This window comes from Engraulis encrasicolus, chromosome 15 (genome assembly GCF_034702125.1).
Source record: "Engraulis encrasicolus isolate BLACKSEA-1 chromosome 15, IST_EnEncr_1.0, whole genome shotgun sequence".
Lineage (NCBI taxonomy): Eukaryota > Metazoa > Chordata > Actinopteri > Clupeiformes > Engraulidae > Engraulis > Engraulis encrasicolus.
In genome coordinates this window covers 6300203-6372291 of record NC_085871.1, presented here as the reverse complement: position 1 = coordinate 6372291, position 72089 = coordinate 6300203, and the positions used below count along the sequence as shown (strand labels likewise).

At 42.5% G+C, this 72089-nt stretch overlaps 2 protein-coding genes across 5 annotated transcripts; one reads left to right on the top strand and one right to left on the bottom strand.

Moving 5' to 3' along the window:
• The first annotated feature begins 5040 nt into the window (after positions 1-5040).
• Positions 5041-31695, top strand: LOC134463696 (protein phosphatase 1H-like). The gene is made up of 10 exons (XM_063216907.1): positions 5041-5402; positions 11488-11656; positions 20465-20827; positions 23088-23200; positions 23823-23907; positions 24993-25111; positions 26122-26185; positions 26312-26419; positions 26993-27144; positions 28204-31695. The coding sequence occupies exons 1-10, from the start codon at positions 5170-5172 to the stop codon at positions 28349-28351; spliced, it is 1554 nt and encodes a 517-aa protein (XP_063072977.1). The 5' UTR covers positions 5041-5169; the 3' UTR covers positions 28352-31695.
• A 3327-nt stretch (positions 31696-35022) lies between these two features.
• Positions 35023-70610, bottom strand: LOC134463694 (ubiquitin carboxyl-terminal hydrolase 15-like). 4 transcript variants are annotated; one of them, XM_063216902.1, is made up of 22 exons: positions 70516-70610; positions 69475-69602; positions 68898-69028; positions 66631-66757; positions 63561-63706; positions 61279-61340; positions 58804-58893; positions 55014-55158; positions 53534-53707; positions 52459-52617; positions 50824-51048; positions 49654-49737; positions 49444-49538; positions 48104-48292; positions 45777-45892; positions 44981-45262; positions 43938-44008; positions 43709-43824; positions 42389-42538; positions 41871-41974; positions 40750-40838; positions 35023-37791 (listed from the first exon to the last, which is right to left on the bottom strand). In XM_063216902.1, exons 1-22 carry the CDS (start codon positions 70602-70604, stop codon positions 37519-37521), a joined length of 3045 nt encoding a protein of 1014 aa, XP_063072972.1. In that variant the 5' UTR covers positions 70605-70610; the 3' UTR covers positions 35023-37518. The 4 variants fall into 4 exon arrangements, with proteins under 4 accessions (XP_063072972.1, XP_063072973.1, XP_063072974.1 ...); XM_063216903.1 differs by lacking the exon at positions 58804-58893; XM_063216904.1 differs by lacking the exons at positions 68898-69028; positions 69475-69602; positions 70516-70610 and adding an exon at positions 68180-68257.
• Positions 70611-72089: the final 1479 nt, after the last annotated feature.

Genomic DNA, 72089 nt, shown 5'->3' with positions numbered 1-72089 from the left:
CAACTCCAAAAGAAATGCAGTCATTCGAGACCTACCACCCAGGGCCGCTCTGTGGGTCAGAGACTTTTCTGGTCGGGAAAAGTGGCTGCCAGGCACAGTGATCGACAAGACGGGGCCCCTGTCTTACAGAGTGGAGGTAGCAGGGAATGTGTGGCGTAGGCATGTCGACCACCTGCTAAGCAGAAACGCCTCTCCTCAAGCCAGACAGGACTGGGAGCCAGAGAGCAGCGACCAGCGCTATCCTGCTCCTCCAGAGGACTCGGCTGTGGAGCTCTCCGGCGCTGATGAGGTTCCTGATCCAGAGGCGGCAGAAGCTGACGACGCTGAGCCTGCTGTTGTGCCCCGGAGATCTTCTAGAGTGAGGAAAGTACCTTCTCATTTAAATTTGTAATTGTAGTTAGGGCGGAGGGCCTCAAGAAGGGGGCATAATAATCCCCCGGCCTGTCCGCGAGAGTGTGGGCAGTCTACCCCTCACTCTCAGTTAGTTCATGTTCTCCTGTTCCGTTATTTAGTAGTTATAACTAAATTTTACCAAAGGAAAAAAAAAGACTTTGGGGTTCCTTGTCTGGACTATGGGGGGAGGGATGTTGTAACTGGGGATTATTTTGGGGGCTTCTCTCCCTTGCATGAATGTGTGTGTGTGCGTGTCTATTGGGCGAGTGTGAGTGCTTGCTCTGTGTTGCGCATGCGTGGTTACCTGGGGAACCGCGACTCAATGTAAAGTTAACCTGAAGTTAATAAAGATGCACCGGCATGTTCCCAAGTGTTAGAAACAAAGTGACTGACTCCGTTATCTTATTAAGATGTTAAGCTGAGAAGTTTAAGTTACAACAGGATGACCCCTCCTCTTTCGGCAAAAGCATCCCTCAGCCAACTTCCAGCTTGGTGGAATTGTCCCCTTGGCCCAGATCTTCCTCGTGGTTTTCCATAGCCTCTCTTGAGAAGCTTGGGGCATTTCTTGTATACCTTGTATGGTATACCACTTGGGCCAGGGGCAGCTGATGATTTGTCCTTGTGGACGACGTCCCGAACTTCTTGCCAGGTGGGTTCCTTCTCATTCAGCTCAGTTGTTGGTTTCTCAGGCCTAGAGATATTGCGGTTGACCCCTAGACCCCGACTCCTGTTAGGGTCGCTGTGAGCTTCAGCAAGGAACTCTTCGACCTCCATTTTTGAGCTGGAAAGTGAGCCAGACGGACGTCTCCTTCTACTCCGATTCCCTCCCTCTGATTCACTGCACTGAGCCGCGCACCGCGCTGGCTTTGGCTAAACTTTTAGGATTTGTGCATAAAACAAGCCACTCATGCACACCACAAAATCTCACAATGTACTTGTCAATACAATTTATTTGTTTAGGGGGAAAGCCCCTTGAGATAGGATATCTCGTTTTCGAGGGGGTCCCCAACTGATTGTGTCTAGTTTCAATTAAACTGTGTTAATTTTAGGCCATAGAGCTGAGCCTCACTACAGTGCTTTTCTTCAATTCACGATACCATGTGATCACATTCCGCACAGCTAGTCAGTTTTCAGTCTTGACTCGGTCACACCTTGTCTTGGTCTGGTCTCGACTGGTCTGTCTTGGGCCTTGGTCTGGGTCTCCTGTCTTGATACCCCCTCCAGTCTTGGTAATGTGCACATCATTCTGCCCGTTCACAAATTTGATCTTTTCATGAATAGGCCTACAGTAGGCCTTTAGTGATTTAGCCTACTGCCAAATATGTCTATGGCTGAATCTCAAATGGCGCACTTGTGCACTTTAGTGTTCAGGTTTCAGTGCGTATGCCGTATTAGTTACGCACTGAAACATAGTGCACGAAGTGCACAAGTGCGCCATTTGAGATCCAGCCTATGACTGGTAATTCAAAATGGCAGACATGGAGAGCCTATTCATGTATTTAAGTGTACATTTCAAAGTCATTCTGAATGCATAAAAGTTGATGGTGGTGTTAAATACATATGAAAAAGACCACATTTGTGAATGGGCAGCATACATCCTGCAAAAAGTTACTAAAAATATAACATACTTTACCTTTAAAAGTGTCAGAGTGGCATCTAGTGGTTACTGTTGGACCTAACTATTTATGCCAAAATCCTGCAGGAATGCACTGGCCTGGCTCTCGAGAATTCACACAAGGATCTGACTGGAGGATCATCAGATTCGCCCTGCTGCCGAACCAAAATGCGGTAGAACCAATCAGGATTGTGGGATTTTCTCAGATGTTAAACACAGAGTTTAAACATAGGGAAAAATAAGTGAAACGATATGTGACAGTTGTTTCAGACAGTTGGCCGCTCGCATGGACTCTCATCAACATTGATTCAAATGTATTTTCAAATCTGTGGGTAGTTGACCCCTTATATTAGCGCTGCAGCTATGTTATAACCTTACTGTCACCAAAATTGTAATGGTTATGTATTAATCTGTTATACTGGAAGGTGCACCATGTATTACATGGCATGTAATATTTTTGCTGTTCCTTTGCAGAATTCATGCTCCCCTTTCATTAATGTTACCATTGGCTTTTTCATGACTACTTACCAACACCATCAAATTCTAAGTATGCATTATGATTGGGAAAACTGCACTTTTCATACATGAAAATGGGGATCTTCTCCATGGTCTGCCATTTTAAATTTGCTGCAAAACTTACTTCGGTCATAATAGTAAATATTAGTTTATTACTTTGTAAATACTCATAAAAAGATCAAATTTGGCAATAGGCAGCACACTTTCAATGAGCTGCATAGTTGCAATACCTACTCTGGCCAGTCTTACACAGTGCACCTTTAAGGCTCTCAGTACTGTCGTAGCAATGTTGTTATGATGTACTTGAGTATTTTCAGCAAATAGTGAATAGGGCCGCTGGTGCCCATCTGCAGTAAGGGGCTACACAGTAGCACTTCCTTAAAATGCCAGAAAAGAGGTATCCCCAATCACATGCAACAATTAAAAAAAATAAAACCCCGCCTTTGCAGACCTGCGCATATGACGTAGCTCCAGATGAATGTTCGTGGAGCAATGTGAAACCGAGTCAAGTTAGGAATATACAACCTGGCCAACAAAATGCTCCTAATGCTCACCCTGGCTGCACAAAGTTTCAGATAATATTAGCAAAGTGGATGTGCCAATGGAGCTCACAATTGTTCGAGAAAAAAGAAACAGTATCAGTGTGCTGTGTTGAACTTTTCATATTGATCAAGTTTTCCTGACTTACACCTGCTGCACCTGGACACAAGGACTTTCATGTACTTGGAGCTCATCATTGCTCAACATGATGTGAACTGTGGTGACCTCTCTACTTGTTATATCAGTGCTGGAAGAAAGCTGTGGATAATAGAGACTGCTTAATCTCAAAACACATTTTTAGCCGACTTGGCAAAAGAGACACATGTGTTGTAGTGTGTAGCAAGTAAAGGTGCCTTGGGTTGTTAGTGCCCAGATATGGGTAATTGGGCATAGATCACTTCAGTCAGGTACGTCAACAGGGAGGGCAAATGGGCCTGTTGTTCCAGGCCCAGACAGGGGAGGGGGCCCCAGAATTGCGCCCTCATCACATCTTATATTGGGTGAGGGCCCCTTCCAGATTATCTTGTCCTGGGCCCAGCCGGTCCTGACTTCAGTAGGTGAAATGTTTGATTTAACCATTCTCTGAACCAGCTGATTGCAATGAACAAGTGGGATGAATTGGCAGAAGGATGCCCAACCCCTGTCATGAGTGTGAAACTCACTTCAAGAAGGGCTATAGGGGCTAGGGCAGTGTCAAACTGTAAGGAGTGACACTTGTGGTTTGGGGACTGAAGACGCTCAAAATAAGCACAAGAGAGTTCAGTGCTAAGAGGTAAATCTTAAGATTTATATACTGTATCTCCTTTCATGTCAAGTCAAGTGTACTTTATTGTCAAACATCTATGTAACAGGGTTTGAAGTTTGAAATTGCGTTCGACCAGTCTCCAATGTGCATTTTAACTAAAACATTTAAATAAGACATTGACAATAATCTCTCTCTCACACACACACACATGCACAGCACACACACACACGCGCGCGCGCACACACGCACGCAAGCAAGCAAGCACACACAATTAACCTACTCATACATGAATTTACCATTCTTTCCCTGACACATTCATTCACAGCATACACACAGACAATACACACTCATACATGTGCAGTTTTTCAAACACTAACATAGGCCTAATATAGACAATATATGTACAATACAATACAATACAACACACACACACACACACACACACACACACACACACACATAGCAGCAGAAGTACAATCCGTGGTCATAGTAAAGTGAAACGTGTATGTAGCAGGTTGGACCTGTCAACCATCTGTCATCACGTTAGTGCAGCTGATTGACAGGTCCAACCTGCTACATGTAGATCTGTATACAAGGTGCAAGAGTAAAGTGACCGTTGTATGGTGCCAGTTTTGTCAATGTGGTATTATTCCTTTATTATTATCCTTATCTTAGCCTGGGATCAAGGATTAGTTCACTTACTGTAAGCCCTGTCTGATTGATAACCGATCAAAAAAACGAATGCGCAAAAATGGGCAATACTGGATGCGCTTTAAGTTCACCAAATAAAACAACCCGTCTACAACCTATATTTATCTGTGCTGTTACTGTTTAATAGCTGTGCAATTATTTAGTCAAATTATCTGTGAAGTTATCAGGTCATTTGTGTTGGTGTAAATTCAGCGGTTTATCAAATAATTGTGGGCTATTTGTTTTGGCCACGTGAGTGCATGCCTCTCCTTGAGAGCAGGGGCGCGCGCGCGTGCAGAGGGCAACCTATCATACCCATTCATCATCAAGCCTAGTTATGGTGTTTTAAAACTAAATGTATTATATTGCCTTGGTGACAATACTCTACCGTGTCCCCAGGTGATGCCTACCTTTGACCCACAGCTGTGGTGTACGAGATAAAAAACACTGGCCCCAAAGACCAAATCCTCGCCTGTCACATGACCGCTAATCGTAAGTAAGCATTTCCGCGTTCACGAGATCTTCTACAGCCGCTGAATGAAGCCTAGAGGGTCTGATATTTCTTTCTTGTACCGTGTTGTGGTCCAAACGCTTTGGCGAGCTGGGGGGAAATTCGGGGAAGGGAAGCCGCGGTGCAACGCATCGCACGGACCTACGGCGAACCGCCAACATGCTCACACGGGTAAAATCTGCGGTAGCCAATTTCATGGGAGGCATCATGGCTGGGACCTCCAACGGTGACCACCTCGGTGGCACAGACCTGCCGCTCAAATTCCCTTACATGAGACCCGAGTTCCTTGGACTGTCGCCGGACGAAATAGAGTGCTCCGCGGACCATATCGCCCGTCCCATTCTCATTTTGAAAGAGACGAAACGATTGCCTTGGGCTACGGGTTATGCAGAGTGAGTAGACTGCTTTCACGTCCATCTTAAACTAACTGCAATCCCTATGCGCGAGTGTTCAGGAGATCTCGAACCTAGCTGCAAGGACCCGTACACAGACAGGCCCTGTTATAGTTCAACCCGGGTTGTCCGGTTGCTCAGGTGTTGCGTCCGTTCTGATCTAACGGTCCGCTAAAATGCATGTAATAATACTCAATATATAGGCTATCTATCGTAAGTGATTATTAGTGCACGGACACAGAAGTATCGCGTGATTCATAAGGAACGGTGGGACGCACGGTATCAGGGAATTATGTTATTTATGGCATCTTTCCGCCAGTGCAGCATTGAAACACCGTTGCATTTCAAACCGTGTAAGACACTTGTCATGTATTCTTTTCGTGTGTGTTGCTGTCATCAAGATGTGGGTTTGGAAAAAAGAAAACGGTGATGTCTCCACGATGCCTGACATGTAATTTGCAAGGGAAGGTTATTCAGTGTCGTTCTACAAATAGCCCTGAAAATAGCCCAACGATTTGCTGCACAATTACAGGAGTCCTTTATATGGTCAGTGCATAATGTGATGTTATCAGTTCAGACCTCAACATCAACAGGGAAAAGCGACATCTGTGTGTGGATGGTTACGTCACACTCACTTCCCCACTGTTCTCCCCCTAAGAACCTTTCACCCTCACTGCCGATGTTATTGTGCGCGCAGGCTGCAATGTGTGCTGAAGGAATCTCACTATACTGGGGGGAAAAGAATCAAGTGTGGATTATTTCCCCGAACCTTGTAAATGTGCATGCCGTGCTTGAAGTGTTTTGTTCTATCCATTTTAAAAGCGTGATGGCCTAATTTAAAGTGTAAGGAACATACATGTATTTCTGATGACTAAATAATGCCATGTAAAAGATACATTCAGTTGTAAATGAACGAGAGAGAGAGAGAGAGAGAGAGAGAGAGAGAGAGAGAGAGAGAGAGAGAGAGATTCACAGGAAGCAGTTGCCCAGTAATTGTTCTGCTCTTCTGGATGACAGAGGATGCTCCAATCATCATTTACCATCATCTTGTGGAGGACACCACAGAACATACGGTGCCAGGCAGAGAGCATCTCTCTGGACTCTAAAACTCAACCCTAACATTGGGGTTTTAACAGTTGAATGCATACATTCTAACTACTGTAGTGGTCATGGGCAGTCATGGGTAAGTGGTTAGGGCGTGAGAGTTGTAGCCCAAAGGTTGATGGTTTGACTCCCAACCCGCTGGGTTTATGGGGGAAGTAATTAACCAGTGCTGTCCCCCATCCTCCTCCATGGCTTAGGTACAGTCCCACCCCGCTGCTCCCTTAGGGGCGCCATTGGGGCTGCCCCCTGCACGGGCGAGCCATAAATGCAATTTCGTTGTGCAGTGCAGAGTTCACTTGTGTGCTATGGAGTGCTGTGTCACAATGACAATGGGAGTTGGAGTTTCCCAGTTGGGTTTTCACTTCACTTTCATAGGTTTAAAAGGAAAGAGGGAGGTAGAGTATGATAGAGATTCGTGTTTTGATCCAGAGGGATATAAAGAAAGGTAAGAATCGGGATGGAAGAATTGTGTTGTAAAGTGGTGAATCAACTTTGGTCGTCAGCTTTAGAAAAATATTTTGCGTTTGGATGGTCATCAGCCTTGAAAACATTAGGGGGCTGCTTTCAGCTTTGGCTGTGCACACGAAATTACGATTAAGTGGTATCAGACAATTGATTTCCAAATAGCACCGGATGTGGTGTCAACCACCTTGAGCACACACGCAGAAGAGGGTTAATGATGGTAAGGGTGGTAAGTTGAATTTAGACTGTGGGTGATGGTTGATACTTGTATAAATACTAAGGTGTGACTTTTACTATTGTAGCATCCAACAGGTCACAGGGATCTGCTGACTTATAGCTTTAGCTTTAGATGCTCTGAGTTAAGCATTTCTTGCAGTATCCTCTATTTGCAGACAGGCTGGCCGGCAGGCCTATTCACTCTTACTGAAAAAGCTCAAGTACATCATAACAACATTGTTATGACATTATTGAGAGTCTTACGTAACAGATTACGACCTGGTCATTACAATTTTGGTGACATTTATGTTTTAACAGGCTCTGCACAAAGGGGTCAAAGGAAAAGAGGGTAAAGAAGCAGTACAATACAACACTCAAAATATATCAAACATGTTAACGCTGACATTTTCAAATGTAGATTTACTGTATGTTATAACAACACAATCTTCAGTAACAGCATAACAGGCTATATGTTGCCGTCTAAAAATTGTAGAAGGAAACTAGATGTTTTTTCAGTAGTCAAAGTTCAAGGTTTTTTGTTTGTTTGATTGTTGATCTGATCTTTTTGAGAGACTTTGGTCTGGCTAACTAGCAATTGTCAACCCATTTCTTCGAGGGAGATGCAAAGGGCATGTCTAGCTTGCGTTCATGAAATGCCACCATATGCTACTGGTTGAATCTGCAATTGATCAGATGGCCACCTATTCCTTCATTCACCTATGAACTGAACTGGTGCATCATTGCCTTAAACACGCACCATCGAGCTGTTGGTAATCGTCAAAATTGATTGGTTCCTCATCTCGTTACAGTTTGAAAAATGTTGTAGATGTTCGCCTGGCCAAACTACCTTCGAGAAGTTCAACTTTGTGCAGCGTCACAGGTAGTATGGGTGGGCCCAGGCCAACTGTTACCCGCCTTTGTGGTACAACCCCTCCACTTGACCTGCCATGCCCTCACCGTTGACTGACAGAGGCCGCTACCTTGCTTGGCTTCTCTGGAGCTCTGCACACTCTTCTGATTGTGATGTGTACATGGTTACCAGTTACTCAGTGAAGCCAACTAGGTTGGAAGGAAATAGCAGTGCAGTCTCACATCTGAACCAGGTTTTTGACACCTCTGTCCCTGACTGGCACGGGCTACCTGAGCTTGACCTCTCTGGAGCTTTGCATGCTCTTCCCTGTCGCACCTCGTCATGGCTGCAGCAGTTGTGAAGTGATTGTTTGACCAACAGTCTGCTGTGCTGCTGGGGGATAATAGGCTCAGTGGCTGCAGACACCACCGGATCCGGACTAAGAATAGACCTGCCACTCTCACAATTTACTCCATAACATCCATCCATCTGTCATTCTCTCGGATCAAGCGTGTTGTCTTCATTTGGCACGAGTGAACCTTTTTAATCATGTTACACAGACTGATGTAACAGTTAAAGAGGTTGTTGTATTTCAATGTACCCTACATATACATCCATCTGTCATTCTCTGATCAAGCATATTGTTTCTATTGGCACTGGTAAACCTCATTCATCAGCTTACACAGACTAATGTGCTGATGCCAATGATGCAGTAAGTAAGACCTTATGTAGACCTCCTTGGCTGATGCATATCTCTTTGCAGGGGCATCTCTGTTTTCTTTTATATCATATTTAGAAAGTGAACATGCTCCAATGTTGTTTTTATTTCGATTTTATTGGAAAACTATAACCTATAAACCTTATGAATATTCATTGTTAATGTGAAGTGTTAAGTTTTATGTTGGTTGAAGTTCTGATTTTGTGGCACTTTTTGGTATTACTGGCGCCCTCAAGACATAGGTCTATTCTGCTCTAGGCGACTGCCCTGTCTGCCTATGCCTAGTGCTGGCTCTGGCACCATTCCTTGCATAAAACCAGTGTATGTTTCGTTATGAGGGTAAAGCCTGGCTACATTGGTTTTTGTAGGGTTACGGAGTGATACTCGATCGGGTACCTAACCGGTGAAAAAGTTCAGTCAGATGACTTTTTTTTGCTTTAATCCCTGAACCTATTTTCAAGTCAAGTCAAGTCAAGTAGGTTTTATTGTCAATTTCTTTACATGCACTGGTCATACAAAGAATTTGAAATTACATTTCTTGCTTTCCCATACAGACATAGACTAATCTAAGGACATAGACAGTATAGACATAGACAGTACTTATACATGGACTTAAGACAGTATGGACATAGACAGTGCTCATACAGACATTTAAAGTGCAAGACTGGACAACAGAAGACTTGTAGAGGACATACATTAAGAGGTATTTGTTGTGCTTTTGTGCTTTTCCTAAAAAAAAAAGTCCTTTATAGCGTTCTGACATGGTAATAGTAGCATTTTGAAGAAAAATAAATATTAAAGAGGTCTGTCAAGTACACCAGCAGCAGTGTGTGTGTGTGTGTGTGTGTGTGTGTGTGTGTGTGTGTGTTTAGTGCAGGTAGAAGGTGCGGTGTGCGTCTTGTGTGTGTGTTCGTGTGTCTGTGTGTGTGTGTGTGTGTGTGTGTGTGTCAGTGTGTGTATGTTTGGGTTTAGTGCAGAAAGTGCAGTGTGCTTGTGTGTGTGTGTGTGTGTGTGTGTGTGTGTGTGTGTGTGTGTGTGCGTGTGTGTGTGCGTGTGTGTGTGTGTGTTTTGAGTTAGTGCAGGTTGAAAGTTCAGTCACAAGTATAGTAGTGCAGGTGGAATGTTCAGTCGCAGATATGGTGGTGGGGGATGGGGGGGGGGAGGGGGGGGGGTTGTCAGTGGCCTTGCTGGCTAGAGGCTGACAGTGGAGGGAGAGTGGGTTGAGTGTTCAGCATCTTGATCGCTTGGTGCATTGTGCTGCTCGCCAGCCTGGTGGTACGGGAACGGAGGCGCCTGTACCTCTTTCCAGAGGGCAGGAGGCTGAACAGTTTGTGTGCAGGGTGGCTTGTGTCTTTGATGATCATCAGTGCTTTCCGGGTGAGGCGTGTGGTGTAAATGTCCTGCAGGGAGGGGAGTGGTACTCCAATGATCTTCTTCGCTGTGTTCACAACACGCTGGAGTGTCTTCCTGTTTTTCTCCGTGCAGCTTCCTCCCCACACTGTGATGCAGTTGGACACGACGCTCTCTATGGTTCCTCTGTAGAATGTTGTCATGATGGAGGGTGTAGCACTTGCCTTCTTTAGTTTGCGCAGGAAGTAGAGACGCTGATGGGCCTTCTTCGCCAGTGATGTAGTGTTGGTGGTCCAAGAGAGGTCGTCGCTGATGTGCACTCCAAGGAACTTGGTGCTGCTCACTCTCTCCACAGCATCGCCGTCGATGGTCAGTGGTGGCAGTTGTTTTTGGACCCTTTGGAAGTTGACAACAATCTCCTTGGTCTTGTTGACATTCAGCAGGAGGTTGTTGTCTTTGCACCATCTGGCCAGCAGGTCTACTTCTTCTCTGTAGTGAGTCTCATCGCCCTTGGTGATGAGGCCCACCAGTGTTGTATCATCCGCAAACTTCACTAGATGGTTAGTGCTGTGGGTCGTTGTGCAGTCGTGTGTCAGCAGCGTGAACAGCAGGGGGCTGAGAACACAACCTTGCGGAGCCCCCGTGCTCTATAAACTATAGCCTGCCATTAGAGCGTGGTATGTGTTACTATTGTACTGTATGTTTACTGCTCTGTTTTTACTAATGTTTTCTCAATCGCATGCACAGTGTACAATCTTAATACTATATTCAGGTCGATGGTATCTTGACCTGGTTTGTGTTTTAACTTTCTGTCTGTAAATGGGTCTTCTCCAAACATTAGCTCAATCAATACCCTATTTACCTGAGTGTCTTTTGCATTGATTTATCCTATTGGTCACATTGATTGCTGCATTTAGTATAAGCATTCTGTGCATTATGTCACTACAATGTCCGACTTAGGCCAAATAGAATCTATTTCTGTGGTTAGGCAGCCGTAGGATGTTTCTATGTTTAGTGGCTGTAGGTTTGATTCATAGGAGTGATGGGAGCTGAATCATTATGACATTTAAGGGATTATGTTTGATGTTCGTAATCTCTGACCTTTGTTTGGCATACTGTATGTGTCAACCATTGTGTTTATACAGCACATTTTGCAGTGTTAATTCAACACTTAAACAGTGAGGATAACAGCAAGTATTGCAGTCCACCATCTAAGAGTTGAATTAGCCCTGAAAAATGTAAACACAATATTTGACACATACAGTACGCCAACTAAAGGTCAGAGATTGCGAAAATTGTGTGTGTGTGTGTACTCATCGCATGTTGCTCATGCTGTTGTCAATCACCTGATTGTGAGTTTCTTTTGTGTTGTATTCCTCTTCCAGGGTGATTAACGCGGGGAAGAGTTCTCTAAATGAGGACCAGGCGTGCTGTGAGATCGTGGCGGTGCAGAAACGCTCCAACACAGGATGCAACACTCCCAGCAGAACGCCCACCGCCAAGAGGAGATCCTCACTGCCCAACGGAGAGGGCCACAGTCTCAGGGAACAAGCTGTAAGTCAATAATACATTACATTACATTTGACTTTTATCCAAAGTGACTTACCGGGCGAATACACCGGCCGCAACAAGAGCAAGTGACAGAGAAACGCTGGACTGTGCAGCAAGAGGGATACGAGCGATAGAAGCAACTGAGTATGTCCATTAAAAGCAGAATGCAAGCATTCCAACATTCCCATTGGCTGTGGCGGCTGTCACCAAACTGCATCATAGCTATTTTGCATAATATTAGCTCAAGTCCAACTACAAACTGTCGCTCAAGTCGCCAGACTCAAGTCGCACTTGTTGTGCAAGTCAATACAAAGTCAATTACTTCCGTCGCTGTAATCGCTCATGTTACGCTTAATCTATTCGAGCCTTTATAGTACTGTATCATAAATTGGGGGTTTTGTGCCTTGTGGGATTTGTGGATGTGGTATTCAAACCTTCCAGTTCTATGACTAAGTTTAAATCTTCAGTCTCAGTGAATAAAGTAAATACAGTAGTAGGTGTTAAAGCCAAGTGTGTACTTTTTTTCAAATAACTGCCCCATTAATAATGATTGTTTTGCTAGTCCATCTGTGCATGACCCTGAATGTCAGAAGTGGAATGGTAAGACAGTGTTCCTAAACATGAGGTGAAGCTGTATCTCCTCAGACAGCGGCCAAGGTGCTGCTGTGTGTTTCAAAAGCCATAGACACGTTGTTTTCCTGCTGTCTTTGTACACCTCTGCTGTGAGACTTGCAGTTCTTGTATTCTGGAAAATATTGTATTGTATTGTCTTGTATTCTGAAAATCAAGCATACTTTTCAGGACAGTTGTGGCATGGACCATGTGCCAATCAATTTACGTTTTTCCCTGTTAAAGCCCATACTGTACCATTTTTGGAAATAAGCTCATTTTATACCTATGCTACAGTTAAATAATTGACTTTTATCTTTCTTCTGTTCTTTCAGCCGTTCCCCTAGTCTGGTGATCCTACGTGTAGTTAAAAGCTAGCAATTAGCTTTGAATCTTATGATTCAACTATATTATGCTTGCTTGGAGGTAAAATTTGCACTGCCAGACTCAGAGAACTCCTGTAAGAACAGGAAAAAGGTGAGATTCAATTATTTAACCCTAGGCGATGTGTAAAATGACCTTATTTCCAGAAGTGGTACAGTATCGTTTTAAGTACTAACAAGACAATCAAGTAAGAGATAATCATAGCTACCATAGAAGTTATTTACTACCGATTCCAAGGAAGGTTTTAGGTGCATTAGGTCATTCACTTCCTCTCCCTCCCTCTCTCCCCCTTCTGATAACCCACAAGCTCTCAACCATTTACCGGACAAATAGTCCAGCCGCGACGAGATTCAAGTGACAGAATCGCTGTGCAGGAAGAGCGATAGAAGCTAGAGTAATAGTATGGTCGTTAAAAGCAGAATGCAAGCATTCCAATATTCCCATTGGCTGTGGCAGCTGTTGCCGAACTGCATCATAGCTAATTTGCATAACATTGCCAGGAGTTCAACTACAAACTGTCGCTCTAGTCACCCAAATCGCTTTTGTCGCGCAACTTTACAAAGTCAATTTCTTCTGTCGCTGGACTCGCTTATGTCACGCTTGGTCTATTCGTGCCTTTACTGCTATGAAAGGTCTTTGGTAACTTAAGTAACATCCGGAAGGGAGGGGATATACAGGCAAGTACATCGTCAGACTAAGTATACATGCCACAGTAGTTTGACTACGTAAGGAAGAATCAGGTTATCTGGCACAAATACATGTACGTAGTGGTCAAAGGTAGGGGTGTAAATAATAATCGATATGTATCGATGCATCGGCCGACGATTGAATCGAATCTTACAATAACGTGGGGCATTCTTAAGTATTGAAAACAATCACATATAAATCTAAATAACCTAGCTGTTAATTGTGCAACATAATAGAAATGGAAAAGTAATTGAAAAAAAAACAGGATCAAATTGTTTTGTGGTTCATCGTTTGTGGGAATCGTATCAGCATGGAAGCTGTGATTTACACCCCTTGTCCGAGGTGTATTGTACAAATGTACATGGCTTTCAAACTCACATTAGTCATAGTTAGACATTAGTCAAACTAAGGCAATCATTTGAATTTTTTCAAGTGCAAGTAAACGTGCGGTGTGAAGAGAGCGGTACTACTGTATATCCCAACTAGAATGTTTGAGATCGCAAATTGCTGTTTACAGCCATCCGTCAGCAACTGATTTTGTCTTTGTGCTCTCCATCATCCATCCCATAATTTTATTTAGGCCCTGCGGCTCCCTGTCTAATCTTCGCCAGGGCATCTGCTGCTTGCTCACACTTAATTGGACTGATGGAGACATTGCAGCTGCACAGGGCCTCTTGTAGAAGCAGGGTTTCCTGCAGGTGAGGTCGAGCAGGCCTCAGTCATATAAGACTATCTTCATAGGAAAGGATACATTGTGTAGTCTCATATGACATGAAAACCCCTTAAGTTTGACCCCCCAATTCATAGTTTTTAAATTTTTTGTAAAGCAAATTTAGAAGAAATATGTTCAAAAGGAGACTTTGTCTTGCTGGTGGTCGGGGATGAATAAGGTTAGACGTTTGAGACAGGAGATGCACTAGTAATGACATCTGTATTTGATCAAATTCATGTTTTTATTTGATTCCCATGTACATCTTTTTCATGACATTGTTTTGATTTTATTTCACTTGTCAGTACACCATAACCTACCAACTGTTCATACGTTTTGCATATTTTCTTACAATTAAGCCTGATGTAAGCTGACAAGCTTGTTGTGGGCGTTTCATGTGACGCTGAAGAAAGACCACCCTCAGGTTTTCTGTCACTTTGTATTTTTAAAAGCCCATGCCGAGACTGACAGCCTCATTCAGGTGCTAGGTGACTCACCACACACAGCACTCCTCATCCCAGTCTCTCTTACGGATAAAAAAAAATGGGGGGGTGAGACAGCCTACATGATTTAGATGTCTCGTGTATTTTCCTTTTTGTAGGTCGCTTCGGATAACTTTAGTGCCTGCTCAATGTAATCTAATGTAGTATTTTGATTACCAGATGTGTAGACTCTCAACAGCAATAACAAATACTTCTCACAAACTAGAGCCTACTTCTGTTTGATTTTATATCTTTAAAAATGTGAAAACTGAAACCCTGCAGAAGGAGACAGCTATGATGGTCCTAACACGATGTGCAGTCCCTTATTCCTTCCTATGGTAGCTAGAGTTCCATGTTAAGATTTTAACCACATTGAAACCTTAACTGTCTAGAAAGAAGAACATGTGCAAGGCATATGTCGTCAACTGTCAAAGCAGTTCTATTGTTGACACTTCAAGCAACTGTCATCATCCCCTTAGTGGAATTAAACACATACAGTAGGCCCCCATGCTAATCCAGTATTTATCTGAGATAGCACCCAAACATCCCTTTTCAGAGAATTCAGACAGCTTCCTCTTGCATCTACAGTTAACCATGTTGGATGTCGTCCATCCTTCTTGGTGGTATGCAGACATTACCTTGGATACCGTGGCTCTTGATACATCACAAACCAGCCTGATCTCCAAAAATTCCGTGCTCCTGGACACGGAATTGTTTTCCGTGCTCCTGGACACGGAATTGTTTTCCGTGATGGGCACACGGAAGTGCTTTCTATAGGCTATTACCACAGCACTGTGTTAACTCTATCATTAGAAAATACATATCAAATGCTAATCCTAAATAAAATAATGCTATAACAATTTAAGTTGTGCCCTGACCAAAACATTCCCTAACCTTAACCTGTCATTAAAGACATATTTTTGAGAAATACCTTTTCCAGTTGGTTGCTAGGCTATCAAACTCATATAATGAATGAAAGAAAACTAGCTGTGCCCAGACCAAAACAATCCCTTACCCAAACCTGTCAGTAAGACATGTTTTTTTTTAGACAAAATATTTCCAAATTAGAAACATCCTGAGAAAACACAAGACTGTGGAAATAGGCTATGGAAAGCACTTCAAACCATTCCGTGTCCAGGAGCACGGAAAACAATTCCGTGTCCAGGAGCACGGAATTTTGGCAAAATCCGTGCTCCTGGACACGGATTTTGTGTCCTTAACATCCGTGTCCAGGAGCACGGAATTTTTGGAGATCATGTTGCACAAACACACGCTGTCTTGGTCAAAGATGCAACAGTTACACACGCACCAAGAGTTTCTCCTTTTTGAACTCTGATATGTCACCAATAATGTTGTGTGCATTGCACAATTTTTAGCTCTTACCCTGCTAATTGAGTCTTCGTACTTCACCTTACTGGTTCAATGTGCAATTGATGAAGATTGGGCAACAGGCTGCTCTACTTGAGCCATGAAACTTTCCACACTAAAATGACAGGTGTTTCAGTGATGTTGTCCAACTCCTGTATGTAACAGAGTTAGCACAGAAGATTGAAATTGCATTTGACCAGGCTCCCAATGTGCAGGTAAACTAAACATACAGTACAGAAAAACATTGACAATTTGTTTTTTGTGTGTGTGTGTGTGTGTGTGTGTGTGTGTGTGTGTGTGTGTGTGTGTGTGTGTATTTTGTGCCGACCATTTGAAAAATGACTGTTTTGTGTATGTATAGCAATGGGAATTAACATTTATATAACTAATCATTCTCTAGTCGACCCTCGAAAGTCACTCATGTGGTTAAGCATTACACCTGCCTCTGGCTGATATGTGCTCGTGTAGTAGGCTATTCATCATGTAGAATATTGTACAATTAATTTGTCGTTGAATTGTTACCCAAAAGGTCATGTACAGTGCATCACAGAAGTGAGAACAATCCTTGCAATTCTTGCAGATTTGTAAGCATATCTAGGACAACATTAAAGACCTTTCACTTTGAAATAATGAACGTTAGATATGTACACCTTAAATAACCATTTCAATGTATTGTTCATTCCAAATCATTCAAAGCACGGCCATTAATGTCTCAACAAAGGTGAGTTATTAAACATTGTCCTATGAAGAGATGTACTTACAAATCTGCAGAAATTTGAAGGGTGTACTCAGGGGCGGAGCTATAGGGAGGGCGAGCAGGGCATTTGCCTCAGGGCCCAGGGCACTCTTGTATTGGTGGTGGGGGCCCTATTCTGACCTTGGCAGGCCGTATGGAGCCCTATAAATGTCTCGTCCTGGGGCCCTCTGTGCAATTATTCCGCCACTGGGTGTACTCACTGTGAAGGGTGTACTCACTGTGAAGGGTGTACTGCACTGTAATGCACTGTAGAGAAGTGTCTCTCAACGTGGGCTCTACAGCCCCCTTTGGGGAGCGTTGAGAAGGAGGCAGCTAGAAGCACTCAGTAGCACATGAGGAGACATTAGTCCATTTCATTTTTTTAAACTAAGGGAGGTGCTGGCAGGACTTTATTTATACCTGAAGGTACATTTTGTCGTTGGTAGATATGCTAAAAGCTTACACAAACAAACAACACAATATTGATGACAATCAAGTGAAAGCTTGCACAAACAACAATACTAAATATAGCTGCAAGCAGCAATGCGGGGCCAAGCAGTAAACTTGCCAGAGTCGCCACGGCAACAGAAGAAACTGCAGCGCCCCCTTTGGTCCAAATCTCGCCAATGTTGGTGTGCATTCCTTGGAGGGGAGTGTGATCACGTAAACCAAGTTTAGTTTGAATCCGTTGAAGAGCTGCCGAGATATGAGCTCACTTCCTGTTACCTGTTGGTGGCGCTAGAGAGTTTGAGCTTGGGGTCTGGATTTTTTTTGTGGGAGGTCATGGGATGGACTAGAATGTGTGCAAAAAATCCTAACAGAAATTGACTAACGGTTGCTGAGATATGACCTCACTTCCTGTTTTGCCACCTTTATGAAAATGTTTATTGGCTGTCACCGGCAAACGACAAGAGGTGTCCAAAATTCTTTGAATAACCTAAAGCATATCAGTCCCAAGATGAAGTGTACCCTTTTGTAGGGCATTCTGACCAAAATTGTGGGACAAGTAGCATTTTTATTGAATTTCACAAAATTCAAAATGGCGGACTTTTTTCTTCCGGTTGACATGAAGTCATATAGTGCGTTGGATTCGGCTTGGCCCAAGGATTCTAGTGATAGTATTATTTTCAAAATTAGGCATACGGTGTAAAAGCTACAGGCAAAAATGTAGCTAAAAATTTGACCTGTTGGTGGCGCTACAGAGTTTGAGCTGGGGATATGATTTTCTTTGTGGTAGGTCATGGGATGGACTACTATGTGTGTGAGAAATCCTAGCCTAATTCGACAAACGGTTGCTGAGATATGACCTCACTTCCTGTTTTGCCATTTTTACGACAATTTTGATTGACTGTCACAGCTAAACGATAAAAGATATCCAAAATTCCTTGAGACCCCATGTGTACCTCAGTCCAGAGATACTATATACCAAGTTTCGGGCGAATTGGTCAACAATTGCGGGAAAAATAGCATTTTTATTGAATTTCACAAAATTCAAAATGGCGGGAAAACTATCCTGGCGGAAAATGACGTCATAGGGTGCGTTGGATTCGTCTTGGCTCAAGGATTCCAGGGATACCAAGTTCTTGAAAATTGGCCCAGCGGTTCAAAAGTTACAAGCAGAAATGTACCTGCAACTTTGACCTGCTGGTGGCGCTAGAGCGTTGGGGCTGGGGACCTATAAATTGCTGTGGGTAATGCTGTGCCAGGCCCGAATGTGTGTGCCGATTTAGAGCATTTTCCTACGTACGGTTCTATGGGCTGCCATAGACTTGCTAAGGAGAGGAAAGGTGACATAATAAGAATACCAGCTAAAACAGTAGTGGCCTTCGCCAGCTTCGCTGCTTGGCCCCTAATAACTGTGGCACAACACAGTGACAAAACAAAACAAGGACAACAAAACAACTACTTGAAAACAGACAAATTCTTCAGACTTCTTCTAGATAGATCGATAGATCGATAGATAGATAGATCGATAGATAGATAGATAGATATAGATAGATAGATAGAAAAGGTTGAGAACCACTGCTGTAGAGGAACACTATGTTGTAGGCTCTTTGTGGTGAGTTCCAACAACAAGTAAATAGTCAACAGACAACCTTCCTTTAACCTCGCTCCCCCCCCCCCCCTTAAAGGACATGTCTTTCTCCCCATCAGACATATCTGTACAAATGTGATCTAACAAAGGGCCTGTCATTTCTCCAAAGCTTACATCACAGTCCATCGCATTTATCACACTTTTATCAAAGGCAACTTACGAACAAAGACATAATCAACAGCATACTGCACTTAAAACAAGTCTTGTTGAGTGATAACAATGCATTTCAGTGTAGAGACTATAAAGTGTATAATCGCCTCGTATCGTACAACACAGTATGTGGGGAAATACAGGCCAAGTGGGACCAGTGCGGATGAGCAGGAGGAGGATGAGCAGCAGCAGTAGGTTTTTTATATAAAGGAAAACTGTAACAACCTGTAAGAACAGGTCTGCTTATGGTGATAAAGCCTGGCAGCTCTCTAATGCCTCTACTCTACACTAAATTACCCCCACAGCCGCAGCCACACTACGTTACCCCCATACGCCATACGCCACATACTGTATATTGATAGAAAGCCGTCTTCCTCTCTATTAATAGCAGCACTTGAGTAAATTGATGTTTATTCAGCGTGCTGTAATATGTGTACCACTAATCCTCTTATGCGCGCCTCTCTCGGGGGGACAAACATATGCCTCCCTGCCTTGCCCATACGCTTGCCTGCCTTGCCCATACGCTTCCCTGGCTGCCAGTGGCTAAGTGACCCTGCTTAAAGCCCCACCGTCAGATACCGCCACACCAGATGCTTTTGTGTGTACTGAAAGCACAGTGGTAACCTATCTGCCAATCCACCACCACAGCCGCAGATGGTGCCAAGCAGTCGCAGCTGGTCTTTGCAAAGAGGATAATGGATATTGGATATTGCCTTTTGGCTGCTCCAATATTCAAAGCCATTAGACATTGGGGCTCTAGTGAGCCATATTTGTTTGTTGCCTAATAAGAACCCAAATACAGTCATTATGTCCAGTCTTTTGGTCTTTACGCATAATTTATCAGCGTGGCTGTTGCCATACCTTCTTGTAATGTGATTTCATATATATTTGCATACACACACAGTGTAGCTAGCCAGAACCACTGATATTGTAAGGAATGCAAGAGTAATTCTGTGATGATGCACTTCACGGAGATGCGGCTGTATTGTACATGTTCACCCTGTGAGTGCTGTGTGTGCATCACAAATCATAGGTAGGTATACCATAGGTAGGTAAACTATATGCAGACTGGTTTTCCTATTGTCTGGAGGGCATAATGGAGCTCGAAACAGCTGAGAGGCCTGTATTTTAATTATTGTCAAAAATTGCAAAAGGGGAACATGTCATTTGTGTCATCTTTAGCCTTTAAACACGTCTGTGTTTTCTTTTGTGTAACAAATGGTAAAAAGCAATGTTTCGATCACCCTGGATCTTCATCAGGCAGATCCTTGATGAAGATCCAGGGTGATCGAAACGTTGCTTTTTAAATAATAAAGTTTATTTTTTTGGAGCTTATCGGCAGTGTGCAGACCTACCTTTTTCAACTGTCTGACTTTTTTTGTCTGGCACCTGCAACAAGTGTTTTTTCATGTTTTTGGACGCACCCTACCCAAAACTACTGACACTCAAAGATAAACAACCTTATAGTAGTGTATGAGAGACAAACATGACGTATAATACATTGTGTGGGTGTACTGTGTGTCCCTTCACATGTTGTATACTGCATTTTGACATGGAGGCTGTGTGTGTATGTGTGTGTTTACCTGTATAGGAGCCCGAGGGCCTGCTGTTCCACTACTGGGGGCTGTTTGACGGCCACGCGGGCTCGGGGGCGGCGGTGGTGGCCTCCAGGCTCCTGCAGCACCACATCGTGGAGCAGCTCCAAGACGTCCTGGAGGTGCTGCTCAACTTCGCCTCGCTGCCCCCCACCTGCCTGGGCGAGGAGCCCCTCAACAACCACTCCACACCGGGGGGTGGCCACCGGGGGACCGTGACGCGGGCCGCCTCTCTCCGGACAGGCTCAGGGGCACCGGGGTCCCCCTGCACCCCTCCCCCACCGCGCTTCTTTACAGAGAAGAAGATACAGCACGAGAGCCTGGTCATCGGGGCTCTGGAGAATGCCTTCAAAGAGATGGTGAGTCAGACTAGCAATTTGTCTAGTACAGGCGCCTGTATTCAGTGAGTAATGCAGTGTACCTTCTTGTTAGAGAAACACATGTCAAAGCTGGGGATGCACCAAGCCAGGTTTTTTTGTTGTTGTTTTTTTCCCTCATGTTTTGCACATGAACTAATCATCTTCTGTACTTCAGAAAAATGTGATAAAAGGCCTGTTAAGCATAACAGGTAGGCACATTTTTATATGTCTCTTTAAAGGTGATATGGTTAAAAAATAGTATATATTTTATCAATAGTACCGTATGTTAGTATGCTTCAGCAATGTATTGTTTTATTTACAGTTTGTACGACAAAATCTAGCTATGTTCTGTCATTTAAAATTGGTCAGCATGGCCTTAACTGACATGAGGGAAAAAAGAAAGTTAGGTAGGTAGGTAAACACTTCAGATTTTCTTATACGTGTCTTAAGGCAAAATAAAATCATAAGTGTTGAGTTAAACAGTTAGACATAATGAACATAATACATATAGAGTAGGTAAAGCACAGCTATTCGCGAAATATATATCACGAAGTCTCGATGGAAAAATTGTTACCCATAATGCACACCGTTCCACTGGAGGAGCGCTGTAATAGTCATTGAAAAGTTAACTACCATAGTACTACACTACACTAGACTGTCATATTTACCATAGTACTACACTACTATGACATAACGCAGGGCCTTCAGTAATACATTACGACATTGCCATTCTGGTAACAGCAAATTAATAATGCTGTGTCTCAACAATGCTGTGTTGAGGGTGCAAACTTGCTCCATCGTTAGTGAGGACTTAGTGCTAGAGACAAGTGTCCCAGGAAATAGGTAGTTGGGTTTTCATCATCAAGACATCATACGTCAACATACGCCAGGCCCTCACCCTGGCTACGTTCAAGAAGCACCTTAAATCCCATCTATTCACTGAGGCATAGGCTATGGACTTAAACTACACTGCCCCTTCCCCCTGCCCCTTCACCTCTTTGTACAGCGACCTTGGGTTCCTTGAAAAGCGCTATATAAAAACAAAGTTATTATTATTATTAAGATAATATCACACATCCACATTATAATACATTCAAGAAAGCACACTCACAAAGACATTTTCACGATGGTGTTCAAAGCATTTCAAATGGTCTGCTTGTTTCTTCAGTGCAAACACTGATTTGCAGTGACAAGGGCTTCATCATGACAAAACCCTCTAATTCCCTTTCACTAAGAATTCCATTTTACTTCAGGCTCGGTTGAACCGACGGACAGGGCTCTGTTTGATTGGCCTGCTATCCTTACGGTTGTGACTGATGCATTTTAATGTCTAATGACTTCCTGTTAGTGGCTTATTATGATTATGCCGACAGGTCGTTGAAGTGCCCCCCCCCCCTTTTTCCTTGAGTGCACTCACGTGCGATTGCATCTTGTTTCGCTTTCTGACCTTTTCCTTTCCCTAATGCCCTTAATTGCATTACTGTTGTCCTCCAGTGGAGTGTGGGCCGGGCTACTGTGCTCGCTAACACAACTACTCAGCTCAACTGCCCACAGTATAAGTTTAGTTCGCGGTGAAAGCCTACTGCATTGTCTGATTTCATCAATAGATGTTGTTAGAACTGTAATTTCAAAACAAAACAAAAAAGACATAACAGATGAACAAAATTATAGGCACTATAGGTGTCATGCATGAAGTGCAGCGTTTTGCAGCCATAGAGGAAACAGTTGTTGACAAATCAAATGGCAAGGTGTGAAATGCAGCAGTAAACAATGATGGCTAAATACATTAGCTCTACTACTCCTAACATTACCACTATAGCCATTGCTACTACTATTATTGTTGTGTCTGGATAATCCTGGTCACCAGATTACACCGTCTCTACAGTACTTTGATGACCTTCTCTTAAGGTCAGGTCTGTGGAAACTACCCCCACCTGCCCCCAACCATGGTCTGCCTACTACACACAGCCTCAATTCTGTGCAATACGATACATGCACTGTATATGAAGCGAGTCTTACCAGGGGCCTATACTATGAAGCTGGTTCAGGAGTAATGTTGTGTGAAGAGGTAAATCATCTAATAAAGTAGATTCCAGGCTCTTCTATTAGATGATTTGCCTCTTAACTTACCCTGGTTTACTCCTGAACCAGCCCCTTAGTATAGGCCCCAGGGCTAAGAAGTATGCGTCAATCCTACTCTACATGCTATTGTCATTGGCATAATGACTGTTTATTTGTTTGTTTGTTTGGTGTGCTTCAGGATATCCAAATTGAGCAGGAGAAGCAGGTGTATCACATAACGGGAGGATGCACTGCCCTGGCCGTTCTCTACCTGCTAGGGAAGCTGTACGTGGCTAACGCAGGGGACAGCAGGTGAGATAAATAATCATCACATGACATTGATTGATTTCTTATATCGATTCCAAACAGTTGTTTGTGTACGGGACCGGTAATCCTTTTTTTTTACCACAATTAAACTTTCGTAGATAACTATGAGTTTGGCTTGTTAATGCACACATTAGGTATGCAAATTAGAACTCCATAGTTTGAACAATGTACTGTATGTCCTTTCAGTGAGAAAATGTGGAGCGGGTCATGAGGCTTATGCTCTACATATACACTCAGAACTTCTGACTTCTGACTGCAACTCCCTCAGAAAGCAGGGCAGCAATTTGTGCCATAGATCAGACATGTTTGAAGTGTCCAGAAATGCACTGTTTAAAAACATGTCGGCTAAAGCTACGTTAACCGAAGCCGACATGACTTTCTTCTGAGAAATGGTGTTTTAATCATTGCAGTGTGCACTTCCAAGACATACTTTTAATATTATTCTGATTTCTAATGGGAGTGATTGAGATTTGATAATAAATCGTATATTATATGTAGTTTTTATCCCACACTCTGTTTTGGGTTTTTAGTTCATAGAAGGATAATCTGCACACACGTGTTCAGGTTTCATTAAAGTGAGTGTGCCATGCTTCTCCCCCTCCTCCAGAGCCATCATTATAAAAAATGGAGAGGTGATCCCCATGTCCACAGAATTCACTCCAGAGTCAGAAAGGCAACGGCTGCAGTTCCTGGTAAGTTCCTATTAAATCCATTAGAGATGGGATTTATGCCTCTTTGACGGGATCCGGATCATAGTGGCTCGTTCCTTTCAAAGAGCCTCTCTCTCTGTATAACGATTTTTAATTAGTTATTCAGTGTTTAGAATGTAATATTTTGACTCCACCTCTAGGTCATTTTGTCCAAACAACAAAGTCCGTTTCTGCCACTCTTTGAGGCAGACAATTGTGTTTTTTCCCCAAAATTACAGTACTCACGTCAAGGTCACCTGCTTAAAATGAAAGAAAAATCACGAAAAAGCGTTAGAGTGGCTCCCCCAGCTGTGATCCGTTTCCCATTATTCACTTCTGGGAGCTGTTCAAAAGAATCGTCTCATTCGCGAACCTCACAACACTAATTTCTCCAACTCCGCCCATCATTAGTAGTCACTAGAAATCAAGCTTACAATTTGCTAGCAGACAGATAAAAAACACATTCAGACATTAAAGGTGAACTGTGTAATATTTTTAACAGTTGCTTTCCAGAATTAATGCTGCCCATTCAGAAATTTTGAGTATTAATTATGACAGGGAAAATTGGACTTTTCAAACATGAAAAGGTGGATCTTCCCCATGTCCATGTATTTAGTAAATACCCATGAAAAGATGAAGTTTGGGAATATGCAGTTTCAGTGAGCAGCATAGGTGCAATACCTACTCTGGCCACCATTCAACACAGTGCACCTGGTTACTGTAGTGAGTGTAGATGCATATTAGCACAGCAGTGTCCTTGTGTCACTCATCCAGGGCTGCCGACAGGGAGGACAAAGGGGTATGTTGTCCTGGGCCTAAGGAGATAGGGGGCCCAGAATTGGATCCCTATTACATTGTTTGTATTGGGTAGGGGGCCTTTTCAGGTGACTTAATCCTAGGCGCAGCGGAAGCTGTCAGCGGCCCTACACACATCCACAACGGTAACACAAATATACATTCATGATAACTGTCCCGCTTTCTGAATAATTGTTAGGCGTGTAACAGATGACATGCTGCCCACATCATAGCTCGCTGCAATATTTTAGTGTCATTCTTAGTCTTTGCCTCCACCCATCCCGCTCTCTCAGGGCTTCATGCAGCCTCACTTGCTGGGAGGGGAGTTCACACACCTGGAGTTCCCTCGCCGCGTGCAGAGGAAGGAGGTGGGGAAGAGGATGCTGTACCGAGACTTCACCATGAACGGCTGGTGAGTGAGTGGCCCATTTTGATGCTGGTTGCACATATCCATATATTGTTAAATGCAGATTTTTTTTATCCGTTTCCGTGTATGTGGGTAAAAATGTGGGCAAGTGGGTAAAAATAAAACTGCATTGTGGCAGGTGAGTTTTAGTCCCCTGAATGGGAATTTTTTTAAACTGGATTTTTGGCTCTGTTTACTTGTAAAGGCGAAGCCAAAACCAATGTATTTTCTAAAATATCCATAGCCTGAATGCAAACAGCTTCTTAGCTTCGTAGTGCACAACGCTCCTCCTGTGGAGCATTTAACTATTTGCAGGAAAAAAACCTCCACTACTGTAACAACAACAGCCATTACCAGAGATACTGTTGCTCCTTTAGAAACAATCTCTGCCATTACATTACAAATTGGTCTTCGCCGCTCTGGCAACAACAAACTCTCAGTATAACGGACTGTGTTTTTAAGGCATGGCTGTATCACTGTAATGCATCTTACCGTGTTTTCGCCACAGCAAATGGTTCAAAGCTCAGTTATTAGGCTACACTAAAAGGGTCAGATTCACATCTGCCTACACACACTTGCCTGAGTGCAGTGCGTTCTTTGAACTCGTGATGTACTCGTTTTGCTGTCATTTTGAGGCACATCATAGGCACTATGTAGTGGAATGGGTTGCAGTTGTTGGCTTCCATGCATGGGTGCACGTAATTCTCATCCTGGAATTAAAATCGCTCAATGGAATCAGTTCTGTTACAGTAATTTCAAGTTCTTTTTGCAATTCGTTTAACAAATTGCAAACCATGAATTTCCCTGGTAAAAGGCTACATTAAAAAAACAAACGGTTTTGGGCAGGGAAATTGGAAAATGATTTGCTTTCAACTACACTGATCTTAGCATACACCCTCATACTAATTTCTGGTCTGGATCTGAATATTTGAATCTTGTTTTTCATAATGACGCACATAGCTGAAATTCCTCAGTTCCTCAGTGTATCACCTTATCAAGCCTCCAATCTTTTTCAGGGCGTATAAAACGATTGAGGACGAGGACCTGAGATTTCCTTTAGTATATGGAGAAGGCAAAAAGGTAAGGTATGGGAGTGTTTGGGTTGGGAATGGACAAAAAAGATAACCGATGTGTTCAACAAGCTCACTACAGTACATTTTAGTCATCAAGTAACATCTAGTGCATGTGTGTGTGCGTGTGTCCTAGGCTCGGGTGATGGCTACAATTGGGGTGACAAGAGGCCTTGGAGACCATGACCTTAAAGTGCACGATTCAAACATCTACATCAAACCCTTCCTTTCCTGCTGCCCAGAGGTGAGATGGATAAAACATTCTAGTTGCATTTACTGAAAGGAGTTTTATTGTACTGTACACAACTGTTGAATACAAGAATGGTCTCCTGACCTGCTTCAAGCAATTCAAGACGGTCAGTAGACCGAAACGGCACAAGTAAACTCTGCAAATGTAAACAGTGTGCAGGACCTTTCTTGTCTTTAACATTGGTGACCCAGGGGTTCCATGGTCAAATATGGTGAGCAAGAGTTCTACAAAACAGAACTGTACACAACTGGGCTTCTTGGAGCTTGAGGACATTTCGTGTTGAAGACGTTTTCGTTCCACTAAGAGACTTACACTTTATGGGATGACATATTGGGTCCACTCGAGTTGAGAGAAAGAAACTTGCCACATTTAGTTTCCACATTAAAATGAAACTGAAGAAGTCTCTCATTGGAAGAGAGGAGACATCTCCCGTCTCCAAAGTGAAGTCCAGTTGCCTGCAACAGAGCTGGAAATCAGTCCATTCTGAAACATAGGAAAGCAGATCAGTGGAAGAAGTTGAAGTACAGTATGCTTAGATGAATAATGTTATTCAATTCTTGCACTCAGGTAAAAGTGTACAACCTGACCCAGTTTGAGCATGGGGCGGACGACGTGCTGGTGATGGGAACAGATGGCCTTTGGGATGTCCTGTCAAATGAGGAAGTAGCTGATGCAGTCACGTCATTCCTGGCCAACTGCGATCCTGATGATTTACACAGGTAAGGTATCATTCCTGTATATGAGAGAGAGAGAGAGAGAGAGGGAGAGAGAGGGAGAGAGAGAGAGAGAGAGAGAGAGAGAGAGAATGCTCCCAACAGGTTTCTTAATGGCTGACTGCCCTAGCCCTTACCTACATGGAGTAACAGCTCACCCGTGTGGTGCAAGTACTTCTTATAAGGTTGCGCCAAAAATACTGAATCAAACAAAGATATCGCAAACCACACAAAGCGTGTGCTCAAGTTGGGTCTCCTAAGGGGGCGTTGTCCCCTACTTCTTCTTCTCTTTTTGAGGTGTTTGCGCAAGACGTGCGCTACCGCCATCTACAGCGCTAAGGGGACTTCATTGATTCTCAACCTCAGGACTCCGAAGGTCTCCTAACCGAAGGTCTCCTAAAGGGGCGTTCACCCGACATAAAGTGGATACCGGAAAGGAAACAAAATGACGCTTCTTGGTTACATCCACTTTCTTTGGTTGCGCTGTAAAGGCTGACTAAGGATCAGCAATCTAAGCATGCATCCGCCCATTCTAACTGTGATGCGGCACAAAGTTTCAGTTCTCATTTAGTCTAGCCAAGCATGCCATCTTCTTCTAACTAAGGTGCCGTTTCCAAATAGCCGGATATTTTCTCTCCTGTTTACATTGGTTTGGGCCTTCCGTTTCCACGTTGAGTTTTAAAACCCACATATCAAAAATCTGTCACGAGAAAAAAAATATCCACATTTAAAAATATCTGGCTACGTGGAAACGGCAGCACCTACATTCTAATGAGATAGGGGGCCAATACATTTTGAGCACCTCCGACATTTCGATGGGACATGTTAATGACAATGACGCACCAGTACAGTTACCAGGTAAGTGTACCGTACGAATAGGTGGTGTTATTGATTGTAGCGTCAACTACTATACACCGTCATTTCATGAACGCGAGCTTTACATCTCCCTCAGAGAAATGACTTGACACCGCATGTAAAGCCAGACCAAATATTCACAGAGCTTTGAAGTGGCGATGGCCAGGTTGAACCGTCACCAACCTGTGGTGTGTGTGTGACTGTGAACAGGTACACCATGGCGGCCCAGGACCTTGTGATGCGAGCGCGGGGCGTGCTGAGGGACCGAGGCTGGAGGATCACCAACGAGAGACTGGGCTCCGGAGACGACATCTCAGTCTACATCATCCCCCTGATGTACGGCAACCGGCAAATCTAAAGAAAGCCAACCCCAAGAGAGAAAGAGAGGTTGCACCATTATACCTCCATGGGGGCAGTTCCAAGGAGCTGGTTTAGTGACTTAAATCCCAAACACATCCATTCAGAGTGAGTCCTCATCATTCTAAGGAAGGACAACCTCAGCAAGCGAGTGGGTTCACATTATACTACATTACCTCCATGGGGTAGTTCCAAGGAGCAGAATGACTTAATAACCCAAATAAGTTCATTCAGGGTGAGTCATTAGAATCCTAAATAGCCTTACCGCTTTATTCTGCTAGCAAAAAACAGGGCTTTGTCCTTGTAGGAGGTTTCCCCACTTGCTCTGCATGGCTGTCTCTTGGTAAGTGACTAAATCAGCTTGTTTTGGAGGCTCCACTTCTCTTTCTCTTTACCTCTGTCTCCCTTCCTTCATCTGATGTCAGCTGAGGCTCCTTGCCCACCGCTCTCCCGTCATGTGCTTCCCTTCTGGAGTCTCTTATTAAGTAATGAACTGTTTGTCAGAGACAGACACCTTTTGGATATTTTTTTTGTAATCTAGGATTGGTCAATGGCAAACATGTTGGATATTCCTAATCTATGTGTGTCATGTGCCCCCCCACGATTGCTGACTGATCATAGATTATTTTTTGTTTGTTTTCCTCTGACACAAAATGGCCTTGTCAAGGTTTATGTAATGGCCCTCAAATGGGTTGCATTCCAATATGCGACCTTGCGTCCTCCACTTGTGCTTGTGGCCTCGGCCCGCCACCTGGCCCCTCCTTCGTGGAGAAAACTAAGTTTCCCAGCTGTCAGCCTAGCCACAACAACTTTTGGGGAACTGTTTTTCATTCACCATCCCAATTGCAAATGAGAAAATGACTTTACAATTGAGCTTTTGCGAGATATTGAAATATACATATTACTTCCTGGTATGAGGCCACAAGCACAAGTGTAGGATGCAAGGTCGCATATTGGAACGCACTCATGGACTTCTCCCAGCTTCCCGAAGTGTAAGCTGTGTAGTATTAGCGCTCAGTAGGTAATTTTCTGTTGTCGAGAGTTTTATTATTATGAGTTTTTATTATTACGTGTCGCAAAAAGCATTATGGGGGATGAACGACCGGATGGGTGTGAGGAATGTGAGCAAAGTGCAATGACTTAAATAATGCTATAATCTCAATGTATGCAGATAATATTTATTTTTATGTTACTTCTATAGTATGTATTTGGTGCGAAAAGGTACCCCCTTTGCACAATTTGTATGTCTTATAAATCTCAAAACTGTACATATATAATGTGGGCCAAGTATTCCGCCACCTTCCTCTCTCAAGTGTGCATACTCTCTATTCTGTACATGAAGGATATAGATACCCATGTAAATACACTACCAGTCATTAGGAGTAAAGCACCTCTTCACTACAGTGAGGAACAGGGGATCGTCTCATAGTGCAGCAAGAAAGCTTTGCACAGAAACAACCTGCGGTTTGCGCAGACCAGAACATAACCTCATTTCATTAGCGAAATTCAACTTGGCTGCTAGGCTTTACATAAGAAGTAGGGCCAGATTTGTGGGTTGACGGCGGTCAATTCGGAAAAGCATCTGGCATAATCTCATCAAAACTGCGGTCGTAAAAACCCTGGGAAGAAAAATTAAAGCTTTACACTTGTAGTAAAATTCAGAAAGAGGAAACGTCCCTGGGAGGTAAAAAGTAGTTTTGGTTTCACTGAAAGCTGAATAGTAGTAGTCTAGGCTATCTCCTTCCTTCCTTGTAGCTAATCGTATTTCAGTGCATTGCCCCAACATACTGTAGCTCAGGACATTCCATCATGATAGACATGTAGTCAGTGTTGTGGTACAGTACATATCTGCATTCCACTGTCACCTGTATGTGCCAATTCCCGCATGCTTCTGAATGCATTTTTTTTTTTCAGGTAAAATGTTCTTACTCAAAAGCAAGTGTCGGTCAGCGACAGCGCTTTTGGCAGTAGTCTGTTTTATAGACAGTTTTAAACTGTATTTATAAGTCAAATATAGTACAGTAAGATGTTTTTGATGTGAAAATAGCTTTTTTTTAGAGAAATGTAAAAGATATGACCACTTGCTTTTACCTTTTACTGAATAATTCCTTTTATTTAAGCAATCAAATTTTATTTAAAATGTAGTATTACATGTTTTTTTGTTGTTGTTGAGAGCCATATTGTCAACTGTAATATTGATGTATTTTTCTATTTAAATGATGTGTAATTTTGTATATATCAAGTTATATATATGATTATTACATATATATAACTTTATATGGGTGGATGTGTGCGTGTTTAACCCATAGCTGCAGGCCGCCAGCTCTATGGGCATCCTGACGTCTTTTTTGTTGTTTTTATGTTGTCTTTGCACACCATCATACAGTAGCTTAGGGAGACTTTGTTTTCTGAAGATGGTGCCACTTGAAACCAATTGTGCTTGGGCATGCGACAAGCTGTGGATGGATGGTGTGCCAGTTTCTGTAAATGAAAGTTTTCAAACTCAGGTTTTTGGACTTGAACATACAGTAAGTTTTGAATGTGGTAGTATGGTGTGGTTTAAAGGACACACAAACTCTATGGATACATTTTGGGTTGCGTAGCACTTTGGCACTTGGCATCAATATCTCAAGTTTTCCCTTGCAGTTTTCATAATACATGCAAATATTGTTGTGTGTTTTTTTGTCAGTGCAACCAAACGCTGGTGCCTGTAAGGTTGTGAGAAACTATGAACTATTTGCAACAGCCTTAGACCAGAGGCTCCTACACTTTTTATGTTTTCATCTGAAGTTGCGATGGCCAACCTGATGTCGGAAGCTACAATGCAGTACCATGATCAAAAGAGCTTAGTTGGAGGCATTTGGAGCTTGAAGACATGCAGTCTGCTCCAATTAAATGTCAGACTTCCTCACTATAATGCAGTAGTTTACCTCATAATAGGTCAACCATTCCGTTGGTGACATAGCACCAGTATGAAGACAGTGTTAGCTGCTATGAAGTATATTGAGCTGATGAATTCATATTCTTGAAATCTTCAGAATTGTTGAAGAATGCAGAATTGCTGAAGAATGTCTTTTTATCTTGCACTATAAAGATTTTCTTATGCCCTTCAGGCATGCCCATTGTGCAGTCTTCATCAGGCAGACAGGTAGAACAGCTTGATTTGAAATACATACTGTATATATATATATGGTACTGGCTTGTAACTTCAGAGTCCAGGTTGCTCATCGATGAGGAAAATACCCATATAGAATACACATTAGATGCCAAGGAAACTCGAGAAAAAAAAGCATTTCCGCTGCATTTGTAAAAATCTGATCTCAAAAGTTCCTTCAACCAACTTGAACCAATAAAAGTAAGAAAAAGACGTTGCTGTAAAGAGGTCCTTGTATTTTTCAATGTTATATGCATTTGTTGTACATACAGTATACGAAAGTGAAACTTGTATAGTGTTCTCTTGGGTGTTCTGAATGTTGGAGGGAATGTTCAAATGTTAAGACCTGCATAATAGCTTTCATCTCTGTGAGTTGGGACTAGATTCCTTTGGCTGGTTGCTGCAGACAACACTCATCATTCTTATAGAATAGAAAGAGATGATATATTTACAATCAAAATGACTATGGATTTAAAAAAGGCTTATTCATTACTATTATGCAAGATGTGTGCACACGTGTGCATACTTAACTTTCCCAATCTCTTCCTGTGGACGACCACAACAATGACCACCGCCACAGAGACTGACAGTAGTAATTGGCAGATAGAGAGAGAGAATACCCATTGTCATTATTGCTATACAGATGTTAAATTCAAAATTTCAATAACACACTCTTCCTCCACTATGTGCACAACGCAAGATAGACATACCGTAGTACAGTGATTCCCAACCTTTTGTGTCTCATGTACCCCCCAAACCATTTCATTGTACCATGAGTACCCCCTAACTCATATTTTACATTGCTTTTTCTATTCCAGTGTGACTTTGCTCCATGCATTTGTTCAAATTAAATTTTCCCAAGTACCCCCTGCAGTATGCTCGCGTACCTCTAGTGGTACACGTACCCCTGGTTGGGAAACACTGCCGTAGTAGACATACAGACATCATCTCTTTCAGATGTCCATGATGCAATAATTCCGTATTACAACCATATATATGGTACTACTTACTGTATATGATGTATCTGATTGGGGAAAACATCTGTAGGGTCAAGTGCCCCCATACCACAGCCATAAAACAATAACGATTATTGTGCAGTGTCTCCCTCTGCTGGTTATAAATGTGTAAAGTATCACCCCATTCAAACCAATGAAATAAATTCTGAGCTATGCCAAGGACATAAGGACAGGACACTGGACAAAATTTAATTATAAATCACTTGGGAATAGTTTGTCATGCATACAGAACCCATCGCATATCCCATTTCAAAGGGCCTCTGTGTGCTACTGTGCTTCAAGTTCAAGTTTATTATAGCCAAATCAACAGTATGACATACAGCTGCTAGGAATGTCTTTGGTTTGCTCGTACATTTAACAACACAAATACATATAGCTAAGACAAAGACAAGAAAACAAGAGGGGCCATAAATAAACAGGGAATTACGTATACAATAAACATTGAAAGTGCAATAAGACATAATACAGTACATAGTGCAAGGTAGGCAGAGGTAGAAGGCCAGGCAGTGGAGTGGCTGTAAAGTGCTAGTGCATGTTCAAGTAGCGGATGGCTTTCCTGCCTAATCTGGTGTTGTAATGTGAGGCTAAGGTGGGAAGACTGTGACCGATGATTTTAGAGGCCCTGCGTACCACCCTCTCCAGTTGTTGCTTATCCTGGCTGGTGGCTCTGCCATACCAGACCAGGATGGAGAATGTGAGGACGCTTTCAATTGTAGCTCGGTAGAAATGTAACATGCTTGCCTGACTGCCTCCACATTTCCTTAGCTGTCTGAGGAAGTATAATCTTTGGTGGGCTTTTGAGATGATGTGACTGATGCTTAGGTTCCATGACAGTGACTGGTGGATGGTGGTGCCTAAAAAACGAAAGGAGTCAACCCACTCCACTGCCTGGCCATTGCTATTGGCAGAGGCGATTCTAGGGTCAGATGGGGCCCCACGCAAAAATGTAAAGGAATGAACATTTGATACAAACGTACAATTACTATAGTAAAGTGTGAGCTGTTATTCACCATACCAGGGCTTGGGGGCCCCAAGCAGCTGCCTGCCTAGCCTGGTAATAAGATGCGCCTCTGGCTATTGGCACAAAAGTTAATTTCAATATCTCAACCACTCACTCTCATACTGTACATCAGAGAAGACTCCTGCACATCTCCACAGAAGCTGGTATGAGGTAAAAGTTTGTACACCCTTTGAATTGAGTTGCCATGTCTGTTTTTTTGGGGGGAGGGTGCTGTGTCACACTTACAGTACTGCAAACTACTCTGTAGCCTATACAAAAGTTGAATTGTAAAAGGGGAACACACAATGTCAAGTTTTAGATAAAAAAACCCATCTCCACTGCTACAGTAAGTATGGTGGTGAGAGCATCATGCATCCGGCCTGTGTCACAAGACATAGGCAGGTTGCAAAATAAAACCAAAGATTCTTTAATTCTAATGCATTTAGATCGTCTCTGATAAAACTTCAGAAGTCCTCCCAAATCTTGGATCTACTCACCCATTTCCTGGACATACATTTCCTGGATCAGCACCTTCTTTGTCCTCCTTGAGGTTTTCAGGCAGTTGCATGACCATCTTGCTGAATCTGCTAAATTATTAAGGTTGGGAAGAGGGTGTACAGTAGCATCCAACTGGCTTCTGTTGAACAATATCTGATTGACCTACTAAGGCGCAGCATCCAAATCATCAATTCATCTTTTTACCCTTTATTCCTGTTACAAAGAGATGAAAGCGTCTAAAATTAAGTGACAATCTTCTACCCACTCAGTTGGGTGTAGCGTATGTTTCCATGAGGTAGTAGACATTCCGTAGTAATAGGACATAATTTGGGAGAACAACAAATGCAGGACCTAAATGTTCATAATGGCCTTACACTTTGATCAACAGTGGAACCAGTGGCATCAATCTAAACATTAATACTGCCAGAGTACTCGTGTCAGAGCAGCCTAGTGCTTCTAGGCTAGAGCCATCACCTTCATCAGTTCTGAAAAAGTTAGCAATTAACATTGAATCATATGAGAAGTTGTATATATATATATATATATATTTTTTTTTTTTTTTTTTTAAAGCAATTGGTGAATTGATATTAAAATCGCCCAGAACTGTATTTTAAAATATATTAATTTAAAAAGGGACACTGCAGGAAATGGTCAAATAGGGTACTGCAACTATGCTGCTCATTGAAACTGTGTTGCCTATTGCCAAATTTGACCTTTTTATGATAGTTTACTAAGTAATAAACTAATATTTCTAGTATGGCCCAAGTACAGTCATTTTTGCAGCTAAAAATGGCTATTTTTGGACATTCAAAATGGCGGACCATGTATGAAAAGTACAATTTCTATCAAAATCTACTGGTTCACTTACCAAAATTCCGCTACAAAGACCGCATCTGCACATTAAACTTTGAATCAATTAGATTTTCATAACATACGTAGTACGTCTGTAACGAATAGCTGCAAAACAGATATTGCAAGGCACATTAAAACGAGGGCAAAAACAGTAAGGCTTTACACAACTTTATTTAAGTCAGTATATAAATACACATGCACGTCTCAAATGTAAACCCAAGTGAACTCAAGTGCAGCCAAACTCTGATATCCCCTCATGCAAGGACGTCCAAGTCAACTTTACAAAAAGTCCAAATAATAGAGCATCAATCATTCCTCTCCAACCCACCCCAGCACCCCAAAAAACAGACCCCCCCAAAAAACCCAGAAGAGCAAAAAGGCAAGACTTTTTGAACTACAGGACTAAAGCCATACCACCGTACATCTTCTGTCTTTCCAAGGTCTTAAATACACTGTAGTTTAAATGCTTACATATAAATAAATAAATTTTATCAAATGTGCACTCACAGAGTGAACTCTTATATACAGTATTTATATAGCCTATGTCACCCCATGTCATATAACCCAACCCCCCACCCCCCTACCCCCCACAATGTAAAAATGGCATAGTTCCACAAAGAACCTTGAGTTGCACTGTTGGGGAACCTTAAAGTTCTCAAAGGTGTCTAGAAGTTCTGGAAAGACCCCCGAGGTCCCTCAGGGAACCTTTGGGGGTTCTTGCACCGTGACAATCAAAGGTTCCTCAAAGAACCATAAGATTCTTGGGGTCTCTAAGAACCCTTAAAGACATGGTTCTACCAAGAACCTATTTGTCACCCACAATGTTGGTTCCTCTGAGAACTTGTAGGTTCCCCAGAAAAAAGAAAAAAAAATCAGGGGTTCCCCCACAGTGGAAAATGGAAAGGTTCTTCAGGGAACTTTGAATTTTTACAGCTCTGCCCACCCCTCTCCCTTAGTCTTCAAGAGAAGGACCACACCTCGTGGTCAGGTTGAGTAGATCAGCGTAAAGCTTGTCTTGTTCACAAGACAGTACAGCAGTACCCCATGAGTTGTACATTTCATATCAAAGGCAATTACCCAATTTCTCTGCACATTCAAACCAAAACATAAGAGGGGTGGAGGATGGTGGGAAAGGGGGGGGGGGAGAGAGGGGAGGGGAGGGGTTGGAGAGGAGGATGGAGGTAGTGGGGAGGGATGGGAGGAGAGGCAGAGGGAGGAAGGGGAGGAGGATGGAGGAAAAGGGGAGGAGGGAAAGGAGAAAGGGGTATGGTCACTACCTTGAAAGAGGGTATATCATCCAAGTGTCAGGTATACTCCCGGTCATCCAATATACATTCTGCCGACCAACCTTAACAGGTTGGTGGCTTTTTAAAACTAAAAACGTCCTCAGTGTAAAAGCAAGTTAGTTGAGTGTTAACTCAACGACATATGTTATGAGTGCATGTGTGATCTCGTGTTTATATGAAGAACATGCAGACATATAGTGAGTGATAGAATGTGCAAAGAAAAGGCAACAGTCTGAGATTAGAGTTTTAAGGCTGAGGTGATCGAAACAAGAGAGAGAAAGAAAAAAAAACCCTAATGTCGTTGAAATCTCATCCTCTCAAGAAGCCATCCCCTTAATATTTGCGAGAGAACACGATGGGAGGTATGACATGGATACCTGAAACCCCCTTGTAAAGCTAAGCTCAAGTTATAGCCCCCCCCGTCTCGTTCTCTTCAGAGAAGTTGACTTCTTGACATCTGTAGGCGCTGTGAAGAGGAGAGACCTATAAGGCGTACATGACATAGTTGTAACATGTCTGTCAAGAATTTTTAAAACTCAGGGTCCTTTTCCCCTAACAGTGCAGCAGCGTGAACTAAAAAGATGTTGAACACCACACACCTCATTCACGCCTTCCTGATCATGCTCAGGTGTCTGAATATGGCAGGAAGGCAGGCTCTCTTTTTCATCTTTTCTTTTTTTTCCATCGAGATGACACTTTAGTGGCTGTAAAATACTTTCAGTATGTGTGGCACGAAAAATCTAAAATAAAAAAAATTAACACAATAACATAAAATGGAGTGATTGTGCAACTAAACAAAAGCAGTCCATCCACTTATAAACCCTCATATTCAGTGTTCATTTAAATTATTTACAAGGCCAAAAAATCATAACAATGATGATATGCAAATATGTAACTTACCCACTCTCTCCCTCTTTCTTGCAGTTATTAGGAAAGCAAATTGGGAGAAAGTACAGCGTTACACTGCCGACATTCTCAGAAGTTACACCAGGACATCTGCAGGCATACCCCATCTCTCCATTTTGTTGTACTCTAGCTCTCTACCTTTAGAGTTTGTTTTGTGTATGGCTCCCCCACCCCATCTTTCTCTAATAATCAACATCACACTATTGTGTTCACTGAGGAAGGCCCTGATTGCTCGAAATATTCCAGCACAGTTGTGTGTGTGTGTGTGTGTGTGTGTGTGTGTGTGTGTGTGTGTGTGTGTGTGTGTGTGTGTGTGTGTGTGTGTGTGTGTGTGTGTGGGCCCTTCCCCAGACAGTCTCCCTACAGTAGGAGGCCGCTGTGCCGTGTCCCTCCTGCGCGCTGCTCTGGGTGGATATGGCTTTCATCGTCCCGCCGTAACGCCATGATGTCCCTTCCTCAGTTGGTGTTCATAGTGACGTCATGGTTGGGCTCGGGCTCCTCCTCATTCTCATTCGCATTGTCATTCACGTCTCCCTCTGCCTCTGCCTCTTCCTCCTCCTCCTCCTCCTCCTCCTCCTCTTCTTCTTCTTCTTCTTCGCTCTGGTTGTTGGCGCCGCCCTGTGCCGAGGAGCTGCGTTGCTCCTCGTGGTCGTCTCGGTCCAAGGCGAAGTAGCCCGTTCCCTTTACAGTGTCCTGACGCTGGTAGAACAGCACGTACGCCGCCTTGGACTGGACAGGGGCAAAGCAACACAGACCATAGGTCATTCCAAGCTCACATTTGGTACAACTCATGGACAAGACAATAGGATAGGGACATCCAACTTAGTTACCAAATGTAAAAATGCAAACATTAGCATCACACTTTTTTGTTGACAAAAGGAAAGATTTTTAACATTGCTTTAACTAGGGGGGGGGGGGTGTAAATACCAAATACCACAATAGCCCTGATTTTCTGATGCTACCACATGTTTGAAACACTGCTGTGTAATTTTTTTGAAAACATCTTCCAAAACCCTACCCTACCCCAGAAATTACTTTTCCCACCCAAAAAGATGCGTTTTTCGCCTATTTTGCCAGTTTATCCACAGTTATCCCAGAACTACACATGAGTATGTTCATGATTTCCCATTTAATAGTTTAAAATGTGTGATGCTATATCACAGTAGAACTTTGAGCTATATAAGTACAATGTCAAGGTCATAATAGAGGTCAAAGGTTACAAAATATCGATTTTTAAGGGGAAAATATGTGTTTTTCAACTGCTGTTCCAGTACAATGCACAAATTATTTCCCATATTAGCAATTTTATGATCTTACATGTGGCATATCATACCACAGTTGTACTTTGAAATATGCAAGTACAATGTCAAGGTCATAAGTAAGGTCAAAGGTTACAAAATATCGATTTTTAAGGGAAAAATTGTGTCATTGGGTTGCTGACCCAGTACAACACATAGATTATGTTCATAATGGTCCATTTAATGATCTTAGGTCTTTGAACTATGCAAGTACAATGGTTCAAGGTCATAATACAGGTCAAAGGTTACAAAATATTGATGGGGGGTGCTATCTTGAAACCGTTTTTCACGAAAAAACAAATGTGAAAATGAATAAACCTGTAATAACAACACACTTTTGATCTAGCTTTTGACTTTTCTAATCATAAATATTGCTAATGTGTCACAATAATGTGGTGTAAAGAACAAAAGAGACCTAAGAGACAAAGGTCAAGCAAGTTGGATGACCCAAGTGAAAACAATAAATCAGTGAACTTTATGTGCATGGCACCAATTTCAAATCAGATCTACATGTTGCTACTATGCTTAGAAAATTGTAATATCGGTTTATTATTCAGGGCCAATACCCTCTTCCATCATAACTGAAGTTTCACATGTGAAGAAAAATTAACAACAACAGCATCAATGTTACCAATGGTGAATGTGCCTTTCTTGATGTTTTTTGGTTCATGCAAATTGCTCTTTGCCTCTTTGTAAGCATAGACTTCACTTGTGGATACCAGGCCCTCAAACAGACTTCATGAAGACTTTCTGACCAGTTGAGCAGAAACATGCACATCAGTACCCTGCAAACCTCATTTTTCAGGGCTCTAGCAGTGCTTTTCCTGTGCCACCTGTCCCAAGGAGGGAGATGGTGATCCCGCTTCTAAGTTTTAAAACCGTTCTAGTCTCCTATACGTCCCCTGGTGTAAAGGCATGTCTCTTGGTATCTCGTCCATGCTCTGGACACTCTGCTTCTTGCCACAGCACACATTGATGTGGTATCTTGGATGAATAACAGCTGAGCAAATTTAGTGGGTGATAGACACCAACCCATGGTAACTCTAGGGGTGGGACATTGAAAACATGCATGTGACCTAAAAACAGCCAGAAAGGATGGAAAAGGAGAGATAGGCTGTGCCACCACCTACAGGATAACTCTGTTTTGGGGCTTGTTTATATTACTTTTACCATTTCTACCCACTATTTGTTAAATTTGCATAACAGTAGTCAAATAGACTCGCAGTGTTGCTTCCTAACTGGACAGGCTGATGATACAAAAGTGATCCACTCTGATCATTGTGACATAAAAGAGACAATGCGTTTACCCCTTTGCACAGAGCGCATGTTTTAACCTTTTTGTCCTCAAAATTGTAATGACCAAGTCTTAATCTCTTATCTAAGGCTCTCATATCAATGATATTATGATGTTGTTGAGTCATTCCAGCAAAGTCTGATTGGGTCTGAACTGATCATGGAATGTAGGTGGGCGCATCGGTACAAAGAGGCTATATTCCATGATCAGTTCACATGATTTTTAAGCAATTTTGATTACTTTAACCCTCAATATAACCTGGAAATAAGATATTGCATTGTGTAAAATATTGGCATTCCACATAAGTAGCCATTTAAGTGCCCTTAGCTAACTTTCTACACTGAAACATGAAAAATAGGCATTTTAAACCATTTTCGTGACCTTTGACCTTAAGTAGGACTGACACTACACATTTTGCTGCTCACTTGAAGTATGGCATGGTACATGAAATACCATTCAATAGCCCAGCATGAACTTATTTCTATTCTGCACTCCATAAAAGATGGGGAACCATGGAAAAATGGCAGAAAATAGGCATTTAGGACCATATTGATGACCTTTGACCTTGAATATGACCTTGACATTTGACTTTTTTTTGCTCAAAGTACACCTCCAGCATGGCATGCCACATGAAATGCCATTAGATGATCCAGCATGGACATATTTTTACTCTGTACCTCATAAAACATTGGGAACTATAGAGAATTAGCCCAAAAACAGGCGTTTTGGGGGTTAAAAAGTAATTTCTGGGGTAGGGGGGGGTTTTCGGGCTTGATTTTTAAAAAAATTACATCAATGTATTCCTAAGACATAGTAGCATAAGAAAATCTGGGCTAAAGTTGAATCTGAACATTTTCATCAAATAACACCCCTCCCTATAAACTTGCACTGTTTTGGTCTGACATTAAAACACCTGTGCGGCTCATATACACGCATGATCCTGAAACCATTGCATTTAAAATACTCATTCAGTTCACTTGGTTTCACAGGTTTCTGTGTATTTTGTGACTATTATTCTGGTAGTGATGACAAAGACAGCCCCATATTGTCCAAAGATGGCAAGACACACTGTAGCAACCGAGAAAAAACACTTACTACAATCTGATCTTCGCTGGCAGGAGACACGCTGCTGTCATCAAAGTAGTACCATTTGTCATCCTCCTTGTTTTTGGCATAAGCAGTATCTGAAATGTAACATGTAAGAGTTAAGCTAGATTTATGCTTTGGACGCATAGAATCTGCGTCCGTCCGTTTTCTGTCTATGCGAGTCCACGCCCCCCTCTCAGAGGCTCTGCGCCCGTCGTCGAGCGCCTCGAAAAAATTCTAACTATCCGTCAGACGGACGCGGAGTACGCAGACAAAAAGGCGCTATGATTGGTCGTCTCGCTACTTCCTTGTTCTGTTCTTGTGGCAGCGCAATGCCAGTAGTTTGCGAGCGCAGAGCTGTATTCTGTTAAAAACTTTATTAATGCCTTGTGTGTAAATGTGTGTAAATACACGAAGCTACAAGCTAAGTAACAAACAATGCATCAGTTGAACACTCGTGGCACAATGCCTGCGGTTTTACTACCGTTCCTCCACCGAATGTAAACACACATCGGCAGAATCAACTGTCTTTACATGCTTGCATTTTCTGCTCGTGAAAACAGGCTGGGTATGTCAAATAATGATACCAGTGCATTGGCTTTGCAATTTGTGTGAAAATACCTAACTAACCGGGATAGAAAGCAACATTGCTTAATAATGACCGCAGTGCTTACAATGTAGTGAAAGTAGCCTAATCGCGCAATTTCAAATGTGGCTCGCGACGAGACCTCGGACCTCGCAGAACTCGCAGATGCATGAATACAATGTTGGTTCGTGGCCACTCCCACGCGAGTTTTGACGAGCGCAGTTGCAGAAGTCTAATCTGACCTTTAGAATGGCAACATTGTGTACAATTTAGATTAGATTTTTAGAGCAACAGTAAACTTTATATTAATCCAATTCAAAATGTTGCATTTTTCATATCAATCTTTTCTACTTTTAGTATAAGGCAATGTAAGGCAAGGCAAGGCTATTTATTTCTATAGCGCATTTCAAACATGGAAGCAATTCAATGTGCTGTACAATGAGATAAAAACCATGCAAAAACAGAACAACAAGAGAAAAAAGAGAGAAGACAAAAAGCATAAAAGCATAATAGCAACTAGAAGACTGTGTCCATAGTTACTTACAATGGCCTCCACCCATTCCACCATAATGGTTGGACACAGCAATGAGGTCATAGCGACAGGGCCCGGCGTTGGGGTTGATGAGAAACTCAGACATGTCCAAATCTCTGTAAAGCACAATAACAGTGGCTTTAATACAGTGAACATGAGATGAACAGATTACATCACCTGACAATATCATCATGATCTCACTTAATGCTGCATTGCTCTTTCTTCGTTTCAAATATACTGTATGTATTTGACAAGTCTAGTCCAGAATGACAAGAGTTGTGACTCACATGGGGGATTTAGCTAAATTTATTGGTGAAATGGTTAGGGAGTTGGACTGTAGATCAGAGTTGCCGGTTCAACTCCTACCCTTACCAATCCCTTAGTCCCTCCATGGCTGAAGTGCCCTTGAGCAGGGCATCTAACTCCAAACTGCTCCAGGAACTGTAACCAATACCCTGAAATATCTGACTTGCTTTGGATAAGAGTGTCCGATCAGTGTAATGTAATGAAATAAAGCCGAGCAGGCTAACCTGATGGGGAAGTCCACCAGTGAGTCCAGCTTGTCCCTCATGTAGCGGCTGTAGGAGAAGCGCTTCAGGTGTACCACCAGCACCGGCGGCAGCGACCACAGGTCCAACTTCTTAGTGGCCTGCTGGTGCTGCTTGCAGTTGGGACAGTACCTGTGCAGCCGACCAGCAAACAAATTGGGGGTTTAGGATATCAGCCCCGAAAATTCCCCTGAAAAGCCGCCTCATACACATTGACTAACATTTAAATTTTAATGGAAATGTGCAATAAAACAAATATCATAGGTGGAATAAACAAGGTTGTGCATTTATTTTCATTGTATGTTGGGGGTAAAAGTATAAGTATTGGTACTCTGTATCGTCAAGTACAGATATTAATGTACTCATACTCGTATTGGTTTTCAAAAGTGGTATCGATTCGTGCAGCCCTAGGAATTCATGTTTAAATGAGGCTGTTCTACACTGAGTTTTCTTTTAATTCTCATTACTGCTCTCAGCAAAAAACATAATATTTATTTAAATAGTTTATAGGTTAAGTATCAGTAGGCTGAGACAGTCTAAAGCTTCTTGGGGTCATTTTCTTAATATCACCCCTTAAGGAGAAATTCTTTGGAAAAAATACGGTCCATATGATGCAACTTTTTCACTATTTATTTTATACAATAAAGACTGTCTTGGAAATATTATGATGGAAGATGTCAGGGAAAGGGCACGTGCACTTAGATATACATTATACGATCATAATGACACACCTGACTCAGCCCAAGTGAAGAATTGCAATGGTTTTGGGTTGCGACCGCCCATGTAAGGGGTGGAGGTGCACAGGTTTGGGAGGATGGTCACACCGGAAGCAGTGGCAGGGTTAGAGTCTGCCGCTGGCAGCGTGACTACGGTGGGACTTGAACTTATTGGTATAGCGGGTGGAAGAACGGGGAGTTAAGAAGAAAAGTGGACCTACTCCTTCTTTTGAACGGACTAGATACAACGCATGGCTTGGGGTAGCCAGCAACCAGAGGCAAAGCGGAGCTGATCATATCCACGGACTCGTCGCATCGGTAAGCCAACACTAATGTTCTTCCTTAGGCTACATGCAGCACAACAATAGGCTCTCACATATCCTTTACCACGTTACTGCACTACACGTAGTTTGAGGAGTAACTAGGCAGGTAGGGTGACAACAGGTCGAGCCGTTACAGCAAATATAAGTGTAGAAAAAAGCATCAATTAAACTTAAGTCAAACAAGAAGCACAACACAAAACCCATTCTGCCAAAAACACGCTGCCCCCTGAGGACACTATGCATATCGAGACACTACGCCTTACCAAGGGTCCTCTGCGCCCAGCTTCTCTTTGGTAGTAAAAAGTTCAATGCAGTCGTTTAGCTTGAAGAAAGCCTTCTTCTGAGGCTTGTACTCCATGCTCTCGTGTTTGTCAAAGTCCTATTGTTTCAGCCAGAGACAAAACAAAATAAAATGGGTCATTGGTAACAGTACTCAGTCAATCACATCATTAATTCAGGGGTACTGTGTGTAAGCTGTTAACAGGGCTTTACCTCTGTGATCGTCTCATCGAAATACTTCTTCTTTGTCTCCTGTTCCCAGTCCAGTGAGAGATAAGATCGATCTGTTGGAGACAATTAACAAAACAACTTGTTACAGTCTGTGTTCGACGAATTCCAACGAATGAATGGAAGCACATTTCACAGTAAGGCACATAATTGAATTGCCAACAACCTCAAAACGCAACTTAACACATAATTGCAAAGATATCGGGGCATGCAAGAGAGTACAAATTTGAAACCAAACCGGACATTAGCGCTCAATATGAAAAACGTACAAAGGCAACAGTGGTCCAGTGAAGAAGGTGAAACAAGGGCACCTACAGGTATGTGCATTTAGCATTAAGACCAGGAAAGACGTTCATGCGGTTTTCAAAGGTGCTGGCATTTTAAAAGCACATGGCTAATGTTATGTTGTCTGAATGGCAGAAATATAAAAGGGGTGTTAAAATGTTTTGTAATTGTCTAAAAACATACACAAAACACCCATATTGATTTGACCGCACTGTTTTTTTCTGTCGGACAGTGAAAAAAAAAGGAAGAGAAGGAAGGAAGAGATATTGATGACATTGATTCAGATGGGGTTGGAAATCAGGATGAAGTTGAGATGGACAATCCCATAGACAGAGGTCAGTGGACTGAATTCTTAAAACTGAACCAGCCACAGGGCGCCGGAACGAGTTTCAAAGTGGTGGGGCTTTTTTGTCTTCAATCTTTATTTCTTAATGTTAATACTGCTGCAGCACTCCACAGAATTGTCTGCAGTAAAAGTTGAGAAAAGTTGAGAGCCTCATTTCGAGAGCCAAAAACTGGGGATGCAAATGCACCACTGCATTCCCCTTTCCTGATTCCTATGAACCCAGTCATCAATTTCAATAGGCAGATATTTAAATAAATAGAATATGGTATTCATGCTCATAACTTTGCATGCTTGGTCACAACACATGAGATAAATGGAATTAACTTTGATTTGATACATCTTCATTGCGGATATAAACTTGAACCCGTATGGATGGCTGTTGGATGATGCTACTGACCACTGAGCCGTAGGTGTCCCTCATCAAATCGGATCTGCCGCGACTCCTCCTTGATTAGGCTGAAGTCCGTCTTGCCCATGTTGTTGAACTGGAATGTAAAGAGTCGCTTTTTTTGGCTTGCCACTGAGGGCGGGCCTTTGGTGGTGGTGTTCTCTTGACCGACACCGTTCTCCAATTCGTTGTCCCCTGCCACGGAGTCTTCCGATTGGCTGTTGTCGCATTCCGAGGGCAGTTCCTGGTCCTGACTTGATTCATCGTCCTGCTCATCTGTTTCCATCTCACCTTCAGCAAAGCATATTTTCAAAAGGAAAATAAATACACAGAATGGTAGAATGAAGTATTACACTTTGCTATTTTATGCCTGTATAGAATGGATTTGACAAAGGCATCAATAACAACTTCAAACAGACAGAGCTTCATACAACTTGAGTACTCATACATTCTGGGAATGGTCAGTTCTATTTCCTTTAACCTGACCGCCAGGCACTGTCATCCAAAACTCATAGAGCCGTGGTTGCATACGTAACCATTGTTGTAGAACTATGGTGGCCAGTTTTGGGAGCTACAATTAAACAATTGATTTCTGAAGTGGGTTGTAGGTGGGGTTGAAAAGCCTGTTCTTATAATCGTCATATTTTTCCTCCAAGATTTTCAAACGTGCAGCCATGTTTCGTTCACCTTCAACGCAACTCTGCGGCCACGCACAACAACCTCGGCCAATTCAACCAAGCCAACGTGAAAATGCTTTGAAATTCTACATGGAGCGTCACATGCAACAATCGCAGTTGTAACTCACTTGGTGATCCCTCCTCCAGGATGCCGTTGGTGGCGTTGCCGTTTACTGTGGCGTGTTGTTTGGTTGGGGCGCTCTCTTCCGACTCCTCCTCCTCCACTGGACAGCGCAGGTGACGGCTACAAATACACAAAACATAAGAGCTGACTTCAAGACACACATAAGGTAGCAACACAATTTATTCAACAGTAATACATTTGTGCTCAAAATAATACCCGTGTCTTTACAAAGGTGAATGTCAAAACCCTCCGAATAATTTGTACTTTAATGAGCACAAATGCATTGGAAACACTTTGAAATGTTCTTGCTTTGAAATAGAATGTGACGTAAATATGCAAAGTTATTTAAATGTTATAATATTTCACAGAAAGTGAAGAAATGTAATGTTAAAAAAATAGCAGTGTGTTAACATCCGTCTTTGGAAACTCAAAAATGTTCTGTACAAACTAAAATTCAACTTCACTGGGCATTCTAAACTAATTTTTCATTGCATTACCATGGTTTCTAACTGTTTCACATCTGTGGTGCATGGAGTTGACCAACGTCTGGCAACTGTCGACAGGTATTGCAGCCCGGGTCAATTGTAATTCATTCCACAATTCCTCTGTGTTTCTTGGGTTTGCCTAATGAACAGCTTTTTTAAGTCAGCCCACATTCTATGGAATTCAGGGCAGGAATTGTGCTGGCACCATGATTTTGCTTGCTTGCTGGTGTGTTTGTGATCATTATTGAAACAAGCACTTAAAGGGCATGTTCTCTTCAGTATAGGACAACATGACTTCTTCCAGTATCCTACTCTAACTGATTCATGAGGCCTGGCATGTGGTAAATGGGGCCAAAAGTGTATTCTGAAAAAAAATCCCCATATCATGATGCTTGAAGAATTTTAAAGAATTTACAAAACTTTTAAAAGACACTGCTATCATTTTAAGCATAACTGTATCAGCACACTGAACATCCTGCTGTGTAATGCAAGTCACAAAGCTATGGCAACTGAGAGGGAGGTCCTTTGTGTCTTCTTAACATTATGGCAGAAACTGTCGCAGATTGGATTTTAAGTGGTCAAACATGATTTACCGAGCGGGAGCAAACACTCCCAGTCACATGTAGAAGAATGTTGTGGCTCCAGAATTTGTTAATTCAACAAGCCATAACAAACCAGCACAAACCAGAGCATTTGCTTGCTACTGTACACACACGCACACTATCTGTTATGGGTAAGAACAGAGTTTCCCCCTCTGCTTAACAGTTAAGGTAGCCACCTCTACAGTGCATTGGTACAGTAGTGTCTTAACCTACTCTGTCCCAGTACAAACCTAAAAATAAACTTGGCTTTGGCACAAACCGTGTGCCCTCACCTACTGGGGTGACACTACTCCAATTGTACACGCGAATAAAGGAAGCTGGTCCACAACTTGATAGGAAACGATTGCTGAAAATCCAGTAAAAGAGTATAAACATAAACATAAAAAAAATCTGCTCCTTAAAGGAACAGTCCAGCACATTTCAAGAAATTGCTCTTATGTAGTTAAGCCCTGGTAAAATATCAGAATACATAGGATTTCTTCTCTATGTATTCATAGGATTTTGTTTCTCTATGTTTTCCCAGTATACCTATATAAAGTGTAGCAATGCAAGTCTACGTTACCAATGAATGTAAAATTCACTTGAGTGCAAAATGTCTATTTAATTCCGTCCTGTTAGTGGCTTGATACTAATGGTACCATGTACTTACAGTGATTATGCTAAGATAAGCTACTAATTCTTCTAATAACCAATCTACGTATGGAACACACTGAGAAGAAAATTATGAAAGTTCATGTGTAATATTTGGAAATAATGCAAATGTATGGAAAAAACGGGGTGTCTTGTTCCTTTAAAGCAGGGATGGGCAACTTTTATGATGAGGAGGGCCACGTTTTTTCATCGCCACAATCGGAGGGCCACATGACCACAGATCTGACTCCAATTCGTACAGTTGGAGGTGCAGTTGGTTGCTCACTGACTGCCCATATTGTCTGGAAGGAATAGAGTACTCTACACTCAATACTCTATTGACCAACAGTATAATTACAACAGATTGATTCAGTAGTCCTTAAAAAATATATATGGTCATTCTTTTTTTTTTATTAGGCCTACTGTTTTATCTAAGGGCCGCATTGAGTGAGGAGGCGGGCCGCATGTGGCCCCCGGGCCTCCAGTTGCCCATCCGTGCTTTAAAGGTAGAGTATGTAATTTTTGTGTAGTATATGTCGGGAAACAAGCGTGCAAGAAACGCAAGCAATATTTTGCATATATTAAGCATGGCAGCACTCCCATAATGTACGCACCACAGACGGAGCAGCAGCAGGTTGTAGAGCTTGTCCTCGCTGAGCGAGCGTGGCACGGTGATGAGGAAGGGCTGTCCGAACAGCGGCGTGCTGCTGTGGTTGTAGCCCGACTGCTTGTTCTTCTCCCGCAGCTGCACGGGGATCACCACATGCTCCGTGTCTTCCATGCGGTTCACGGCCACCTCAAACCTGCACAGCGACAACAACGTGGAGAATGTACAGAATGCATTAGTGACGATGACCACAGAGCAATAGCCTGGCGACGCCATCCTATGTACTCCACCCAAAGTTTTTGCCTCGGCACATCGTCTGGCAAAAGCCTCCAGCTCGGTTCTCTCAGTGTTTAGCCAATCAGCAAACAGTTGAGAGTGGTGACGCAGAACTCACCCGCGAAGTCCGTTACTGATTGGTTAAGGTAACTATAGTCACACTTTTGTTTTGTTATTTGTATGCTTTTGCGACGCTATATCGTAACAGTCATGATAATAAAGCACAATATGGGTTTTAATTTGAATTTGGAACTCCAATGAATTTAAATGGCAGAGTAAGACCAGACCATCTCCCACTGACAGAGAAAAGAGGCCACTTCAAATCCAGCACAGCAACATAGCTACAGCATGCACACAAAATGATTAGGACTTCAAGTACCAAGACAACTGGCCCATCGCCTGTAAAATAACACTGTTGACGTCTACCTCAAATCTGCATGGAACACAGAAAATGTATTGAGAAGGGACCTCAGACTTTTTCAGCTGGCATTAATGTTAAATGCTGTAAGTGCTGAATACTATTTAATATCCCCACTCGCACTTAAAGGGTAAAAAATCCTTCTATAAAAAGTGCATTGCACAAGACACCCTAAGGTGAATTTAATGGTATTTTACAGATGATTTTACTGAGCAGCAATCCGTTTCTCAAATGTTCCACTCATAAGGCAAGCGGGAGCTCACAGCCTGAGGGGAAAACAGAGACCTCAAGCAAGACATGAGAACAGTCATCACCTCACAGTATGTACTTGACCTTGAAATGTTGTGTGCCCCCTCCAATTCTGTTTCTATTTCCTCCTATGAAGTAATCCCATACCCCATTATATTAAACAGCAAGACAAGTATTTATGCAATGTATAGCTTACCTATTGACTATATTTAAATTCCATGATTTTTCAGACACTGATGACAAAAGTGCAATTTTACAGTACATGGTTTGACCATTCAGCAGAGAAACATTAGTCCAGACAGGCTTTACATAAAATATTTGTCCAAGTGGCTCAGACTTAAAGGTTTGTGAGCCTGGTCCCGAAGACACATTTGATTTGACCAAGAGAATAAAAAGAAACTCACACATAGATATCATCACGCTCCATGATGCTACTCAGGTTTTCATTGGTGGCAAAGATTCTGTGGAAACGGTGGTTATAGATATCTGTGACAATCATCTGCCAAGAAATGAGAGAGAGAGAGAGAGTGGGCAAACATGTTAATGGCAGGTCTTGGAAAGCGCAAACAAGCTTATGATACTGTCAAATGAATGTTATACTGAGTTATTATTACCTTTTCAGCAGAAACACCAGATAAGGTAGACAGCGAAGTGCAGAGATCTGAGATGTACCCGACCTTGGGTACAGTCAGTTTGTACTGGGAAAAGGAACGGACAGAAATTAACGCTTCCTGAATTATTCAACTTTAACAAGTAGAGAGAGAAATGCGTTTCAATATTATTCAAGAATTTACAAGACAGCAGAAGAATGTATGACTATTACTTATATTTCATAAACCTTTCAGAGCCGTTGATTAAAGATGAGTGGGTTTGGCAAGAGGAGTTTTCGGCAGCTTTCCAAACATACAGTAACTTTCTGACGAGCTTTATATATACACTGCATGTTGAGAGCCTAAATACGTCCTACTTCACGACGTGACGAACAATATATTACACATTTATATATCTATATTCACATTCATTTCTATATGCCGTCCTGGTCGACGTCGCTTCAACTTGAATCCATACACAGCGTAGATAGGTTTGATAAGAGGCTAATTCACTATGCCATTGTTTCACAGGGGCAGGTTGTTACTAGCTCTCCCCAATGACTCACTACTACACACAAGGTGCGTTCGAGCCGACTGAGAGCCATGCTGCCCGTGCCCTTTCCCGCACCTAATCTCGAACCAGCTCACCAGTTCACACCACAAACGTGAGCTCTCAAGAACTGGAAAGTTGGTTTGCAATGCAAACAGAAAAATATGTTTTTTTCTCTGCCAAGTGTGACAATGTGGACGTCAGCAGGTTCATCGGAGTAACACAAAACTCAAAACACAAAATCTGATATGAATGCGAGTGGTTGGCAGGTTTGCACTTAACTCACTTTACACTTTACATAACTGGTGGGGGAATGGACACCAGCACCATTCTGGTCAGCCTGAAACCAGTAACAAAGCGTTGGGATTGGAGGAGTGATTCCTTAGTTACCCAGCCACAATAATTTTCTATGGTGCAACACTGAACAAAAGTTCATAAAGGTTGGAGCAGGCTTCACCCAACAAGTTTTTCTTCTTTTAAGAGTGCTGAATAATGTGTGTAATAATAACGAAACCTATGCATGGTGCGACCTTTTCTCATTTTTTCAGCACTGAACAAAACCACGCAGCAGAAGAAATATTTCTGTCTGGTTCACTAGGCTAGGCGTAGGCTACCATGATGTCCCAGGACATGTGTTTGTTTACCTGAGTGGGTTTGGCGCTGGGGTCGAGCCGCACCAGGTAGACCTCCAGCGTTCGCTCCTTCTTCATGGGCAGCGGCAGCGTCAGGTAGCAGAAGGGGTCAAAGGTCACCGAGACCTTGGAGCAGACGGGACACACCAGCGTGGACTTGAAGAGGCCGTGGAAGATGTCCACGATGATGGAGTCGTTCCTCTTGATGTGGTTCTCCCAGGCCTCCTCCGCAACCACCTGAAGGACACACATACGCACGCGCAGACACACACACACACACACACTATATTTAATTTATTTGCCACTTTTATCAACAGTAACAGTTGGGTACAATCCCTGGTTACAATCCCTGGAGCAATGTGGGGCCAATCCCATGACCTTCTCCCTGGGCCACAGCTGCCACCAACACAGGTCATAGAGGAAATGTTTAGGGACACATTTAAAAGGCAGTCCACATTGATGACTTGGCTGCAATTGGTAATGCCATCTAATTCATAACACGCATAACACTCTTGATATAAAAAGCCTTGTATATTTATGCAAAGGCATCAACGCCAACATTTCACTCTCAGTGCCGTGTTGTGTGGTCAAAGAAGTTGGGATTTTTTTTTTTGATAGCTAAAATATGATGACCTTGGCAACAACTGATCATGTCATTGAAATGTATAACACGACTCAAGGACACCAGGATTTTATTTGCCAGTTATTTATTTACGGTTTATCCTCCCCCAGAGGCAGCATAAAATCTCTGGTTTGTGTACACAGAGGCATCTACTGGAACATGTCCCTCTCTATGCTGTGCTGTGCTGTGCTGTGCTGTGCTGTGCTGTGCTGTGCTGTGCTGTGCTGTGCTGTGCTGTGCTGTGTAGTGAGAGCTGGCATTTGGACAGCACACTCAAAAGTTCAAATGCATTAAACTTCCAAAATCGTCCGCACTGACCTTTCCATTTAGTCTATAATTTCACAGTGGGATGCAAAAACGGGTGATGGGTATTGAGAGTTACATCATACGTCCTGTAGAAAAAACGCTTGTCTGATCTAAGCTGAGTGACTATGAAAATGTCAGTGTGGAAATCCATTAATCTGCCATATACTACATGTATAACACTATCAACATATTAGGAAGCATTGCATCAATACCTGGTTGAGCACTGTTAACAGTAAGGGCTGGAGGACATTTGCTATTGATGGCGCGTGTGTGCATGTATGTATTATGGCCTAGATGAGTCATCTGCATGCATATGCTACTCTAGCAGTCCTCATTCATGCAGATTGATGCACAACCGCAATCACAATGTTTGACATTGTCAGGTTAGTTGCCGGAGAGCACAGTGATGCATTCTGAGCAGAAAGGCATTCATGTTGGTTTGAGATTACCTCAGACTTGTGTTTAGAGGTGAGAAGATGCAACAAATATCTTGTGTGTCTTGTGTGAGCATGGTGCTTGTAGAATCTTGCAGGCTAGGTAGCTAGCCTCAGTATCAACACAACTAGAGAGAGAGAGAGAGAGAGAGAGAGAGAGAGAGAGAGAGAGAGAGAGAGAGACAGAGAGACAGAGAGACAGAGAGACATACAGAGAGAAAGAGAGACGTCCCTGACCATTCTGCTCCATACCAGGCAGAAAACAGTCAAGAGAGATGGCAGTACCTTGTCTGGTCTGCCGTCGGCGTCCTTGAGCTGGATGTAGGGTTTTTTCCTGATGCGGTTGAGGTCCTCGTGGAGGCCGTCCAGGAGGAAGGCCAGCAGCTCATGGGAGTCCTGCTGCTGGTAGCCTGAGAACTGGGGAGCGAAGCGGCCCACCTGCGTCTGCACACAGACACAGACACAGACACAGACACAGACACAGACACAGTGAGGCACACAGACAGGCACACAGACAGACAGACAGACAGTCACAATATTGTTACATTACACCAGGAGATGGACTCACTGGCTCAGCACAATAAAAAAGGTCCTGCCAAATAATGTTTCTGCCTGGGTGAGTCTGTGTCATATCAGGAGACTTTTCGACCTCACCGTCACAGATTGGAATGAAACTTGGCATTGCCACTTACTCTGGGGAAAAAATACCAGCAGAACTGAATTTGCATGTTTCTGGCATCAATAGGGAGAGAGAGTCTAAGAGACGGGGACTGTACCTTTGACTTATTGTGCCTGTTAATGCAAGCAAGGCAGAAATGGGTTTTTAGTTTGAAAGCTCCATTCTGGATGGATAATTTAGATAAATATGATATAATAGGCCAATTTAAATTTAAATACAGCTGTGTCGTTGCAACATTCAAAACTAAATAGAAAATTTAAAGAAATTGTATAGACATTTTCCCTAAAGCTGGCCTGTAATGTCATTAGTATTTTTTTGAATCTGTGTTTTCTCTCTTATTAAAAGGGTCCTTTAAAAAGGGCTAACAAAAGCATATTTTCCCAATGGTTGAAAGTGAAACCACTACCTAAATTCAGCTGAATACTAACAGCGGCCCGAATTAAAATCATCATGTAAATGTAGCTAATGTGATGCAAAAGTGTCCTCGTTTGGCACGCGTGTTTTCACTAGTTGGCTGATCTATAGCACCTATCTAAAGGTTGTGTCCATCAAGATCAGCTTGTTCTGTCAATAAGCTGTAAACAACTTTTCTTTGTGATTTTGAGAGGTCCTCCTCTTTTGGTTCACCCCAATCTAGTGACCCACCAAAAAAAATAATTGTGAAATCGTAGGTCAACTCACCTTGAATGCTCTTGGCGTGACATAGCTGTACTTCCCAGACCAGGCCTGCTTGGTGAGCTCTGCGTAGGCTTTGGCAATCTCCCCCTTCATGCCCAGTGGATTATCCTCGTTCAGCTCATCTGCGTATTTGTCTTTCAGGAAGTATTCCGTTAGCGGTGGAACATTGCTTAAGCACTGCAATAAAAGGAAAAAATGCCATTAAAGAGAAGTTTTTCTCACCTATGCCTATGTATATAGACAATAATGGCCACTGTCTAAGCAGAAATGTAACAAAGGTTCATTCTGTCCACACTAGTCGGTCATTTTTAGGCTGTGAAACCATGGCAAAAAGAGACAAAGCCAGGTTTGTGTCTGTTTAAAGAAAAGGATAGAAAGAAACTGCACAGAAATAGTTTGAGTTCTAAACCAGTAGAAACGGAATAACACCACAACTAGTTCACAACACCACAGCTACCCAAACAATTGTGTTCACTAGGCAGGGTAAAGGCAATATAAAGTATTTTATGAATTTTTTATACAGTATAGGCCTTCAAGCTTCACTGCTACCAAATGCCTCATTTGAAGGCATTGATTTCTGTTACAGACATTAGTCCACTGATTCTTGAAACTTTGGCAAAAACATGTCCCAGATATAAAATTGCTAATTCTGTTGAAAATCAATTACATTTTATAAATCCAGGTAATGATCAAGGATTGTTACACAAAATGTACAGTTACTTGAAAGATTTAAGGGTAATTTTATTATTTTTCATTGCTGAAAACCTGCCCACACCCTGTAAAACCTGCTGTCCTGAGGACAGACATCATCATTTCAATTGACTAAAAATAAAAACTAACCCTAAACCCTCAACACAATCACTGTTGTAAAATAGTATTATATTGGATTCATTTTCATGCAATGTACTTTTTGAGAAGAGGTATGAAGTAACAAGGGAAAACAAGTTGGCTAATGTGAACACAGTATGAATATTATGTAACAGTGTAGTTTGTTGCCACCACCGTCAGACATATATTTTGGATTTGAACAACTTTTCTTTCTTTCAGAATCAAAACCTGTCTCAAGAATAAGTGAGTCCACATTTGGTAAAGCCCACAACCCCTCATCAGAAAATTCATACTGGGAGTCTAACAGGCCTCTCTCTTTGCACAGCCGAAGAAGACTAAGCTAAAAGGCATCTAGTTTCTGACACCACAACTGTCCCCCTTCACCTCTCTGACTAATTTCCTTCAGACATGAATATGAGATAGATAATTCATTCTAGTGGGAAAATAACTACAGGCCTGTCTTTGCAAACTGCAGGACAACAGTGCTACTGCAACAGTAAAACATCCTTCATATACTAACACCACAGCTGTGCCTGTAACAAGAGGCTTCTCACTCTGCAAACCAAATATGGCAGTGCTAAATAAGGCAGTGCTAAAATGCATAGTTCCCAACCCAGCTGTGCCTGCCTGCACCATCCTCCCCCTCCATCCTCACCTGCGTGGCCGAGTTCATGAAGCAGGTGTTGCCCAGGTTGGAGAGGCCGCACAGGCCCGGCTTCTCGCTGTGCCGGGAGTGGTCCGAGTAGTCGTAGCTGTTGTAGGGCGGGTAGGACGGAAGGCTGTAGCTGGAGTTCTTCACACTGAACACGGAGAGGAGAGGAGAGGAGAGGAGAGGAGAGGAGAGGAGAGGAGAGGAGAGGAGAGGAGAGGAGAGGAGAGGAGAGGAGAGGAGAGGAGAGGAGAGGAGAGGTGGAAGGAAACAGGATGTCAAGGGCACCGTGTCATCAAGTGCAGAGGGAAAGAAAGGGAAAAAAAACAAAAACATAAAAATAGAGAACCAAAACAAGTATGGAGCTGAATGTAAAAAAAGCATGTTCCTAAATCAAATAAATTTCACATCCACATAACAATATAAAATAATTCAGACTAAATAATAATAATAATAATAATAGTAATGAATTCTACAACCGCACAGAGCTAAAATGAGCTGTAAATATGTGCAGGACATTCCATTTAAAACCCCGTGGAATTCCAAAGCTTGAGTAGCATACTGTATATCTAAATGAACCCCGACTGCTCTGTTTACAGTGTTTAGTACCGTACTGTTAACAGTGACTACACTCAATGAACTGTAACTGTAAGGAGCCACAATGAGTCAAAAGGATGTGCAGCATAATCCCCAGAGCCTCCGTAGCATACGCAGCTCCATGAACCCTGACTGTACTGTTTAACAGTACTCGGTGCCGTATGCTCAATCAATAATCTCCAACTGAACAGAGCTTAAAGGATGTAAAGGCAGCATATTCCCAACAGAATCCAGCCAGTGGAATCCAAAGATCTTGAGTAGCATACATAAGTAGCTGAATAACCTCCACTCCACTGTACTGTTAAATGCACTCTCAGCACTCAGTGCTGTTATACACTCTCAACTGTACAGAGCTAAAATGAGCACATTCCCCACAAAATCTGGTCTGTGGAATCCCCCAGAGCTCGAGTAGCATACGTAGCAGTGGAAGCAGCGGAAGTGGTAACAGCGACAGCAGCGACGGCGGCAGCAGTGGCGGCAGCGGTGGCACACCTCTGGGTGCAGTGCAAGGCGGCGGCTCTGCTGTCCCACTGGTCGGTGGCCGCCTGGCCGGCAGCGGCCTCCCCGCTCAGCACCCTCTCCACCCTCCTCTCCAGCTCCACCCTCTCCGGTCTCTGGCACCACCAGCAGCACAGGAGCATCTCCTCCCTCGTCCAAGCCCTCGCCCGCCCCGCCTCAGCACCGCCTCCATGCCCCAGCACCGGCTCTGGCCCCGGCCCGGCCCGCTATCACGCGCCACGGGGGGAGCAGCAGGAGGAGGAAGAGAAGACAGAGGAACAGCACCAGAGGGAAAAGAGGAAGAGGCGGAGGTGGTGGAGGAGCGGAGCTGCCATGATAGCAGTCCAGAGAAACTCTTCCGACACGCAGAGCGAGCAGCACCGGCTGCTATTACTGAGACTAACGGCGCGAAAAGCCTTTGCGTTCAGCAGTCCCTACTACGTAGTCTTGTGCATCATCGGCATAGTCGCTGGCACTGCTCTGCTGTCCCGTCCCTGACACACCGCGCTCCCTCTCCTCTGGATATTTATAGCAGCGGCAGCAGTAGCAGTGGCAGCAGCACTCGCTCACTAGCTAGCAGAGAGAGAGAGACAGAGATGCTGCCTCATGAGCCTAGCCGTACAGTAGAAAGTGAGGAAGGGAAACGAGGGAAGGATAGAGGGAGAGAGCGGGGGAAGGGGCGAAAGGGTGAGAAAGAGAGGAGGGGAGAGTGGGAGGGGGAAGCTCAGCAAATAGAGGAGAGGGGGAGAGAGAGAGAGAGAGAGAGAGAGAGAGAGAGAGAGAGAGAGAGAGAGAGAGAGAGAGAGTGTGAGAGAGAGAGAGAGAGAGAGAGAGAGAGAGAGAGTGAGAGTGTGTTGAAGCTGCAGTATGCAAAAGGAGAAAAAAATAGCTGAGATTCCGATGGGGGTTTTTCAGGATGACTAAGCATTACTTTACTAGCTCTACTGTAACCATCCCACAAATGACTTATTACCACAAGAGAAAAAAATGTTAAGTGGGGAATGGAAGAGCAAAGAGGTGTGGCACCTGGAGATGGTGCATGAAGATGCGAGTGATTCAGATTCAATGTATTCTGAAGGTCACACTGCAGATAACACAGCGCAATTAGAGAGAGAGAGAGAGAGAGAGAGAGAGAGAGAGAGAGAGAGAGAGAGAGAGAGAGAGAGAGAGAGAGAGAGAGAGAGAGAGAGAGAGAGAGAGAGAGAGAGAGATGGGGGGAGAGGTGAAGAAAAGCCTGGGCACAAGCAATCGAGAAAGAGCAAGTGAGAAGAGGATTGGTTTGAGAAAGAGAGGGAGGTGCGAGAGAGAGAGAGAGAGAGAGAGAGAGAGAGAGAGAGAGAGAGAGAGAGAGAGAGAGAGAGAGAGAGAGAGAGAGAGAGAGAGAGAGAGAGAGATCCCTGGCAATCCCAGGCAGTAAGAGAGTCATCTCTCAGCTTGCCTCATCCTGGACTCCCTGCACTGTGCAAGCTGTTCATGAGGATGCCGCTGCCTTATGTAATTCCTTTACAGCGGAGCACCTCATTAAATTATTTATTAGTTACTATTTTAATCAAGATGATCTTCAAACTACCCACTTGTCATGCAAGAATTGGACATAGTCATTTCCAGCCGCACGCACGCAAGGGGGTAAATGTCCAACCAAAATGTAATTCCAATTATGTATGCATCTACAACAAAATTCATAACAACCAGCAACTGCAGACCTGAGACGGATACTTTTCAAATACTGTAACGCCGCCATACTGAGACAAACACACACGTGTCCACTGAGATGGGAGAAGCAGCAGCAGCGCTGGACAGTAACTGATGATGCGCTGGTCGAGTCTGCGGTCCCCAGCCGCTCTTGGAGGGAGTGCTGCTGGTCTTTTGAGGCACTGGCCTGGGGCTCCGAGCACGGCCGCCATTAATTATTCAACGCCGCTGTAAATCAATGCTACGTCAAAAGTGCTAATTCAGAGCATTTCCCACAACCCCCCTCTTGAGAGAGGAAGGCAGTGATGAGGGCTCACAGCAGCAGAGCTGTGCAACGCTTCCTTCCACCCCCACACACACAAACACACACATACATACAGAGGCACACGTGCATGCACGCTGCCCCAAGCTGCTCGGAAATCATGGGACTACTGCATGGCTATACCCGAATGTCCGAATGTTCATTAGTTTACTATACAGCACATCATAATACAAGGTGGCACTGACACGGTTTTGTTCTACGCACACACAGTGCATTACAGAGTGAATAGCTGTGTTCACCACCAAGCAACACAGCACAGCATTCATGCACGCTGTGCAGCGCCATTTATGTCTACCACACCTGTCTGTGTCAACATACCGAGGTGTACTGTTTAGAGTTCAGCGATGCTGTGCAGGGCTGCAAAGAGTTCCTCAATCAGGAACGTGACTAATGAGTGACCAATCGGCATATTGTGCCCTTCCCTATGGCAGAAGTGGCCGACCTTTTCCAACTTGAGGCCCACTTGACATTTTCACACATCTTCACAAACCCACCTCTGACCCAATAAAATATACAGCTCAGATGAATAGTCATCAGCAAGACACACACTTTTTTTTTTCCTCTCGATTTTTTGGACATTTGAAACACCTTCACGGCCCACAGTATGGGGATCACTGCCCTATCCCTCCCCTCAAACCCTTTCCCCTACCCTTCCCCTGACTGAGCACGCTCTCTGGCTACGCTTACTTCCGGTTGTTGTTGCTGCTGTTATGATTGTTTGTGAGGGATGAGGGCGAGATCTTTGGTAAAGCAGACAGATTGGAAGCGCCAGATGACCTTGAAAACAGATAAAGAAGATCATGGGTTAGAGCAAAACAATGGAAGTAAATAATAAAGCAAAAGAAAACAGAATTGAAACCATAGTGAGTGAAAGTGAAACATCAGAATCACGGCAGCAAGAGAAGCAAAGCGAATAAGGAGCAAATTTCGAATTCTTTTTTTAAAAAGGGAGCAAATTTAAGAATGGAGAGTGCTGGAATGCAAGGGAGAAAGTTTGACAGCAGGAGCTAAGAGGAAACAATTAATATTCAAAAGTGTGCAAGAAATAAATCCTTTTGTTTTCGATTTAATGAGCTGAAGCAGAAAATCCTACTTTGATGCTTTTGTTTCACCATTTAAATTATTTTATATGGGCTTGTAAGGGATTGGGAGACTTGAATGGTCCTTGACAGCAGTGGTGACATGCACATGTTGCATAGATGCGATGGGGACAAATGAGAACCAAAGCAGTAACCCCACGTTCACACGGGTACACAGTGCCCGCTACAAATGCACAGGTTATGTACCCCCCAATATCTTTTTCCGTATGGTAAACGAAGAACTGACTTGAATTGATTACATATAGATGATCTTTAAAAAAAAAATGGTCCTTTAATCTCATTCCACAAAATAAGAGGAAATAACCAAGCGGGAAAGTAGCGAAATAATCAGGACATGACCACAGGCTAGAATACTGCGGTTAGAGCACTATATGTGACAAATTACATACTCTACGTAGTCCCTCATGGTATGGATATCTCAGCCAACTGTGCTGTGGTGATCCCATGGGAAATCTCAATAGCAGATCTGTGCTGCAATCGCTAGCCTACCAAGATTGCAAGATTCCACTCCTCTTGCAAGTTCAGAGTCATTCCACCGAATCAGTGCTTTTTCGAGTCCCAGAGACATAAACGGCCATGAAATCATTACAATAACAAATGCATACATAATTGTATGCATTTTAAGGCAATTTGTATTATTTTCAAATTTGTATATTTTTCTGAATGTAATGTTATTGTTAAACATTTTTTTGCATAAATACATGGCATGACTACAAATTTTCTATTTTATGAGTGTCTCCTGATTTTAAGCCAACACAGTTACTGACATACAAAAACGCCCTGTAAAATAATGGCACATTCGAGCAATCATTCAGATGATGTGGCCTCACCTACAGGAGGATTTTCACCAAATAAAAGTCAAATAAGTTTCACACGTCTGTAGCGCGTAATTTTCATATTTGATATGTCCCTTGGTGGTGGGGTCATTGTACACATCATGACTGCTGCCATTTTTAAACACATAACTTTAAAAGATGTTTTTTATACATCGATATACATTAAGTCTACATGTAATATCCTTTTAAACTGTAGGACATCTGATCTTGTAACCTAGAAAGTAGCTAGGAGCACATTAGCTTAAAATGATCAATCCTGTTACTGCCATTCCTGTTACTTTACAATAGTAGGTATCAAAATACAGAAACAGGACTGACTACCTCTGATTCAGTTTTAAAAGTTCATTTTGATATATTTTTTGAATAACATAAAAACGTAAGGGACTGCTGTTGTGTATAGCATGCTACTCATTCACGTGTAAACTGTTACACGTAATTCATTCTAAATGTTTTGACCTTTTTTGTCCATAACAAGGTTGGTGAAGGAATTAAAAAATGAAGTTGATAATGTCTCATAAACCAAATGAAATGGATAACCTGAGATGGCCCCATGTCATATCTTGTCACTACAAGTTGTCTTCTTTCCGCTGATAGATTAAGAGTGGTGAAAAAATGGTTTTAAATTTAAAATGTCCAAAGCTTTACAAATATTGTGTGGAATCACACTTCGCCACAATTCCAGTTGCAGAGGGAACCCACAATCCAACAGAACTCATCGATGGTCAAATAGTCAAAACCTGATCAGAACTGCATGTGGTGCTCCTTTTTTGAGACAGCCAATTCATTTTCACACTGGTTCTACACAAAACACGAGCCATGTTACACAATTCATCATACGCTGTCTGCATCACTTCAGCCTCTTCCATCCAGCAGCAATCATACAACAGTGGTTGTTTTGCAATATGTATTGCAGGCAATTGAATGCAATTTTCGGTCATAAGGAATAAAAAAAATAAAACAGGGTGGGAATTTTATCACTATGTTACTTAAGATCACCCCAAGCCAAATGAATTTAAGCCAAGAACAGAGTTTGACAGAATGTGCAAGTAGGTTTGATATGTAACAGTTCAAAGAGTTCATTCCTTTGTAACTAATAGGCGCCCATCCCATTCACTACCATTAAACAAAACCATATTCAACACGTAATACAACACATTGCCGTGAATGAGACTGAGCCCGTTTTAAATGAATGTGCTGAATAAGGTAAAAAAAAAAAAGGCACTTACTTGGGTGCAGATGACCCTCGAGGCCATGACCCATCCTCATTTTTCTGTTCTATTACGAGAACCTGTGGAGCAAACAAACACTTATGATCACATAGCAGAAAACAACATACTTTATGAATTTAGGACTGTACTTCAATTTTATAATTATTTTGCTGTACACTATCTGTATTACATTTGCGGAGGATAAGTCTTTTAATGCAGAACTGACAGACTGTGGAAATGATTTCTCCCAAAAGCCATACAGCTCGGAGAAACACATTTACTTCTCTGCATAGTGATCACCCTTGCTTATTTCTTTATCTATTTTTGTATCTATACAGAGATTATATATCTATCGAGATATTAGTTAATTGTGTCAAACTCATCTATTAAACACCATACACTTTATGTCTGATGGTGAAAAATACTAATTAACAGAAAAAAATCCACTATCCAGTGACATGTAAAACCTTCCCAACAAAAGGCAACAATCACATGCCATCAGAGAGAGAGAGAGAGAGAGAGAGAGAGAGAGAGAGAGAGAGAGAGAGAAAGAACGAGAGAGAGAGAAAGAACGAGAGAGAGAGAGAGAGAGAGAGAGAGAGAGAGAGAGAGAGAGAGAGAGAGATTCATGGTCTTTTTCACCCATGAAAAACCCAAAATATCCGGTCCACTTATATTATTTTTGTTCCCACAAGCATTTTTTTTACATTGGCTACTGAACCTCAGTGTTTGAGCATGTGTTACAATAGCCGCCTGGTGTCTAAGCAGCCAAGCCCACACTCTACTAATCTAGTGCTGCCACTGCAGTCTTGGGGTCATATCATGGCAACACATGCTTTGGCTCAGAGCAGGCTGCCTGCCACACCTCTGACGATAAGCTAGGACGCAAAGAAATGTCAAACCAGCAAGTATATCTATCCACATAAAAACGGTGGCATCATCTTCGCATACAAAAACACGTTTTTTTGTTTGTTTGCTCGTTTTAGACGTGGCCAAAACAATGCTAAAATAACGTTAAGGTGAGATGTTAAGCTTTATTCTAACATTGGTAAAAGAAATGTACATGAAATGTAAAACTTCATAAGATTGTCCAAGTAAAAAAAAAAAGCGCTGACTATGCATTTTTGATGGCATAAAAAACCTAGAGTACACTAACATCTTTACAGTAGTTATTGATTATGGGCGGTATATTGTGCTTTTCCATCATAGCATTTATGCAAGCAGGGCTACTTCATATGCATTATTCAGTTGGCCCAACTCAGGCCATAAAGAAGTAATTCAGATACGACATTGGCTCATTACTTTCATCATTCTTTGTTCATGTGGTTTGTTAATGATGCACATCATCTCTTACCTTCCTAATGCATACATTAGACAAAAAAATATGACAATAAATCCAACAAAACAGGCTCATAACCTTTACAGTAACTTCAGGATTTGATTTTCCAGATAGGATCAATTAAAAGGACCAGCTCAAATATGAGAAATCAAGTCATTGTAAGAACGAATTATACTGCATTTTGAGCAATAAGATTCAGACATATACATTAATCAGGGTATATACACCAATCTTGAAGTCAAATTTACTACCATTTAATACCCCTTTTCACTACCTTTAGATTTTTTTTACAACCATCACAACACTCTGATGCGAGTATTAACAAGACATATTTTGTAATTTCTACCTCCTTAACATTACATTACACTTTCGTTTTTTGCAAAAAGACGCCCGAAAGGTATCAGTGCGGCGGGACTGTACCATGCAGGGTACCGAGGATGGGGGAGAGCACTGGTTAATTACTCCCCCCACCTGGGAGGTTGTCAACCAGACGCCCTAACCACGAAGGCCTACCCATGATTGCCCTCAGATACAGAATCAATCAATTTTTTTGTCAAAATGGTACAACTAAAAAAATAATAATACCTAGTTTTTCAAAAAATAATACCTTTTGAGCAAATTTACAACTTTTAAGGCCATTCAATTTTGGCTTTTTAATTTATCACCTTTTAATACTTTTTAAAACCCTGCATACACCCTGTTAATGTAACAAAAAAAAATGTGGACACACAAAAGCATGTTAAAGTCAACATACAAGATATTTTTGCCATGTTTAAGTGTCCATGTGTTAACTTCTGCTATCAGGTCCTAACGGTCTTGTGTGCATACGTTTGAATGTCTGAAATTGATGCCACAGGCCAATAGACTAATTGAGCTGAATGCTTTCATGATGTCCCTTGCTTTCCATGACTCGTGACCTCATGTGAGATTCCGAGCCGTGTGGGTGTGTGTTTGTCCCTACCTGGCCCTGGTAGAGGCCGGCATCCTGGATGGTGCTGTCGGGCTTGTTGAGCGGCTCGAAGGTGTTGCTCATGTACTTGTTCCATAGCCGAGTCTCCTTCTCCTCCGGAATGCTGAACAGCTTACGCATCTCTTTCTCTATGGCATCTGCAACACACAATGAAGCACAAGATCAAAAATTGGAATCAAACTTGAAAGTTTCGGCCCTGCCGTAGCCAACCGGTAGAGTACTTGTCTGCCATGTGGCCGACCCGGGTCCTTTGCCGACCCCTCCCCATCTCTTCGCTTCCTGTCCACCTCTCAAACGGTCCCATCATCAATAAGGTCGTAAAAGACAACAAAAAATCTTTGAACTTGAAAGTTTCAGATCTGGTGATCAGACAATGGTAACAGATATAAGACTGTGGTAACCAAAATGCAGTCCTCATGATGTTATCAAAATAATGTGTGAATTACTTTGTACACCACCATACAGGGTGCGTCATATTAATTACACATACATAGAAGTGATGGTGGTGCTCACAAACAAAATAAGAGGGATTTGCGCAAAAATGTCGACGCGTTAGCGATACTCTATGGACAAACAATGCAAATGTTTAGAGTGCTGCTAACATTTCCATTTCCCTCAAAAAAAGAGTAGTGCCAGAAGCACTTGTTGACAACAGGAGCACACCATGTGTCTTCAAAGCATTAAGTTAGCTAATTAAAGTTATGTTAGCATTAACTCAAGACACAGACTACAGATACACAGATACACAAACAGATTATACAGACCACGGTGTCCGAAATTAAAAGATACATTATCAGTATTCCAACTAATGGGGTTGTAATTATCTATGTCAGGGCTGACTATGAAACCCTAAGTGACATACAAATACGGTTTTAAATTAAGTACGTCTTGCTCACTCCATGCCCAGTAATATTTTACTTTCTGTTGTATCACAATCAGCAGTGACAGTATACACCAAAGAATGTGTGAGATGTTTTCACTATGAAGTCATCAGTCCAGGATCAGCACAAGCCTTTCTCATGATTATCTCTTCTGCCTTGAAAAATAACCCTTTCTACCTCAGGCAAAAAAAAAATATCACAGTGACAGTGGGAAAACGTGTCTGCCTGGAAATTAATTTGCTACCATTAAGAACTTCATCTTCAATGTATATAACTTGTGTATAGCAACATTTTGGCTGCACTGTTGTACGTCGCAGTCTATAACACTGCCCAACATCTTTTTAATTGATTTACACATCCCATCCCTCCTGACAAGAACTGAAATCAATAAACCAGTCAGTCACTCTGAAATACCTGCTGGGAGACCAGGCCAACTAGAGCAGGACAGAAAGGGAGCACACTTAATAAACTGGTTATTGTCATTAAACAGATTATGACCCTTTACTGGTGTTTACATGCATTTCATTAATCAGGTAAGTTAACGAGTCTGGCAGATGCAGGTGTTGCCCTCATCTGCGCAACACTACACTGAAATCCAAAGCTTGCGATTGGCTACTTCAGATTCTACAAACCCCAACTCCGGTGAAGTTGGGACGTTTGGTAAACAGTGAATAAAATCAAAATGCTATCATTTTCAAAACATTCAATCTATTCATTAGATGGAGAATAGTGAAAAGACAACATATTAAGTGTTAAAACCGAGAAAAAATATTGTTTTGGGGGACATATGTACTCATTTCTAATTTGATAAATCCAACACGTCTCAAAAGAGTTGGGACGGGGACAATAAACAGTCTTAATTCCTATCTTGGACATGATTTCACCAGCTTAAATGGTGGGTGTATTCCTTGTCATGTATTGCAATGTTTTCCTTTCTGTAGTGCTTGCAGTGTGACAGGTCTTTATCACCTGCTGGTCTTTATGATGGAGCCAAACTGTTAAAACATAGTAGAGAATGCAATTTGACCTTACTATGTGGCAGTAATCGAATATCTCCCTTCAAAATATAATGCATGAGTGGCTTTTCATGCTGTTTAAAACCCATTTATACCATTCAGCACTGTATTTAACTCTACAGATGAGTGAGAACATCTTAACCAATGCACTACTGCACCCGCATGCCATCATGGAGGCTGACTTTTGAAGTTAGCACTAACACAAGTTGGATGGTCCATTTTCACTGTAGCACAGGATGTGCAATGCTCTATTATTGTCAAAAAGAATGGACTTCTACAACTTCTGCTGACTTCTGTAAGCAAAGGACAGTTTCCCATGTCTTCTGGGTCTATTTCAAGTGAGCTCAAGTGCTTAGGAGAATGTTACACCCCTGTATCATTTGCACGCGTTAAGCATTCTTAATATGGTAAATTTTCAATAGCTCTAATTCCTGGAGTGCTAGAGTGAGACTACAGCCAATATATATTTCATGATGTCATGAACCTATACAATGATTTTAATAACTAAAATATGTCTTATATACACTCAATCGTGGTAAATCAAAGGGAATTAAAAAATGTATGTAATAACTATGGTAATTATTCCCTTTGCATCTTTAATTCTGAGTGACTCAGCCTCTCTGTGATGATCTTATACCTGGACACCTATTTTGTCCGTCAGTACAATACATTTTGAAATGTTCTTCTTTGTTGTTTTATCTTATTTGGATGTTTACTAAATTTCACTGATCCCTGTCCCAACTTATTTGAAACGTGTTGCATTTATCAAATTAGAAATGAGTACATATGTCCCCCAAAACAATATTTTTTCTTGGTTTTAACACTTAATATGTTGTCTTTTCACTATTCTCCATCTAATGAATAGATTGAATGTTTTGAAAATGATAGCATTTTGATTTTATTCACTGTTTACCAAACGTCCCAACTTCACCGGAGTTGGGGTTTGTATGATAATAAAAAACTCATTTGAGATGTTTACATATCTTTGGAAATCGGTTTATTAGCCAAAAACCTACCTATGGTAATTGGATTATTCATGAAACCAATTATGGCAATAAATGGATTATTGGCTCCATTTCCACTTGAATAACTTGAAGAACTCCAAAACTCCAATCATAAACGTTTTGTTGATGTGCAGTGAACTGGACGGACATCATAACTTACCTATAGTGTCAGCTTTGCTGAATCGCCGGGTGACCACGTTCTCCATGTTGCTGTCTTCACATAGCTTCAGCTCAGTGAGGTAGACCTCCACTTTGCAGTGCTTCACAAACATCCCCTGCTCAACCACCTGCAAGAAAACAAAACATCAGTTGTTTTTAGTGATCGATTGGCTGCTGATCATGATTGGCCGATATTGCCTGAAAATAGCCTGATCCGCGATCGGAAAAACATGCTAATAAAAAAAGAAACGATCGCAAGATATTAAATTCCTCAAGCAATCTTTTTGCCTTTACAGTTTACACCTGGTGCTGCACATGTAGGTGCTGGCTCTGCGCATAGCTGCAACTCAGCACCAAAAGAAGGCATCTTTGCTTGTCTAGAACTTCATTTTCACCATTCTTAATCACATCTGCATCAACATGGTCTGATTTTCAGAGCCATGCGACTGTTACCTGACGCTTGTAATTTGCGAATGACTTGTCAGTCTCGTCATGCTGTTAGCTATTTTCAGTAGCCTGTATGGAAGTTGGCACATTCAGCACGCAACAACTTAACGTTGCCAACACAAACATATCAACGTTATTGTTTTTGAAGTTGTAATTGACAGCCAGTCCATTAGTTTGTAGTCGCTGCAACACCAAACAGCAACAGAGGAAGAGTGCACGGATGGTGAAAATTCTACAATCTATGACAGTGAAGAATTTTTGTGATAGGCATCCGTGATCAGGCCAAAAAATGGTGATCGGAGCATCTCTACTTATTTTGTTCCAAAGAACACATGTATAGCATGACAAAACAAGCTATGTTAGTTATACATTTTACACACTGATAATGCAAAAGTCAATATACAACATACAGATACGAAACTACAGCTTCTTTTCTCTTCTAATAATAATGTTCTTCGTGTGGTTTTCCTTTTTGTATGGCACCAACGTGTCAGTAGATCTCTCAATATAAGTTGAGTCAAAAAGAGACTCTTAATTTAGCAACAGAGCGTAGAGACAGCTGAAGGGTCCCATCCTATTTATTTCTCCCACAGCCCCTCTCCACACTCAACCCCGCTATTAGGGGAGTAGGGCTGCCCCCTCTCTCTCTTTCCGCCAGAGAGCCTGCCCTGGCCAATTCTCGACAAACAGCGCCACAGCTAGCCATGTGTGCTACAGACCTCTACCACACGCCGACAACCACACAGTAAGTGACACCACAACCCCCCTGCGCCACTCCTGTCCTCTACAACTCTTGCTCGTACTGTTACGGTTTCTTGCTTGCTCACTCATTTTCCCCATTGCCATTCTGTCTCTCGTAAGCCTATATCAACTGCCTCATGGGTTTGACCTCAACCGGCATTCCGCTTCTTTCAAAACAAGGACAACCCAGATATGAATCACACTCCATGGCCTGGTCTTCTCTAAGACCTCCAGGGTGGCCAACAGAAGCCCAGGACATAAATCCGCTGCACCAAGTTCAACCTGACGATATCTCCAAACAGAAATAGCGACTCGCTCACACACACACAGAAAAAAAAGAAAGAAAAAAAAAATCAAAGAACCTGCTGCATGTTGTGTCTCGTAGATCGCTCCATGAAGCGTTGCAGTCATCCAGAGCCCCCTCTGAAAATAGAAACGGCTGGGGCTACTCAATACCCCCCATGACATATATGGCAAAAGGGGGAGGATCAATGGGCGAAAGAGGAGACACTGCAGCAGCCATGATGCCATGACTGGGTACAATTTGAAAATGCAAGTATGGCTGCCACCGCCGCTGATAACGGAAGTACAGTAGGTGCCTGCCTGCCACCGTGTAAAATGTCAGCACAAAGCACAATAGGCCCACAAGGAGAGAGAGAGAGGCCAAAACCAACCACATCCTATGTGTTTTAAATACCAAAACAACCAAACACACACAGGAAGATATCTCCCTAAACTCCTTAAACCTTGACAAAATTTAATTCAACAAGTCCATCCAACTTTAAGACAACTAAGCTATCAGATGCCCATGTAAGTTAAACTGAACATGTCCAACCATCCATATTCTTCCAGCAATTAGCTTTACCTTCCTGCAAATAAATACGCCAACTTACACCTTCAAAAACATAGATGCTGCTAGAAAACAGATGGTACCAAAGGGCACAGATTTGGAACAATATCTTTCAAGAAAATACAGTAAACCACGGGATCCGTACTACTGGTGGTGGGAGCTGTATTCAAAGCAACATGTATATGAAGCAATGATGCACAAATAAGAGTGTATAACTTCAGCAAACTTACCTTTCGAGCTATGGGTTCCTGGGCTTCGGTCAAGCCATACCAGCTCACTAGCTTATTCCAACCTTCTGTGGGTACCAGGATGTAGTCCAGCTCATCAATAAGGTGCTCCTTGATGGCCAACACATCGCCATCTGTAAAGCAACAAGACAACACCGGGGGTCAACTACTAGCCTTATCAATAGGCGAAACATCCCGGCTTTTTTTTCACTTCAAACCACACATGACACTTTAAAGCATGTTTCAGGGGTAAGAAAAGCACAACATAAAATTTGTGTTAGTATTATTACTACTACTACTATTATTATTACCACCATTGTAATTGTTGGTATTATTGTTGTAATTATTTATAGTGTTATTTTCATTATGACAATTATTATTATCATTGACACAGCATATCATAAACACTGCATCAAGGGATGTAGAAATGATGACAGCTCAGTCTAGCACAGAAGCAGACACCCTGCAGGACTTGCTCCTGGACTTCAGCCAATATCATTGACATAATGGACAGGGTATCAGGTTTACTGAGCACCATTTACCCATTTCCTTGTTGTAAACATCCTTTCCGATGACATACCTTTAAGAAGTCCAGAGTTGTCCACCGCGCCTGGGTAGACATTCTGATCTCCCATTTGGTACTTGTCCCAGCTGTCAAAGCCCACATACTTCTTCCACTGTTTGAACCAGTGACTATCGACCAAGTACCTAGTGGAGAAAACAAAAATCAACAGAAGCGATATGATCTAATCAATCCCATCTATAAGATGCTGGCAACACCTAATATTCCAAGATGGCAAAACAAGGTCTTCAATGACGTGTTAACAAAAATATTAGGTAGAAATCTTCAAGGAACTCTTTCTAAACACGGTTTGTGCACTTTCTGTCAGTAGCTTATCTCATTTGATGATGGCAGCTATCAAGGTGTACTGTGCAAACTTTACTTAACACAGTTGGCACGCCATCTTTAATTAGATTGAAAACTTAATATATCTAGCCGCCCCACACGGGCAGATATTTTTAAATCAAGCCTGAGATAACCAACTTGGTGCCCGAGTTTACTCTTAGCTTTGACAGCGTCGCTGGATGACCCAACACTCACTGGTAACTTGTTAGCAAAACAAGAGTGAACGGCTCAGTGAGCAACAGACACCTGCTCGAAAGGATAAGTTAATTAGAATCTAACATCGTTCATACATTCGTGTGACAGATTAGCGAGAACTTTGAGTATTTTGACAGGTGCTTTTCCCGACTCCGCCCTGCACCGCGGATGGATTGGCAGGAGAAGGCTGTCGAGTACACCGACACCGGCACTTGCTAACCCCCCTGCTTTCAAATAGCTGAGTCACACAGCATCAATAGGGTATTCAGCGTGCGTGTATTATGATTAATTGGGTGTTCAAACGTATGTGGGCCACAGGCCTGAAAGTAATCGTGACAGAAATCTGTGGAATGTAACGTTACTGCTAACAAATGTTAGCTAACATGCTGCCGGGCTAGCACGGTGACTGTCAACAAGGCAGTTCTCGTCCATTCTACGGTTGTCTTCGACTTTGACAGCCGTCACAAAGTCGGTCAGCGACTGCTTCAGAACACCAGAAATGAGATTATTAACTCTCACCAAGTATCTCCCTTCTTCAGCTGAGTTTTCAGCAGGGCTGCGACCTCTGCTCTCTGAGTATCCAGATCAGCCGCTCCTCCCTCCGCCATCTTTCCTCTGACATCACCCAAAGCATTGTGGGATAGAACGCGTCACTGACTATGGAAGGGGTGCAAGCATGCAAGCTGTGGTTTAAAAACAGGCTGAATTTGCAATTCAATTCTGTACTTTGCTGCCGTCTACTGAATAGAACCCAAAACTGCCTCTAGTGTAGAGACCACTATTTTTTACCGTTTGAGAAAATTACCTAAGTATGACAGCTAATAATTGTAGTCCACGGGCCAGGTGAGATGTCGGTACCACTCAGAGGGGCAAAGGTTGCTTATATTTTTTGAAAAGATACATGTCTGAAGTTAACATTTTTGTATGATAACCCTTCTGGAAGTACAGCCAAGTTAGGGTTATCAGCCGTTAAAGTAACACCCCCCCCCCCATCAAAAATTAAGGTTTTTAAGATGGGTGCCTGTCTTTCTACTGGCCCTTGTTTAAGACATATAGGGATGGTTAATTTTGTTATGTGTGGTATCGTTGCGAAGGGGAGACTCTGAGCTTTCATCCGACACCTTTTGAGAACATTTTGGTTAAGTATAGCCCTCCCTGCAGCGCTTCAAACATTTACTCAGACACATTTTTTTCCATTTTCGCCGATATCATCTCTTGTCTTTTCATACTGTGGCATCAGTGAGCATCAGAAAGACCTATTTTAAACTCTAAAATATTGTCTTGAGTATCAGGAATCTGAAAATGTATCATTTCACTATGTTATCCCATGTTTAGGTGTGATTTGGCATGGTATTTTTTTCAAAACACAGTTTTGCCATTTTCTCATAAAGTTCAGGAAGCAATACCTCTAGGTGCATTTTGCAGTTGGTTGTCATAGCTTGTTGTATACCATATTAAAACTTGGAGTGGGTAGTATATTCAGACATTATCATATTTGGTGTACCTGTTTGCAGAGCAATGTTAACTAGCAAATCATTTTCCATAACCAGTATCAATGATATAGTTTCTCAGTGATTCCATTGTGTTATATGGTGTCTGAATCCTGACTATTTGTCCTAAAATCAACGTTATTATGCGCCCAGAGGTTATATACCAGAAATATATGTGATAATGTCCCCTTTGATATTAGTCTTGCAACTGAAATCATAGCAATTGTGTGAAAAACACAACATAAACTCATCCCTTAACTTGTCCCTTTTTAGTAGGCATGTGAAAGTGAAGTGAAAGCCCAACTAGTTAACTCCTACATCCATTCACATTGTGACACAGCACTCCACAACACACTACACACTGTGCACACAACAAAATTGCATTTATGCCTCACCCGTGCAAGGGGGCAGCCCCCAAAGGGCATCCGAAAGGGAGCAGTGCAGCGGGACGGTACCATAATTGGGGTGCCTCAGTCATGGAAGAGGATGGTGGAGAGCACTGGTTAATTAATCCCCCCACTAACCTGGCGGGTCCTGAGTGCAGTTGCACACTTGCAGGAGGAGAGAAGTGCTGCACACTCTCGAGTTAAATAAACAAGATTT

Coding starts and splice junctions, on each gene's coding strand:
- LOC134463696 (XM_063216907.1), top strand. CDS start 5,170: ATGCTCACACGGGTAAAATCTGCGGTAGCCAATTTCATGGGAGGCATC. Junction 23,201..23,822: donor GCTAACGCAGGGGACAGCAG/GTGAGATAAATA, acceptor CCCCTCCTCCAG/AGCCATCATTATAAAAAATG. Junction 27,145..28,203: donor GATCCTGATGATTTACACAG/GTAAGGTATCAT, acceptor GACTGTGAACAG/GTACACCATGGCGGCCCAGG.
- LOC134463694 (XM_063216902.1), bottom strand. CDS start 70,604: ATGGCGGAGGGAGGAGCGGCTGATCTGGATACTCAGAGAGCAGAGGTC. Junction 53,708..55,013: donor TCATGAACTCGGCCACGCAG/GTGAGGATGGAG, acceptor CTTTTATTGCAG/TGCTTAAGCAATGTTCCACC. Junction 44,009..44,980: donor GGGACACCTACGGCTCAGTG/GTCAGTAGCATC, acceptor TGTCTCCAACAG/ATCGATCTTATCTCTCACTG.